Below are 72,089 nucleotides of genomic sequence, written 5' to 3'. Positions count from 1 at the left end.
GAAAGCCATAAATTAGGGTTTCCTCTTGATGTCTCCTAGATGAACTTAGTTTTGGGTTTGCAGTTACTTTTGAATGAATATGAATGATCAATTGCTTGAAGGCCAATATTTCTATGAATATATACTTTCTTTTGTTAGTTTGACTACATTGAAGAGTACAGAAGAATTTGGAAAGAGAATCAACATATTTTTCTGATCTGTTTGTATCTTGAACAAATGTTGTTCGTCTTATACTGTTGATGAGGCAAGTCTGCAGCTTTTGAGTTGCCATTGCATTTTATAGTGATTAAAGTGATGAATTGAACGATATTCAAATATTTAAGCAGAATTAATGGTTATGACTTACATAGTGAAAATTTAATCTTCATTAACATCAGCTATTTGTATCTAACATCTGTTCTTTGGGGCATGTTTGGTTACAATATTATAATGGCTAGAATAGCAAAATTAGTGTTTCTCTTGTTAGAATGAGTTTGTTTCAACTTTTTTGTAAGAATAGCTTGTTCTAATAAGATAAATAAGTTTGATTCTCTATTCAAGTTATGAATCCAACTAAACACTGAATAACTTGTTCTAAAAAATAGCTTATTCTCGTTGCAACAAAACATACCCCCAAATATCCAGGTTGGCACGTGTACCATTTTTGTTTTGTTTGTTTATGGTAATTCTAATATGAGGGCCCAAATATCCAGGTTGGCACGTGTACCATTTTTTGTTTTGTTTGTTTATGGTAATTCTAATATGAGGGTTCAAATGTGTTATTTTTTTTTTTTCTTCATCATGTCTCTATTTTAATATCTACAATAACTTAAAATTTAAAATTTAAATGTCACAATAAGGGTAAGGCTACGGTGCTATGGGTTGCATAGAGAGCTACGGTACTACGGCTTAATATTCGAGTTTTCAAAATCCTAACGGTCGATTCAAACCGTTCATCTTGTTCTCTATATTAATGTGTTTGGAGACCAAATTTTACATTTTTTAGAATTTTTTTACTATTTTTTTAGATAGGTAGAAAATCAAATATCTGAATGGTGCATAATTTTTTAGATCAATTGATTTTCTACCTATCTAAAAAAATAGTAAAAAATTTCCAAAAAAATGTAAAATTTGGTATCCAAACACATTAATATGTAGAACAAGATGAATGGTTCGGATCGACTGTTAGGATTTTAAAAACTCGAATATTGAGCCGTAGCACCGTAACCCTCTATGCAACCCATAACACCGTAGCCTTACCCCACAATAAAACTGTTAATTATGATCTATATTGTTTTCTCTGTGCATATGTTAAAAGTTACGATATTTCGATTTTGTTTTGATTAATATCAAGGGCTTGCAAAAATAGATGAAAGTAAATAATTTCAGAATGTTGATTTTTCAACTTATTGATTTATATAAAATGAATGTGCATATTGGGAATAATATAGATCACACTTGACGTTTTATTTTGACATTGATTTTATAAGCAAAAAAAAAAAAAAAAAAAATTGGAAGAGACCGTAGCCTTACCCCACAATAAAACTGTTAATTATGATCTATATTATTTTCTCTGTGCATATGTTAAAAGTTACGATATTTCGATTTTGTTTTGATTAATATCAAGAGTTTGCAAAAATAGATGAAAGTAAATAATTTTAGAATATTGATTTTTTAACTTATTGATTTATATAAAATGAACTTTGAAAAGTGATAATCTTTTATGTGCATATTGGGAATAATATAGATACGTTTTATTTTGACATTGATTTTAGAATTTTTGTTATTGAAAAATTAAAAAGGCCGAATAATAAGCAAAAAAAAAAAAATTTGGAAGAGACGTGATTATATCAGTGCGAGTAACACCACGTTTGGATGGAGAGTAAAGGAAGGAATGGAAGGTAAAGAATAGAAGGGAATGAAATAGAATAGAAATGAAGATTAATATATTTAATCTCTTCGTGTTTGGATGATTATTGAGATAAAATAAATTTAACTTTTCTTTCCGTCTTATTTCTTGTTTGGTTGATTAAAATTTAGGAGGTTAATGAGAAATTCGATACCTATTGTAGGTTTGAAATTTTTTTTTTGTATGAGAATTATATATGTAAGATATAATGTTGGACATTTGTGTCATTTTTTCTAAAAATATTTGTAACAAAATTTTTTTCCATCCGTTACACTCTAATTTGGGAGGGAAACCGATTCTATTAATTATAATGATACAAGGTTAAACCTTTCACCTTCTGTACCCTTCACCTCCGACATAATTTTATCAACCAAACACAATTCAACAGAAAGTTTTTGTTTCTTTCCATTCCTTCCCTTCCTATACTCTCCATCCAAACAAGTAAGAATCATTCAATATTTTCATATTTCTGGTAGCTATTTTGTTGTTTCCAATTTTACATCCCTGCAATAGGTCTTGGAAATTATAATTAAGCTGCACATCTGTTGCAATTGATTTGCAATGTAGAGGGCATATGTTCTAAGGTTCCCAATAAAATATAGAGTAGAGTTCAAATGCCTCCATTTTTTATACCTTCATCATGTCTTTATTTTTAAAAATTTTAATAACTCAAAATTTAAAATTCAAAAAGTCAAAAATAAAACCGTTAGATGTGATGTATGTTATTTTCTCTATGTGCTCATAAAAAATTATCACATTTCGATTTTGTTTCTATGTGAATCAATAAGTTGAAAAATTAACGTCTAGAAATTAACCACATTAGTACGTATTTTACAAGCTCTTGATGGCAATAAAAAAAATTGAAATGCCATAATTTTTTACACGTGCATAGATAAAATGATGTAGATCATATTCAATGGTTTTATTTTGACTTTTAAGTTTTAAATTTTGATTTATTAAAGTTTTTAAAAATGAAGGTATAGTGGGGACACAAAAAATGAAGGCATTTGAACTCTCTAAAATCTATTGATATTTTTTTGTGCTTAAATCGAGACATTTTTATTTTTCTGTGTAGCAGAAAAACATCATTAGAATTAATATTTAAACATAAGAATTTGTGCTTAGTGTGTAGCAGAAAAATCCTACCCCTCATTTAGTCAATATCTAATTGATACATGACATCTAACTTTCATTTAATTAGTGAGTTTTAACCGTGTTATTTTTTTCAAATATAAATCACAACTTCTTGTTACTAAATATCATTTTATTTAATTAATTGATTATGTCTTCCGTTTCTTGTTCTTTCATAATTAATAAAGCGAACACAAAATTTCACTTCTCAATACCTACAAACGAGAGGATACCAAAAAGAAAGAAAGAAAGAAGCACTCATAAAAAAAATATGACAAATTTGTATATTTAATCAAATTAAATCATGTAATAAAAAATGTATATTTAATCAAATTAAAGCTTGACAAGAATACATAAGCATTCGTAGAATCAAAGATATGCTAGTTTTCGAAAGGAAAAAAAAAATGCAACTATGTCAGTATCATGTCCAAATATTACTTCAATTCTGATATCATAGAAATATTAAACATCTCCTCACACAAAAGAACAAGCAAAAATATAAATTAGAAATTGGCTAAACTCATTAATCAAATGAAAGGTGAATGTCAATTAGGAATTGGCTAAATTTAATTATGGAGGAGATCTTCCTGCTCACACGTGGGCGAAGATTCGGTTCTGTGTAGCACCTAAAATAGATAAACTTGCACCTATTTTTTTAACTGTTACGGAATTATCTCTTCCAAGTTCCAAGGATGGCAACGTCTGATACTCTTCATAAAAGAAAAATATATCGATTATATATGATATGAAAATGATTAAGTCATTTACAAAAAGGATTAAAAAGAAGCTAATAATCATACAACCAGAGAGGAAAATTAAAAGAACCATGGAACCTTTACCTAAAAAGCAATGGGGGCGTGTTATAAACTAGGCTGCTTTTTGTTACTTTAAATTCAAGTTATTACATCGAATAAACTTAAGAGGAATGCAATGACGCCATCAAAGACCTTGAATATAACCATGACGTCCTTTGCAACATCCCCCTGGAAGATCTCTCTTCTTGTTCCTGTTCCTGTTCCTGTTCCTGTTGGCTCAAGCTACCACTTCGTTATCTACTGACTAAGATACCTTTTAGCCATTAAATCCTAAACCAGGAAAATAATAGCCACCAATTCCAATACAGCCTACATTTCTGCGTTACTAACAAGAATATAGACTTCTATTCAAAAAGAAGTTCAAATCACAACATGAACAGTTTGAAAGAAGCATTGCAAATTGTTTGACATGACCACATGAAATTGAGTAGATCCATAAACCCTAACTGGAACAAAAATACATAAATGCATATATCCATAAAACTGTTACTATCAAGTGACAGGAACAAAAAAATGCAACAACCCTCCCCTATACATCAATTCTAAACCCTAACTGGATGCCTCATCAAGCAAATCCATAAATCCCTTTCCATCTTCATCATGAAAAATGTCAGTATTAAGCCTTAAATCACCAGTGGAAACAGCTTCAAACCTTGTCCATAGTTCCCTTTTAAGAGTTGTCTCTCCTTTTTTGGTACAAGTGGCACTCATGTACAAGTTGTTCCAATTTTTCTCACAACTATCTCCGTATCTTTTATTTCTATCAACTGGTGTTGATGACTCCTTCAAGTTTTTCCAATTTGATGGCCTTTGCTCATCTGATGGCTCCATTAATACACAAGTTTTAGGAGGCGAGAAAAACCAATCAAGTGTACCACTGACCCCCTTCTTTTGGTTGATAACTTTGAGGTCATGTACCGGATTGGAGATTGGCACATCAAATTTTTCAGGTTTTTCATGCATCTTGCCCCAATTGACATCTGGTACCGACTTTGATAGGGCATAAAATCCTGCTTCATGTACCGGTTTAGCTAGTGGAACCCTATCTTTCACATCCTTTTCACAATTTTTGCTGGTACTTGAAACGGGTATGTTTGGCAATGGTTTGGTTGGAAGCACATTATTTGATGTACTGCAGAATCTTACTTTGCTGATGGATTCAGTAATGGATACTCCATCTTTGCCATGTCTTTCATGTGTTTTGACCGTGCTGGTATCTGGTAATAGTGTTTTTGTTGGAGGTGCAGCTTTTGGAACTTCAAATTGTGACTTCTGAAGAGGTGTAAGGAGAAATAGCTGCTTACCACCATCAATAACCGTGCAATGGTCTCCACGGAAGGAGACAAGTGGTGATGGAGATACCAGCAAGTCTAGTTGCATGGAATTGGTTTTGCTTGTCAGTAGGCTTTGTTGAGCTCTCTTATAAGGGTATGGAGTTGTATGGTTTTTAATCTGACTTTTTAATGACATTGTACTTGTGTTTGCTAATGACTGAGATATGGTTAAATTTTGTTGTGGGGTGTCTGTTTTGCTGGGAAGTTCTGTTTTCACAGGAAATGGTGTTGAATGAGATATGGTTAAATTTTGTTGTGGGGTGTCTGTTTTGCTGGGAAGTTTTGTTTTCACAGGAAATGGTGTTGAATGGGTTTTGATTTGATTTTTTGATGTGACTGTGGTTGTACTAGTTAATGCTTCTTGAAGCCTTGCAAACCATGGCTGCACAAAAGAGAAAATATTAACTTAAAACATTGTAATCAACCAAACTAACTACACAAATTTCTTGGTTTTGGTTTTGTACAGGGGCATTTAGTACAGCGGGATTTTGGGCCAAAAGTTAAAAGAGGGGAATTCTTTTTCATGCCCCTTCTCTCAGGTTATAAATAAAATGATAGAATCTGATAGTATTTTTTTCAATTGTAAATGAATAGAAGAAATTATGATATACCTTCAAAGAGGAGTGCATTCCTGATAAGAAACCGATGAAAGATTCAATCTCTTGGTATCCTTTCTTTGATATTTCTTTTTGCTTTATGGCTTGTTCAACCAAATTATCAATCTGTTACATAAAAATGAAAAATGGAGATTGTGTAGCTTATAAAAATAAAAGGAACTACAAAGATACAATTAATAATCGAAACATTGATATTTAACAACAGGGGGAATTTCATGTATACCCCTCAAAGACTTCGAAACTACGTATTTCCCCCTCTAAAATTCATAATATCATCCTTTCTTGAGGGGATAAATCAAGCCTATCAAGACCCATTAGAGCTCCCACCATAAAAATATTTTTAAACCCCTAAAATTAAATAATCATACTAGCACGGAATAAGTCCCAATTTAAGCAGAATTAGACAACAGAACGAGAAAGAATTGGTCAAATATTCATCCCATGCCACAAAACTGACTGCTTCTTTCCCACTTAAAATGAAACAAAAACAAAATCCTTCCTGATTAAAACTGAAATCGAACCTGACTGATGAGATCTGATAGATCCGATCTGACCACTAAGAGGCGATCCAGAGAACCCTTTCTTTCAACGGTCTGGTTCGCCTCCGTTTTGAGAAATCTAGCTCGGCTGTCCCATCCTTCGTTGGTTACATCAGACATCGGCCTCCTGAATGCCGACTTTGCTCGGGACCGACTCTTGTTGAGCATTTTTCGAACTCTATACTCTTCGATTTCTGGTTTGGTTCTCGAAATTTCGATTGTGAGTATAGAGAAAGAGAGGCGAGGGTTTGGTTTGGGAAGAGGAAGAGAGAGAGGCAATAGGCCGATTTTTTTATTTATATCCAAAAATTAAATTAAATTTCAAAAAATAACCGAACCGGATGTCAAATTTGAAATCTACCCAAACCGGTTAACCGTTAACCGGACCAAATTTCCGGTTAACGGTTAACCGGACCTTTTCAAAATGGTTCGGTTAACCATTAACCGGACCCAAACCATGGGTCCGGTTAACGGTTAACCGGATTCGTTGGTTCGCTGAACCGTTAACCGAACCCAATTTTTTTTTTTTTTTTTTTTTTTTTTTTTTTTTTTTTTTTTAAAACAGAAAATTTTAAATGCATATGTATATGTATTTTTTTATTTTATATGTATATGTATATGTGTATGTATATTTTTCTATAATTTTAAATTTCAGATTTGATTTACAAATTTTTTTTGTGTAAATTTGATAAATCTAAATACGAATTTTATTTTATATGTATATGTAGATTATATAGAATATATAGTGTTTAGGGTTTAGGGTTAGTGTATATAGATTATATAGAATATTAATAAAATAAATATTCCGACAGAATATATATAGTTTCTGCAACATCCAATTATTAAGGTCTAAAATAATAATAATAATAAGGTCTAAAATTATTTATATGAAAATATATATAATAAATTTCTGCAACAGAAAATTAATTAGGCCGAAAATTATATATGAATTCATATAAAATCATAGAAAATACCAACATAATACAATTTGTGCAACATATACACACATATAGTTTTTTGTACATGCAATCCCATCTTATCATATCATATAACATATAGTCAAGATCCAATACAACACATATAACACATAGTTCGGTCCTTCCCCTTTATTAGCCATGCAATCAACTTTTGGCCAAAATTCAGCAAGTTCGGCCCATTTTGCCAAAATGCATGGCTGTCATTGAGGTTGGACCGAATTTTTGTTCATCTTAAGTTGTATTAGATCCAATATAGCAAAAATAGAGATGCACATGTGAGGCCTCTTGGGAGGTTAAAGGTCTCCAACTTTTGCATCTCCCATAAATTTTAATAATAGAGAATAATTATGAATTGATTCAAGAATAATAATTCTCAAAATTTATACGAACCAAAGAATTAAATAAAATTAATAATTCTCCGATTAAAATTAGTAATTAATCCCAAAAAAAAATTTACTCTCGGATTAATCCAAAATTCGTCCAAAATGAATTTCTCAGTTTAAATTCGTCGTATAAGATCCGTAATCATGAACCATCAAAATGAATTTCTCAGTTTAAATTAGTAACTGTATATTTCAAAAAAAGTAAAAAAAAGTAAAAAAAATTGGTAACTGTATATTATTTATGTATATGTATATGTGTATGTGTATGTGTATTTTTCTATAATTTTAAATTTCATATTTGATTTACAAAAATTTTTGGTGTAAATTTGATAAATCTAAATACGAATTTTCATGTATATTTTCAATAGAAAAAAAAATTGAAAATTTTCTGTTTTAAAAAAAAGTACAAAAAAAAAAAAAAAAAAAAAAAAATGGGTTCGGTTAACGGTTCAGCGAACCAACGAATCCGGTTAACCGTTAACCGAACCCAAACCCTTGGTCCGCTAAACGGTTAACCGAACCAAGGGTTCGCTAAACGGTTAACCGAACCCTTGGTCCGCTAAACCGTTAACCGAACCTAGGGTCCGGTTAACCGTTTAGCGGTTTGGGTACTTTTAAAATTTGAAATGCGGTTCGGTTGATTTTTGAAATTCAATTTAATTTTTGGATAAAAATAAAAAAATCGGGGCAATAGGGCTAAATGCTAACGGTCGGAAAATTATTGCGATTTAAATTTAGGAGACGGGGATCTTTAGATTGGTACGGTGTCACTTCGGGGATGCGTTTTATTCGATCCCAACCTTCCTATTTTAATCGGACGGTTCAGAGTCGGTGGCTGTGTCGGCCAATGTAAATTGGATAATCTCGAACGAAACTGCTGCAAATAAATTAAAAATATAACTGAAAATATCAGATAGAATATGAAAGGAAAAAAATATATAAGGGAAATTAATGAAATAACAATAATCGCTAACATATCCAGAAATTTAAGTTGTCATTTATACGGCCTAATTTGTGGGAGATCTAATTATCAAAAAAAAAAAAAAAACATTGTGGAAGAGCTGGATATTCTAAGCAATCTCCGAGGGCAGACGGACCCATTTTTTTAAGATTTAGGGATAGAATAGACAACTCTAAATTTTGAAAAAGAAATTTAGCCCGTGTATTTTTGGATCATTATCTATTACCTATGAATAAATTTATCTATCTCTGAAAAAATATAAATTTTCTTTCCAACTTATTTTATTTTCAGGTCAATTAATTTTTTTGCTTACATGGCCCAATTCTTGAGTCCTCTTTCTTTTTTGATAATCATATCCGGTAAAATTTGAGAAACTTGAAACGTTAGACATGATGGAAAATATGTCTTATTTTGAAATATAGACATGATGGAAAATAATTTCTGTCCGACAACAACAGATAAAAAAAAAAATCAGAGCCGCGAAACTTCAGGGATGGAAAATTCGTTTTCGTCCCTATCTCGAATCTTTTTTTTTTTCTCCCTCAAGTTAATTTATATATATATATATATATATATATGGAATTCACTCTCTAAATATGCATGATTCGCAGTTTGAACAAAAATAAAAAGGGTGAATCTTGAAATTTGGACGATTTGTCTCGAATGAACAAATTAATCACTACTCTCATATTTTAACGATAACATATATAGATGTATTCTTATCTGAACGTACTAACGATTATTTATATCTAGTATATAGAGTGTTTATCATTTTTTATTTTCTAGGTGATTATAAAAGTGTAAGTTAAAAGACTTCGGTGAATAAGCAAGTATATAACTTCGAGAGATTTTTTTTTTGAAGGTTAGTGAGCAATGTGCTCCCAACATTATGCCTTGACTTGGTGGCTATAATAGTCCGTGATAATTTGCTTCTTGCTTAACTCCCATCTCCTCATACAAGCCCGAACAGGAGATACATCATCACGGATCTATTATATCCACCACATCTATATATGGTTATCAATGATGAGTGAAAATAGAGAGAACGAGAGAAAGAGATCATATAAAAATAACTTGCGCTTTGAGTGTGGTGGGTATGAGGAGGGCATGTCTCCGCCTAACTTGTGTTAACCATTACCATACATATAAATGACAATAATTCTGACGCAGCGACAACTTTTTAAGATTGTGACAGGAGAGATGACAAATAGCTATAGTTGGCCCCATCTAAACTTGCATTGTGATGGCTTTGAAATCAAGGGGACACCATGATGACAAATAGCTATAGTTGGCCCCACCTAAACTTGTATTGTGATGGCTTTGAAATTAAGGGGATACCATGATGACAAATAGCTATAGTTGAGTATCCATATTTGTACATGATGCGGTTGAGACAAATAACTATAGTTGAGGTTGGTGAGACAAATGGCTGAGTATGCTTTAATCAAACACTCACATTCAATTAAGTTGCTTGAATATAGAAAAGGAGTTTTGTACTCTTAAATTGTAATGAAAAATAACCAATAAAGAGAAAAAAATTAATTAAGGTCCTATACTACGAATCTGCATTAATGAACTTTTTGAGTTAATTCAGAGGACCGTTGGATTAAAATCTGAGTCAATACTGCTCACACCTGTAACACACAAGGATACCTTTAATATTCGTGTGAATTTAAATGGGACGGCCGTTATCTTAACTCAGAATATGAGTTAGCTCGAGGATACAAATTCCTATACTATGGTATAAGAGGCGATATACAACCACCAATCCGTGATGTGCCATAATAGATCCTGAAAACACATGATGCCACATACTCACATAGTCCGAAAAGGCATACAAGTTGGTCTTTGATAATTGAGATTTGAGAGTAGAGAGTAGAGAGTAGAGACTGCAGGCTCCAGCGCAGAGACACACAGGCGGCAGGGACCCCATAGCCATAGGCACAGTCTGAAAAGGAAAAGTATCCTCCTGTAAAAGATTCCTTTCACTTGACGGTTTGACGGTTTGAGATTTTGCAAACACAGCCCATATCAATAGGCATTAATCGATACAATATATATATAGTCCCCGGGCTCCAGTTGTGGACAAAATTATGAATAATGATAATTAAAAAACGAAAACGAACAAATTCTTTAGAAAAAACCTCAAATCTCATTATACGAATTTAGCCGTCCAGCCTACATTTTGCCTTTGCGGCACCTAAAAACCCTTTCAAACGCTTTAACTTATCTTAGAAGATGTATACATTCTCTCCGAAGGATGGAATAAAGGCACCCCTCCCTTACACAAAAGGAAGCCAAAAGCAGGAGGTATTGGCAATGGAATTATTCCACCAATCTCTATCTGACTATATATCTCTATTAATTTCTTTCATACTATGATAGAACAAACAATAGAGTTATAAATCAAAGAGAACCAGCTTTTTTAGTACTACACAAAATATGGGTTGTTGTGGTGGAAGGAACTCCTCACGGCCTAAAGGCATGAGGGAAGAAACCCTAGTTCGAGTCCCGGGTGCCTCAGTGCACCTAATGGATAAATCAGATGTTGTTGGCCTTGCTAAAGGTGATCTAACAATAGTAGAAGTCACAAATGGAGAAACCAATCTTGCCATGATTGTACGGGTCGGGCACGATCTTGGTTGGCCATTAACAAAAGATGAACCCGTTATAAAATTAGATCGATTACATTACTTGTTCACTATTCCCGATAAAGACGGTGGTTTCTTGAACTACGGTGTGTCATTTGCTAATGCGGATGCACGACTCGCATCGCTCGATATGTTTCTAAAGGAACATGCGTGCTTTTCTACTCCTAGTGTTAATGCTTCGTCTTCGTCATCAAAGGAGAAAGAGAAGAGTTCATATGAGGTTTATTGGAAGGATTATGCACCTCAGGTTGAGAGTTATAATGGGGTTTTGGCTAAAGCGATTGCTGCCGGGACGGGGGCAATTGTGAGGGGTCTTTTCATGTTGAACAATACCTACACTGGCCAGGTTGGTAATTTTTGTTTTACAGTTCTATTTGCAGCATTTTTTATTTATTTATTTATTTATTCAATATTACTCGGGAGATACCAGTTAATGGGGCTTAAAACAGAGCTCTCCTGACCTGTTTTGATCGGGAGAAATTCAAACAAAGGCTAGTTTTAGTTCGTGTAGGATGCACGCTAACAAAGCTAACTGTACTAGATTTTATTGGAGTAAGCTGTCAATGTCTTGACATGACATCCAAATTTTGAGAAATGTCTAGGAATCTAATACACTCTTAAAAAGTAAAAATACATATAAAGACATATTATTTAACTAAAATTATGAGCAATTAGAGTCCCATCATGAAATCATAGTTGGCATGCATAATCATACAATGACTTGAAGTTATTATTGTAGGTGCAAAAAGGAGCAAACATGATCCAGGCTCAAGGTCCTGGCAGCAACACCATTAATGGCAGTTTTAATGGAAGGGACAAGGCAGACAAAAACAGTCAGATCAATAAAAGCATCAAAAGGTATTTGACTAGAGCTTACATGTAGAAGTTGAAACAAGCACAGAAATATGAAAATTATTACTTTGTGCTGGTCTTTGTATGTATATTTTGGTCCTGTAGAATCATAACCGCACAGGCCATTTAATAGCAAAACTACTGTCATTTTCATTTAGTTTCTTGAATATGGCTGCTTGTTCTTTGTTTTTGTTTTTGTTTTGTTTGTTTGCATGCTACCTCTTTGTATTAATGTTATGGACCGACTTTTTTTGTATTAATGTATGCAGGGTTAGAAAGTTAACAGAGATGACAGAGAAGATGAGTGCGTCTTTGCTCGATGTAGTAGTCTCTGTAACCGGGTCTATATCTGCACCTTTATTTCAATCAAAAGCCGGCAAATCATTTATTTCTACTGTCCCTGGAGAGGTTCTCCTTGCCTCTCTCGATGCCATCAGTAGGAACTACAACTTATTATCTTGTTTCAATATGACATAAAGGTTACCTAGCTAGCTATGGGTACAAATAGTTTTAGTAATTCCTTAAATTGATGCTGTTATTTATTTGAACATCTGTAATACAGATAAAGTCATGGATGCCGTAGAAGTTGCTGAAAGAAGATCGATTGCTGCCACTTCTAATGTAGTTGCTGGTGCTGTATCTAAACGGTAAGGCCTTGTGACAATGACCAGAAACTTGCCAAATATTGCTATAATGCATCACACAAGTATTGTAATTAAATCAAAGAAAAATTTAATTTAATATATAGATTATGAAATAGTACATTGTTGAGAGTGAAGCTATTATGGTATTATGTATATATAGTGCGAATTGGTCCGTACTATGGATTGATATCTCTGTTTTTAGTATCCAAACAGTTGGTCTGAACCGTTCCAACATGATCTCCATATGAAATGTACTTGTAGATTAAATTTTATATTTTCTTAAACTTTTTATTATTTTTTTAGATAGAAAATCGCTTGATCTAAAAATTCTAGGCCATTCAGAAATAGTGATTTTTTACCTATATATCTAAATAATAGTAAAAAGAATCTAAAAAATGTAAAATTTTGTTTGCAAGTGCATTTTCATATAGAGATCATATTGAACGGTTCTGATTGACTATTTGAAGTTTGAAAACGAAGATAGTGATCCATAGTACGGACCAATCCGCAATATGCATAGTACCATAGCCTCACTCCATTGTTGAACTTGAACAGTTTTATGAGGTCAATTGTCATGCCAAACAGGTTTGGAGAGAGTGCTGGAGAGGCAACCGAAGATGTGTTTGCAACGACTGGTCATGCAGTGGGAACAGCATGGAACCTGTTCAAGATAAGAAAAGCCGTCACACCATCTTCTTCTACGCCTGCGGCCTTGCTAAAGAATGCTGTCAGGAATAAAACCAGCTGATTCTGTTGTTTGATTTTCTGAAATATATACAGAAAATACAAGGCATAGTTATTGTTAAGATTGTCATTTATAAAGTTCAATAATGCTCTTCAGGATGATTGTAATGTAATGTGTTCAAATTGACAACCTTTAAATTAAGTTGGTGTGTTGAACTCTTCAGGCTTTTCAAATCCAAAGCTGGATCATGATCTAACTAGCATTTGTCCATACCAGGCAGTAATGCTTCAACAAAGCACAATCTTTATCAGTAATTATTTTGAAAATGATACTTAAATTATGCGGGTTAGTCTAAATTTTAAAAAGAAGACAAGCCTTGAGATGTGCAGATAAAAGTATAAAACCACTTTCATACTAAGGGGGTTTTGTGTTGAGTCAAGAAACAATAATCGTACCAGTCCAAAAATCAACGGGTACAGCTTCGGTGTTGTTTATCTGGATTTGACCACAGGGGGTTTGGATCCCCTAAAGTAACTCAAAATTGGAGTTTGAAACCGGACCGTCCGATCAAAATCCAGACCAATTCGGTCGAAGGTAGAATTTATGGGATGGTACCAGTTGCACAGAACAATTTCCTTAAACCATGCACAATTGCACAGAACATTAAGCACCAACCAGAAATATATATATAATATAAATCACGACGTTGCCGGCTCAAGGTAAACATAATATTTCCCTCTAGTAACATTGGATCAAATTTCAAATAAGCTTGAGTACATTACATGCACAAGAAAAGCAAACGCAAAGTTTACGTATATAGCTTCGGTGCGATTCTTTCTCCAATTAATTACCAATAGGAGACGAGCACGGTAATATATCAAATTGGGCATGGTACCAGTTGCAACTTGCAAGAGAATAACGACGTAAATGGTGCCATAGACGAGAAGATTTGCACAAGTCCTCTATTCTTGCTGGGCCGACTGTGAGCAATTAGCGGTCCAAGAGAATAACCAAGATTTTTTACTTTTGCCACAGCATAAAAGTATGAATTGTTGATGTCTTGTGGTAATAAATAAGATGTACAGGATGAACTTGATGCATTTAAATAAAGAGTAGAACTAATTATGTAAAGAGGAAGCTCAATTATCCTAATACCGTTTAACAACCTCACTGCCTGGAGGCATCTTATAAATAAAAAAAAGTAAAGAGGGAGGACTGCATTTGAGAGAAACTAATTCTAGGTACTTAACCCTAAATTACCCTTCAAGGTACTGTGAATGCGAAGCGGCAAGTAGTGCTGCACCAATACCTGACCCATCATTGGCAAGTTTTATGACGACTGTACCGGCAACCTCCTCTCCTAGCAAATTCCGCAAGGTGTTATTCAGGCACTCACTGAAAATGGAGTAGTGCTCATAGAGACCTCCATCCATGGCAATCACTGTTCTTTGTTTAGGTGAAGTTAAGGTGTCACGGCCAAGCTTTTTGAGGATGCCATATATGCCAGCAGCTGCCAGCCGGGCCCCACGCTGCGCCACTATGTCACAGATGCTGATGACTAGTCTTCTTGTTTTCAGGGAAGTGCTTTGGATCTACAACAGTCAAGACCATATGTAAAAATGTAAAACTAATATGTATTAGAAGAAGAGTGAGGCTATGATACTATGCATATTACTTATAGGCCTGCGCTATGGACTCATCTCTCTGTTTTAAAATCCAAACAGTCAATCTAAACCATTCAACTAAATTTTCATATGAAGATGTACTTACAGACCAAACTTTACATTTTTTTTTTTACTATTCCTTAGGTAAAATATCACTTGATTTGAAAATCCTGGACCATCAAAATATGGTGGTTTTCTACCTTTTTAAAAAAATAGTAAAAAAAAAAAAATCTTAAAAATGTAAAACTTGGTCTGCAAGTATGTTTTCATACGGAGATCATGTTAAACTGTTTGGATCGGCTGTTTAAGATTTAAAAATAAAGGTATGGATCCATAGCATGAATCAATCCGTAATATGCATATTACCATAGCCTCATTCTTAGAAGAACATAAGATATACAAAAAATAGAAAAATGGAAAGGAGAGAATACCCCTAAGAATTCTTTGAGCTTAGTAGCCACAATTTTGAGATCTGGGGATGAGTCATGGTGCATTGCCGACATATGCGGTGTCCTAGCATTAAATGAATTATATTAGAGATAATTTATGTTGATTATAAAGGGTCAACGACTCAATGCAAATAAAATAAAATACAATACGTTCAAATGCTAAACAAGACAAAACACTTCTTGTTGACCACACTTTCTGATATTTATACTGGTACAAGGCTCGGCTGGTACAGGTACTGTTCCAGATTAAGAGCAAATTTGTTAAGTCTGTTAGGATATTATTCAACATAAGCATCCATAGACACTAAATCTGGAAAGAAAACCAAGATAAAAATAGATCAAAAACAATACCTTAGTATGAACGGGATTTCGAGTTTTTGGGGCACAACCTCTCCAAAGAGTGAAGATTCTTGTGCCATCCTTAGCAGAATTCTTCTCACAATTTCTCCCAGGTACATGCCCGAAATCAACTTCTCATAAATCTAGCAGTTCAAAAAGAGTAAACATATGAAAGCTAAGGTTATAACTTATGATTTATAGTAGACATGTTTAATAATATTGAAAAGGAATAAAACAATTATCAAAGATAGGCATACCTGCTCGCCAGGATTTAGGCTTTCAAAATCTAACGCTTCGTCATATTCTGTTAATGGAAGGAGAGATGACTTGAAGTTCCCCCACTCCATATTTATTACCTAGTGAGGAAAAAAATAAAAAAAGTTAAGTGATGCTAGTTCTAATCTGTGTAGTAATATACCTGGGTGCCTCTCAAATATCAAAGTTTTTGATAGACTATATATTTTGAAGTAGAATTTACATATGCTACTCTACAAGACATCAAAACTAGTAAATACCCCTGAAACACATAATTCATGCTCACCGTGCCCCTCTAAAGCATGATATCATGGGTAAGCTCCTGCCACCGACTATTTTCTTATATAAAATAACTGCCATCACTTTTCTCTCATTTATTTAAAGAAATGTGCTTTAGACTATAAAACTAAAGACTTTCAGAACGTAGTCAGTGCCAGGCTTTTGTTACTTCATCCATATACAAATAATTATCGGTATCCTCTGTAAAGTACAAGCACATACCATATCTCCAGATTTAGGAAGAAGCCCATGCCATTTTGGAATAGCATTTGCCCGTTCTACATATGCTGCATTTGTACCGGTACCTAAAATCACTGCAACAAGTACATCACTGTCCTCGTATCTACCACCGGCCAAGGTACCAATGGTATCATTAACCTAATACAAAAATACAAAACAAAGAAAGTAAGTTTTGATTTTATGAGTTGAAAAAGGGAATGTATTGGTCAAAGAACATTACTAGTGCAGTAACTCTCATGTTGAGTCCTTGTCTTTCCATGGCCTTTGTTAGTTCAGCCACCACATCTTGCCCAACCTGAGTCAATAACATACATAGGATCAAATAAATAAATAAATAAAATCTTTGCTTTTAGGTACCAAATGACACATCTCTCCTCCTTATTAAGGAGCTTAATGTCTAGATCCTAGAAGGGTTCTGATTTACTGTTTTTTTTTTGGAAGGATGCTCAGCCGTTGAATTTCCAGATCGCACATAGATGAATTTTCCAAATTATGCGCTTCAACACTTAAGCATGCACTGGTCGCGCCGCATATGATCCCAGCGCCCGTAGACCGCGCGCCGCACCCATGGACCGCGCCTCTGAACCACGCACAGCGCTTGTGGACCGAGGCTGTGTACCGCGCACCTTTTTTTTCCGCTGAAGGCGGGATTCGAACCCAGTTGGGTTCTGTTGGTGCCAAAATTCTCACCACTACACTAGTGTTCACATGTGTTATTTTGTAGATAAATATAGTATTTAACTATTTTTCTCTACAAATTTGATTTAAATTATAATTATATAAATATCATATATAAAATAATAAATAAATATATATATATATATATATATAGAGCTGGGCTACGGTGAGTTGCGAAGTAAAGCGACTATTTTACTTCACGCTCATATTTTGCGATTTTAAAGTTCAAAACGTCGATCTGAACCGTTCATCTTGTTCTCCATATTGAAATGTGCTTGGAGACCAAATTTTATATTTTTTGGAATTTTTTTACTATTTATTAAGTAATTTTGAAAGTCGCTGATCTGATGGTCCAGAAAATTTTACTGTTTTTCACTGTTCACAGCAAAACAGCAATTTTCAAAAATACTTAATAAATAGTAAAAAAATTCCAAAAAATATGAAATTTAGTCTCCAAGCACATTTCAATATGGATTAAACATCTAACGGTTCGGATCGGTCGTTTGGACTTTCAAAATAAAAATACAGCGCGAAGTAGAAACGCGTTTTACTTCGCAACTCACCGTAGCCTATCTCTCTCTCTCTCTCTCTCTCTCTCTCTATATATATATATATATATATATATAGAGTACGGCTAACGCGCTTCCTCTAGCATATGGGCCGAAATGCTTCTGGTGAAAAGTTGAAATTTCAAAATCCAAAAAGTCGATCTGAACCGTTCATCTTCTTCTCCATATTAATATCTGCTTGGAGACCAAATTTTACATTTTTCTGAAATTTTTTACTATTTATTAAGCCATTTTGAAAATCACTGATCCAACGGTGGCTTACCAAACAGTAAAAATCAGAAGCTACCGTTGGATCAGCGATTTTCAAAATGGCTTAATAAATAGTAAAAAATTTCAGAAAAATGTAAAATTTGGTCTCCAAGCAGATATTAATATGGAGAAGAAGATGAACGGTTCAGATCGACTTTTTGGATTTTGAAATTTCAACTTTTCACCAGAAGCATTTCGGCCCATATGCTAGAGGAAGCGCGTTAGCCGTACTCTATATATATATATATATATATAGAGTAAAGCTAGCGTGTGACATGCTCACCAAGAAAGTTTGGTGAGCATAACTCCAAAAGTATATCGGATCGACGTCAAATGCCAAATCCAAACCGTTGAAATCCATGTACTTCATGAGTGATGCATATACATGCAAAATTTTGAAAGTTTCGAGTTTATTTGCTACACGGTCAAGTGGTCAAAGAAATAATAAAAATTGAATATATAAAATAACTTATAATAAAATGTTCATTTCTTTGACCACTTGACCGTGTAGCAAATAAACTCGAAACTTTCAAAATTTTGCATATATATGCATCACTCATGAAGTACATGGATTTCAACGGTTTAGATTTGGCATTTGACGTCGATCCAATATACTTTTGGAGTTATGCTCACCAAACTTTCTTGGTGAGCATGTCACACGCTAGCTTTACTCTATATATATATATATATATAGAGTTAGGCTGGGGTGCTATGGATAGCATAGTGGCCTCTATGCTACGGCTCAATATTCGAGTTTTCAAAATCCAAATGGTCGATCCGAACCGTTCATCTCATTCTCCATATTAATATCTGCTTGGAGACCAAATTTTATAATTTTCTGAATTTTTTTACTATTTATTAAGCCACTTTGAAAATCGCTAATCCAATGGTTTTACTGTTTTGTGCAGCCACCGTTGGATCAACAATTTTGTAAAATACTTAATAAATAGTAAAAAAATTCAGAAAAATGTAAAATTTGGTCTCCAAGCAGATATTAATATGGAGAATAAGATGAATGGTTCGGATCGACCGTTTGGATTTTGAAAACTTGAATATTGAGCCGTAGCATAGAGGCCTCTATGCTATCCATAGCACCCCAGCCTAACTCTATATATATATATATATAGCGATGGGCTATGGTGCATTGCAATGCATGAACCCTCTTATGCATTGCACTATAAATCATGGATTTAAAGTCCAAACGACCGATCCGAACCATTCATCTTGTTCTTCATATTAATATGTGCTTGGGGACCAAATTTTACATTTTTTGGATATTTTTTACTATTTATTAAGCAATTTTGAAAGTTGCTGATCTGATGGTCCAGAAAATTTTACTGTTTTTTTACTGTTCACAGCAAAACAACAATTTTAAAAAATGCTTAATAAATAGTAAAAAAATTCCAAAAAATGTAAAATTTGGTCTCCAAGCACATTTCAATTTGGATTAAACATCTAACGGTTCAGATCGGTCGTTTGGACTTTAAATCGTGATTTATAGTGCAATGGGGGTTCATGCATTGCAATGCACCATAGCCCATCTCTCTCTCTCTCTCTCTCTCTATATATATATATATTAATAGCCATATCGTATCCTTCATTTTTTAAAATTGTTGTATCACCGTATCCGTATCGTATCAGTATTATTATTGCTTTGAGATTCGTGCAGCACGTATTTGAACGGTTGATTTTCAAAAAGGTCACACAAATAATGAAATAATGAAATAATGAAACGCTTGATCTTCTTCATTTTATAATGAAATAATCTGTTTTCGTTGCAACGCATGGGTACGATGCTAGTTTATTAATTTATGTACTTATTCATGTACGTATTATTGGTTACTGAGAAATTTGCACGCAGTCCTTCGAGAAATCTGCAGAACCCCCTAGATTATTGGAGAGATCAGAAAGTCCCCACATTTCTTAAATTAATCAGTTTAGTTTTTTCAAGTATTAATGCCTTTATCAATGAATATGACAACACATGTTACTGACTAACAAATAGGAGGGGATAATATCTGAGAATTATACAATGATATTCACAATTGTTTTGAAGCGAAATACCGCTCTTGTATCATTGCAAAACTTTATTTATTTTGTAAGGTAAGCCCATTGGAATTTTTAAGCTTAATGACTGTGGCCCAATAACTACTCAGGCCTATTCACAACCATAAAATGCTTAAGGACAAGTCAAATAAAAAAAAAATTTGGTTTATCAGCTGATAACAAAGAAAAAACAAAAAAGTACCGTTTCTTCAATGCAGAAGCCCTTGGTCCACTTAATGAGTGTACCTGATGCTATTGATAATTGCTTCACCGGGAAGGAGAAAGTAAAACCCAGCTCCCTTTGCTTCCCTTCTGGTATTCTAAATTCATCTCCTTCAGTCTCCACAAATCTGGAAAGCGCTGCTGCTATGAAATCAAACAGCTCCTGAGGAAAAAGATTTCAAATTCAGATAAATAGATATTAAAGGAACGCACATCGGTTTCTTCAAAAAAATAGGAACTACACATAGGGGCATGTGCAATTTTTAGGGAAAAGAAGAAAAAGAGAAGGCTAGAGGAGATTACATGGGAGCCCCCAAGCATGAGATGAGGTGGAATTGAGACCTCTTCGTACTCTTGCTTTACTACACGGTGTTCTTTTCCTCCAAGCAGTACTCGTAAAACCCTAAAGTTTGTCCCACCAAGGTCTAGAGCATAAAACAGCCCCTTTTCATCACTGTAAAAGTATTCCAAAGAGATTCCAGATTTTAATTTTTATCTAACTCCACAGTTACACGCAGTACATATTTCGATTAAAAGTTTAAAACAACATTCTGCAGTGATTTTGTAAAGTGTGGCATCCATAAAATAATATCAAGTACAAACTACAAACCACTAAGTAGAAGCATTTTATTTCATTTTTAGTTCTTTCACAAAAAAATCTTTCAATTAGCTTTCAAGAGCAATAATTGTAGCATTTTCTAGTGAAGAATTCACGCAAAATAAAACAGAAGCGAAAATGAGTGCTTATTTCTGATACATAGATAAATTTTTGCCTAGTAATGTAAAAGGAATACACTGAAAAATTTATGAACTTTAAAGCCATGATTGCAAACAGGTTTGGATGAGACTAACATCTGGATTATGAAGGCATAGGCACCATATTGGTAAATAAATATAATAAATAGAAAAAAAATCTTTTTTCCACATTGGCAAACAGGTTTTGATGAGACAGCACTTATTTGCAAGGTGAACCATATGCCTTTGTCAACTCACCAGCTCTTGGAATCTATCATTTATTGCAAAGCACTTGACTACAGCAAAATTCCTTTGATTCTATGATGGAAATATATCAGATTATGTGTGTTTTGATATTTAATAAAAATGATAAAGCTTTTGTTCGGAAAAATTAAAGTAATGAAGGCAACAATAGAATCTGACCATCCCCATAAAAAAAATACTGTCATTATTTTATCACAGTAAATCAATTCTTTGACAATGTGAAAAAAAACAAAATGCTCTGTCCTAATACCTCTTGATGCTGCCTCTGACCTCCAGTTGAGAGTTAATAATTAACCATTTTCATCAAACTATTTTCTTTATAAGCCAATTTGTTTTTCTTTCCCTCCAGAAAGAAAACCATCCCAAATCAATATGAAAGTGAGGACTCAATTGAAGTGCTAAAGTTAACTTGTTAAAAGCTCAAATTACAACACCTGTCATTTGGGACCTCTAATGCACCTTGTCCTGTTCTTTATCAAATGATTATTGTGACATATTTTCTGAGGTTAATTCTGGGTACAAATCCCCTGGAGATTCTGTGGGCCTTTTAGCACAGTGTCTGAATTCCAAGTATCGCGCTCTCCCAAAGATTTCAATAATGACTAACTTCCTAATTTTCTAAAAATTATAGAGTACTTCCCACAATTATAAAAAAGGATCTTTATACATTGCATTTGAAATTCAGGATTTGATTTTGCAAATTAGAATTACAGAATACAAAGAGGAATAATTAATTATAGTTTTAGATTTTTCTATTCACACTTTTCTGTAGCTTGTGTTTGGAATCTTTGGATTCACCTTTCTAAGATCTATCTATTGGTTTCCAAAAATTCAAATAAAAAACTTTTAGATCAAAATACTAGCAATGACATAAATTACATAACTAAGAAACTTGCTACACAACTAGCTCAGTTTTTTTTTGTACGGATTTGTTTCTAAATTAGATTGTAACTGACACTCCCGAAATTTTTTTATAAAACAAATAGAGTTGAATCGACTGACAAAAAAAGAATGCAAATTTGATCTAATTACCCGGTCGGTAGATTGTCAACGTAGCTGAGAAGCATCTTGAGTTTACTCCCACCGTCAGATGCCAATCCAGCATGCATCTCAACAGCCATTGCATCCGCCACCTGTCGCAATCTCGCTACTGGTGTGGCACATTTCCTCTCAACCTCAGTGAAGATCTCTCTTACTTTCCCCCACTTCGTGCCCTTCCCTCTCCGCTTCACCACCACAACCGCCACGGCGACCGCCGCCGCCGCCACCACAACCGCCGCGTACACCCTCGCCAACCTCCCCATGGCGTGGATAACGAATTATTTCTATATTTCCCTGGAAACTTGTTAGATTAGAGGGCTTAAATAGATTTGTGAGGGGTTGAATGGAGGTCTGTGCCAGAGACCCACACTCACAGTGAGAGAAGCCGAGCAAACAGGAACATGACTAGATGTGGCACTAATCAGGAATGGTTGAATCCTCTCCAGTTCTGAAATTTCTGGAGATCTTAATTATTCTAATTTGTGAAGTGGAAGTGAACGGTTGAGGTGAGTTGACTCGTGCGCTGTTGCGGGACATTCTGAATCTCTGATGTCTGGATTTGGTAATTAATGGAGAGATTCGGTATTAGTAATGGAGGGAATATGATCCATGCCTTGAACTTTAATGCATAAGGAGATATATTCTTTTCTTATCTTCTTCTTTAATCTTTTCTATTATTATTATTATTATCTGAGATTATTTTAAGGTTATCATGTGTATTGATTAGCGAGAAATTTATATTTTAATGAGGTTTTCAGAATATGGTCCATGGGTGGCCCCATTAATCACTGATCGTGTATCATCATGTGATCTGTAATTAATTTCATGTAATTTATTAAAATTAAAATGATATGATAAGTGTGTCGTAGATGTCAAATAATATGAGAGAATATAAATACCTTTGTTTCACGATTTCAAGCTGGAATCTTGTTTTGGTTAGGTTTTACATTTTTCAAATAGCGCCGCAAAAAATCTACTTGTGAATTGTGATTCTTTTCTTTTGGTTAAGTTCTTCTTCTTTTCTTAGCATTAATTGTTCTCATCAATTTTAACGCGAACGAGTGAAGCACTACGAGTAATTAATTACTAGTCATACCCGTGCGTTGCAACGGGGACATATTATAAGAAACAAATATATCAGTGAAAATAATAATTATCTAAAAATTAAAACACATGTTAATAGAAAATTTATATGATTATGTATTTTTAATTAACTTTAATCGTGATCTCTGATAACAATTTGATGATGTGATGATTTTTTATTTTTAAGTATCAATGATATCCAATAATAACTCGATTCGAATCTAATATCAAATATCATACAACAATTCAATATCAACATATAATATGATATCAAAAAACATAAATAAAAAGTGTTATCGTGTGTATGTATATGATATATACACACACACACATATTATAAGAAAAATATATATTCACATACACGTTCCAATTTATATTCTTCTTTGTTTCCAATTTAGAATACACACACACACACACTGATATATTCTATATCGGAAATATATTCTAAATTGTCCACACCAATATGTATAGAAACAAAGAAAGAGAAATAAGGAAATAAAAAAAAATATTTCCATTGTGATCCGTATAGAAACGAAGAAGGAAACAATAAATAAGAAAATGGAAGGTGGAGTCTTCTCAATTGAAGAGGAGAAATATGGAAACAAAAATAAATAAGGAAACAGATAAATATATCGCTAAATTTCAGAATTTATTCAATTTTTAATTTTTAATTGTAACGTATCGTGTGGCAGCATATGTGGTGGGTATGTTTTTAACTAAATTTAGACTTCTATACATAAAACAGATACATTTAATCAAAAGAAGACAAATTATGTAATTGGAGAGCTGAGATCAAATCTAAAGTTTCATCTCTCAATCGTAGCCGTTGGCGGATCGGACACCCAACGTGCTTAATAATGGAATAGAGATATGCGGCGTTAATGTGATCAAGAGTGAAACTATCATGCTAGAAATAAGCATATATAGTTACAAAATTTATAATCCACATAACACTATAAACAAAAAATAAGTTATATTTGCACATGTATTGTTGGACATGTAATTTATCAATCATTTTCAATGTATCGAAATTTATTGAAAAAAATACAATTTCGAGTGATTCCTTTACATTTATATGGGTATTATAATTTAGCAGAAAATTTTTGACGAATTCGACGTTATTTAACGTGATCAAGTATATATATGAGTAATTATAAAAATGTATATAAAAGAGTAATTCCAAAAAAAAAAGAAAAAGAAATGTATATATAAGTAATTTTCTGAAGAAAAAAAATGTCAAATGTATATATGAACTGTGAAAAGAGAGCACATAAAAATGACCAAAGATATTTTAAATATCTTTGGACAATATTTCTGATCAATCGCATGCACATTTCTCATATCATTTCAGTTTGGATTTTAAGCTATAATGTTTAGGGTTATGATATTTTTTTATATATGAAATCACATCTATTCTAACTTAAAATAAGTAAATACCATCTTGCAAATTAAAGGGGTGTCTGTGTGTCTATATATATTAATAAACCACATAGAAAATGACATAGAAATTAAGAATCTTGAACTAAAATCACGCCCGCACTATATAGGTGCAAAAAACAAGATCAAAGTGCACTCAAAATTACATGTTAAATTATAGAGATATTCATAAGTCATAACAGAATAATAATCCAAAACGAATAATAACTTTAAACTTCCGATAGCAAAACGAATAATAATATAATAATTTTAGGAGAAAGTTTAATTTAAAACTTGGATCAACGATAAAGAAAAAAAAATGCAGTGAAATTAACTTATCACAACTTCATCAACCAAATTAAATCCAAAATTAATTTATTCCACATTTGAAATGACAGAGTTTGTTTATTTAATGAAGTCTTAATAGTTAATATTGTACATACTAACATTTGAAATGAATGCATACCGTACCTCATAAAAAATCAGAATAGAAATTTGAATTCGATATTTAAAATTAAAATTTTATCGTATAAATGACACCAAAACTTGTGCAGTTGTGCAACATTAATTATTAACCCTCCTCTATTTGTATTGTATATATTTTGGAAGCTATGGGACAATTATTCTTTAGCCTCCAGCCCTCCAATAAATGATAGATAGATCATAGATCGCCGTCAGGAAGTTGACACGTGTCATGTTGAAAAAGACAAGTATAACTTTTGTATCATAGAAGAGTCCAAAGTGCGTGCACGTACCCTTGATTGAAGATTTGAAGTTAAGTTAATCTTCTTCTGTGATTCTCCCAAGTGCGGTGCGGTGCGGTGCGGTTCCAAAAACCTTTGATGTATGTGTGTATCAATATCGTCGGCCAATCTTTTCAAACAAAAGGCATTCCTCTCTTCTAATCTACAATTCTGTGACTCTGTCTTTTGTCACCAAATCAATAATAGAATTCCAACAGAATTCCTATCCTCTGCATTAATTCAAAATGTCTTTGCATCGGATTAAATTTGATCCGATGTCCATTGAACCGCCTCCGATTCCGTAGATCCGAGGATGTGTACGCCCAAGGATTTGCATACAATTGACATTTTAATTGTTAGGTTTCCCAATTCCCAGTTCCCAGTTCTGGAAATTAAAAGCAACATGCCAAATCACTGAAATCCCGTAGAAAGACGTAGATCTAAATTAAACTGTCTTCTGGTGGGATATTGGTATTGGTATTTTGATGTTAGATTGTTAGGTGTGCGCTTATGTCGGTGAGGTGACACATCGATCATGTGCCGATGACCGATGTGCGTGTTACGTATCGACCACTTTACAGTTTACACCCGCAGCCATGATGATTGATGACCGTACCGAGCATGATTGTATTATTAATTGTTTCAATTATAAAACCGGGAGGTACAACAGAATAGAATCATTCATTGTGTGAAACGTGTTAATATATTATTCCTACTTAAATTCATAAATACTAAATTCGTACTTAATCGCATGCATATAAAAAAATTACGAATATTTAACTTTTTTTCGGTAATCGTTAGTCATCAACAATATGAGTTTAAGTTATCACAGCTTGGTCCGTCGGTTTTGTTAACTGTGGATATATATCAAAATAAAACTAAAATGATGAATTTTTTTGTGCGTACACATATAGCATAATATTAAAATTGTGTCGTGCAATGCAACGGATATTATAAGAGGTTACAAAAAAATTTCATACAAAATAACATATTTTCATAAAAAAAATTTGAACAAAATAACAAATAACATTTATTATAAATGACATATTAAATAACACCAACACGTAAATATTATTTTTAAATGATATATTTCATTAGATGACATACATATATATATTTTATCTTTTAGATATATTTTCATACAAATTACATAGTAAATGACAAATAGTATTCCTTAAAAGATATAAATTTTTTTTAGAAAGAAGTGAACATATGATCAATCAATCTAAAAAAATAATTAAATGACATTTGCATTTAGCGAGTATGTATCTGAACAAATTTAAACTTCTACCTGTATAAAAACATAAAAAAAAATACATAGAATCAAAAGAAGGTAGACTATTTGATTGGAAGGCTGATATTTAATCTAAAATTTAATCTTTTAATCAGAACTGTTGACAGATCAAGACATCTACGTACTTAATATAAGAATGGAGATATAAATATAATAGAGTGAGGCTATGGTACTACGCAAAATACATATTGATTTATATTATGGATTAATATTTCTATTTTCATAATTCAAAAAGTTGACCTGAAACGTTTAATATGGCATCCATATAAAATATACTTGTAAATTTAATTTTAGATTTTTTAGATTTCTTTTTACTATTTTTTATATAGATAAAAAAAAAACAGTTTAGAACATCTAACGGCAGTGTTTTTCTATCTATTTAAAATAATTGTTATTTAAAAAAATTATAAAATTTCATTTATAAATATATATATATATTTATATGAAAAACCATGTTGAATGATTTAAATTGGCATTTTGAAATTTTAAAAGGAAGATATAGACTCATAATACGCACCATATGTGCTATGCATTGTATCATAGCCTCTTTCTTAATTATTTTAAAATTTAGATTATGGGAATTAGTATTCAGTTTACAAATTTACAGACAATATTGTTTACATTAGCTGAAAAATAAGCACCAATTATAAAAACTTAATTAAAAAAGGATAAAAAAAATTTAAATTATTAATATAAAGAGTCTTGAACCGGCTCAATGATTCATCTTAATATGAGTTAGAATTTGGAAAATTTAAAAGAATGTCATACTTCTTAAAACATCAAACAAAATACATACCTTTTAAATTTATTGACCAAATATCTTTGTTGGACCCACTTTTGCTCTCCCTTCCCCTCTTAATTATCCCCTTCCTCTCATTTACTCTCACTTTTTTCTCAATATAATTGATTATTAATTAAACCTCTTTTGTATCTGTATCTCTTTTTTAACCGTACCAATATACCACTGTTACAATTTGCAATCAAAGTTTATTAAATTGATTTTTTTTCCGACTAATGTCATTTTTTTAATTTCTATTAGTTTTGTTATGCACTTGTGTTAATTTTCTCTGTTGGCATTCAAATCCCCATTGACACAATTATAAATCATAATATTTTAATTTTCTGTTTGTTGAATCATACAAAATAGATTTTGACGTGTTTCCTTTCCTCTCCAATTTTTTTTCGCCTTTTCTTATTATTTCACAAAACGTACCACTATATTGAGATATTTAGCCTATCTATATCTCTAATCCAGCTCCCCATAGTTACTTAAATGCCAAAATAACTCCAATCAAACCTTAACTGTCAGTTCCAATTTATTAGGCCAAATAAAGTGACATATGCACATTCATGAAATTGATTGATGTTTATTTTTTTGTTCAATTGCATTTGTTTGGCTTATCATGATCTTAGAATTGACCTTCTTTCTTTCCTATATCTATCGTTTTCTTGTGTGAACCGAAAGGTCAAACTGAGATTTCATTAGAGTTTATTTTGGTTTATCAACAGAATAAGAAGAAGATTGAATTGCCTCTCTCTAGTCTCTACTTGATTTTGGTTGGCCTGGTCCATTTCACTTTTTCAAAAGAATTATTCAAGTAAAAGGAACAAAATAATTACTAATAACAAATATATATGCGCTCCCAAAAATATTCAAGGAGGTATCTATAAATGGAAGTTCTTCAACATTGTGTTACATTTGAATAATGGAAAACATTACATATATCGTCTTAATTCCTCTACAAGTATGTACAAATAATGCAAAAATAACCCCTCTACTTATGTCTGGACAAAACAAATTAATAGTGCGAAATACGGGCTAGTTTGAGAATCATACGCAAGGTATTTATTTGGTGTTGTAAAGCTATCCGAATTTTTTATAAATATCCAAAAAAAAATTACATTTTAAAAAATAACTAAAGTTGGGCAGAATTTCAAAATCTACCTAAACCAAATTTTTTTTCCGATAATTAAGTTTAAAACCGGAAAAAAAAATTCTGGTTTTAGAATTCCAAAACCAACTGCTAAAAAAAAATGTAAAAAAATTTACCGGTTTCAATATTTTTTTTTCTTTTTTCAGATTTTTTTAAATAGAAATATTTATAATTTATTTATTTTTTGTATTGAAATATTAGAAATATTTAATATATTTCTTTGAAAATAGATGAAATACTATATAATTTGATTTATTAGAAAGACTGCTACAAATAATCCGGATCAACATTTTTCATGCCGGATTTTTTGCGGCTGTAAGAAAAATTAATATATTTATTTATGTGTTATTGGAAGAAAAATAAAAATATTTGGATTCTCAGTTATTGATCCCGGTTCAAAAGTCACTTCTAAGTAAATACATAAAATATTATCATCTTTCTAGTACATTTAATTTCTAAAAAGTGGTATCTATTTTTGAAAAAAATAAAAATTTTAAGTTATTTAATGATTGTTATTAAAATGAATTCTCAAAATAGATACAACTTTTTATAAATTAAATGTTTGTATATTAGCGTTGGAAATGAAAGTCAGATAATATTGGAAGGTTTTTTTTTTTTTTCTGTTAAACTACTTGGGAGACGCACTCGGATATGATGGCTCGGGGGATCATAACATTTCTCTTTGTAAAAATATTAAGCGATGATATTTTGTTTGATTTTTTTTTTTTCAAAAGAAGATCAGTCTATTAAATTTCCGTTAGAATTTATAATATATGTATTAGTGCTCGGATGACTTTAGGGGACAATAATAATTTAATATTATTTGAACCATTGATGAATTAAAAAAGTATGGCCAAGTTACAGCGAATCGTTCTCGAATTATGATTCAGATTATATTATAAAGTATGATGTATGAATTACTTAAAATGGTTGTATTTAAGAAAATAAAATAAAGAACAGTCCGATCCGCACTTATAGCAAACATCCAACTTTTTTTTTTTTAATTAACAACTAGTACGAGCACATGACATTCATGAAATTTATTATTTATATGGACAATTTTTTTTTTTATCGGCTTATTTTGTTGTTAATTATTTTATTAAAAGAATACCAGGATATTATTTTGCGTTTCACTACAAGATAGGACTCCTAAATAATTATATTTGTTGTCACTTGATTGCCATTTTATTAAATAAAAATATAAATGTTACCATTGTAAGATTCTATCATCTACTTTATCATAGAATTTACCAAAAAAAAAAAAAAAAACAGAAATCATCAAGCAAATACACTAGACATTGTAAGCAATAAAGGTGGTCACATACATTTAATTTTTTTTCCTAATAATATTGTGTGAATGCAACTGAATAATTCTAATATATATATATATATAGAGAGAGAGAGAGAGAGGGGCTACGGTGAGTTCCGAAGTAAAATGCGTTTCTATTTCACGCTGTATTTTTATTTTGAAAGTCCAAACGACCGATCCGAACCGTTAGATGCTTAATCCATATTGAAATGTGCCTGGAGACCAAATTTTACATTTTTTAGAATTTTTTTACTATTTATTAAGTATTTTTTAAAATTTGCTGTTTTGCTGTGAATAGTAAAAAACAGTAAAATTTTCCGGACCATCAGATCAGTGACTTTCAAAATTGCTTAATAAATAGTAAAAAAATTCCAAAAAATGTAAAATTTGGTCTCCAAGCACATTTCAATATGGAGAACAAGATGAATGGTTCGGATCAACGTTTTGAACTTTAAAATCGCAAAATATGAACGTGAAGTAAAATAGTCGCTTTACTTCGCAACTCACCGTAGCCCATCTCTCTCTCTATATATATAAAATAACTATATGTACAACTCGTTCCATTCATTTTTTCATTGTCATTTGTCAAAGAGAAAAAGAATAACTCAAGAGAAAGTAAGAAAAAACGAACCGCTGGTGTTGGAGAATAAAAACCTCCAAAAGGACAATGCGAAGAGCGGTGACTAGATCCACAAAGCGGAAGAACCAAATAATAGTTGCCAAACTCGCTAGATGGAAGTACCGGCTCGAACGATGACGAAGGAATGAGTTGGCTAGATCCACTAGGCGGAAGCACAGAAAACGATAACCAGATCCACTAGACAGAAGCACTGACTCAAATGAAAAAGATGGATAGAAAGAAAAGTACAGAGGAGAGGGAAGAAATTTTTTTTTTTTTTTTGGGGGGGGGCTGATTGCGATGGAGAATTTATTTTTGCCTGGCTTTTACGTCTTAAGTGGCACCATCCAAACTCTAATTTGGATTATTTTAGAGAATCTATTCTCTACCGAAAACGATAATCAGATCTACTAGATAGAAGTACTGACTCAAATGAAAAAGATGGATAGAAAAAATGTATAGGGAAAGTGGAGGAGGAGAGAGAAGATTTTTTTTTTTTTTTTTGAGGGGAGGAGTGTGGGTTGATCGCGCTGGCGAATTTTTTTTTGCTTGACTTTACGTCTTAAGTGGCACCACCCAAACTCTAATTTGGATTATTTTAGAGAATCTATACTCCAACACCCGCCCCTAAAGTAAATCAAATTTTGAGTTTGGATCCCAACTGTTTGATCTGCTTTGGCGGACAATCCACATCTTAACACAAAATTTGGGTTACTTTAGAGATACGGACCCAGAATTCGCTGGGCCCTCCACCTGTGGTGGTAATATTCTGACCGATATTCCGTGAACCAATATATCTTTTTTTTTTTTTTTGAAAACTTGGTAGTAGCTACTAAGGTTCGTGAGGGAGAATTGAACTCTTGATCTTTGAATATAACAACTCTAGGATATTTTTCTAGCCAATTGTGCTACCTCCCCTTTCGTGAACCAATAGATCTAAAGGCTGCAGCACAATATAAAAAAAAAAAAAAGAGATCTGCGAAAGCCTTGGCCTCCGTCTATTCCTTGCGACTCGCTGTGTATGGTCTACATCGGATAGAAAAAGCCGGAGAAAAGATGAAAAGAAGACATGGCGATAAGATCGACATTTTGTGTGGATCTTATTGTGATCCGAGTGTATATGACTAGCCATTCCTGGGTATGAAAGGTTTATAAATTCGTAATTTCGGACATTCAATTTCTTACCATGTCAACAATATTTTTTATTTCCAGATTATACATCTGCTTCTTCAAATACTATATGATTGTATATTAAAATTTTATATACAAACAACAAAATATGTCGCTTTTTAAATTATAATTTATCACTGATTCACTGTGCATGTATTTATTATAAAAGTATATTATATATAAATTAATGGTCGGAGAAACGGATCTAAAGTTAAATTGTTTTATAGCTTAGAGTCGTTAAGAAAAAGTTTGACATATGCTGTGTTGAAGGCATTTTGCAAATTTATATTTGCAGCATGACGTTAGACGAAATAAAAATTATTATGTAGTGAAGTTTGTTAAATCTTACTTTACTTTTGATTCTTTTTAAAAAAAATAAAAATAATAATTGGATTTTTGTTCGAACTTATGTTTTACTTCTGCATCAATTTTTTCTTCTTATTTTTAGTGTTTTGTTTCGGTGGCACGAGCATCAGACTGTTGTATATATGTTGTTTTTAGGGTGTCAATGACACTCTTTTATTCATTTACTCGATCTGTATCGTATTCGAAAATATAGGTAAGGGCCTGATAAGTAACGATTTTTTTCCATTATTTTTTCCGTTATTGTATAAGATAATTTTTTTAAAATAAAATTATATATATAGATATATATTTGTATGAAAATGATATATATACAATAAAAATTTATATTTTATTAAATTTTCAAAATACAAATTAGTTGTATTTATTATTATTATTATTTTGTTTCGAAAAATATTTTATCAAAAGCACAAATCGACATGTCAATGACATTTTTTTCATCAATTTATCCGATCAGTATCGTATTCGAAAAGACGAGTGAGAGTAAAGATTTTTTTTCTTTATCATAACGGATACGGATATGTTATGATAAGTTTATCATAACGGGTACGGACCGAGATTTTTATTTTTACCCAAAAATACTATTATTTTAATAATAATGCCCACTGAATCGCCAGATTTATAAAAATACCCAGCTCGTGGATAAATTCCACGGGTGGGATTTTTTTAGTTCGCCCCGTGAATATTTTCCACGGGCGGGATTAAAGATTGGGCCCGTGGAAAATATCCACGGTCCGGACCTTTTTTTTTTTTTGCGCTTTTTCATTATAAATAGAGAGAGAGAGAGGCAGAGACAGAGACATTTCATTCTGAAAGAGAGAAAGGGAGAAAGAGAGGAAGGAGGAAGGAGGAAGAGAACTGTTCAGCTGCTAAATCAGGTTTTTTTACGTATTGTTGTTTACTATTCATTTACTGTGGATGTATGTATGTATGTACTGTTCATATACGTATTTACTGTGCATATACGTATTTACTGTTCATGTACTGTGCACATACGTATATACTGTTCATGTATTGTATTTACTGTTCATTTACTGTGCACATACGTTTTTACTGTTGATATACGTATTTACTGTTCATTTGAAATCAGTAAACTTACAAAATATTTCCTTCTCCGAATGTAGTTTATTGGCAATGCCTAATGGAATTTCAATACATTTTGGAGGGAAATTCATTTTTGACCAGAATGGGGCACGTTACTCCAAACCTCTAGTAAATACGTATTGGGTTGATGAAAATTTCTCATTTGAGCAGTTGCAATCGCTTATTTATGAAGTGAGCGACTACAATAGGAATTGTTGGGAATTACAGATTCAGGCCCGAATGGTCCATGCAGGAAGGTATGTCAGAATCACATTGGGTGATGACGGGGCATTGAGAGGCCTGATCGCGCAGGTTGTGCGGTCTAGTGACCCATTATTGGAAGTTTTTGCATGCAGAATTCGCGGAGAGTCAGTGGCTGGGAGTTCAGGCCAAAATTCGGTTGCAGAAAATGATCAACCAAATTATGAACCACACACTCCTTTTATCTTAATGCCAGTAGCAGAACCGGAAGCAGAAATATACCGTAATTCACCTCAATCTCCACCTTTTGTCCCACCACGAGTACAATCTCCACCTTTTATCTCACCTATATCCATGCATGGAGGTCCTTCATCCTTACCTGGGCCTGAACCAAGTCCTGACCCCAGACCGGCACCAGTACATGAAGATCCAAACGAGTCAGAATTTGAATTTATGAACGAGGTACCGGAGGAAAATCTGCAAACTGGGGATGAATGGGGGGAAGGAGACTGGGACATTAATGATGAAGGAGATGAAGAAGATGAAGAAGAATACACACAGCCCACTGTGAGACAAAATAGAGAGAATATGCCGTCAAGTGACCGTTCTGAGACTCACCCGTTTGTAAACTTCAATGACACATCTGCTTTTCGAGAAACAGACGTTTCTTACTACGGTCGTCGGATTGAATACAGGAGTGAGCTCGCAAAAGGCCAATACTTTCCTAACAAAAAACAACTGACCAAAAAGATCAGAGAGTACCATGTTGACAAGAATAAGGAGACATATACGAAGAGAAGTGACACATCCCGGTTGGAAATTAGATGCAGCACTTCGGGTTGTCGTTTCAAACTGAAGGCAAAAGCAACAAATGCAGGAGATAGATGGATGATAACCGAGCAAGACACGCCTCACACTTGCACGTCTGAGTACACCAGGACCGACCATGCATAATTGACGGCATCAATAATCACAGATATCATCGAGAGCGGCAATTAGGAAGACCCCACTATGAGCATCCGGAGTGTGGCACACTGTGTGAGGGTTAGGTTTGGCAGTATAACCCCAAAGTACAACAAACTTTGGAGAGGTCGTGAGATAGCAGTTGCCCGTCAATTTGGGAGTTGGAAAGAGTCGTACAACTTTATGAAACTATTGCTTATCAGGATATGTGATAAGAATCCCGGCTCTAGGCACGATTTTCTGACGATGACCAATGCTGCACCGGTAGTCGTGACCATGACCAATGCTGCAGTAGAAGTACCGGCCCGTACATATTCTTACTTTTCGGCTGTAATTTGAAGAATATTAGCCGTCAGGGACAAGTTATATAATTAAAATAAGACTATAGGTGCACGACAATAGCATACTGACCTTGCAACTCTGGCACAAGTTGTAGTAAAGATGTGCGAGGACTGCCCCACCCCAGTTGTACTTTGTTGACCCTTCAAGGTCTCGCAACAGCTCTAGATAGCACATCGGAATGCTATCACCATTTGAATCAGCGAACATGACAGAACCAAACAAGTCCATCACGAAGCCTCGTGTGTATCTGTAATGTCAAAATTACAAAGCAACTTATTTTTTGGCATAAAATATAGAACAAAATAAATATATCTAGAGCAGTTTGCATGAGTACCTCTCAATCTCGAGCCGCGTCGAACGCCAATGCAGACCTGACTGAAACAGAGTTCGACCATTATCCCGTATACTTGGCTGCGCTCCCAAAAGCTCTGCGAGCCGGGCATTAATCGTGTTCTCGTCAGCTTCAGTGGGGTAAGATATGCCACCAACGGGCACACCCTGGATGGGCAAACCCCATAGGGCACTAACGTCCTGGAGAGTCACTGTCATCTCTCCGAATGGTAAGTGAAACGTGTGCGTCTCGGGACGCCATCGCTCCACTAGTCCTGCAATAAGGGACGCATTGATGGCATTAGTCTCTGACTCCATGATATTGACCAAATGGTGCAACCCCAAATTTTGTAGATACGGGTCCATCAGCGAGTAGTACTGCATACGACAGTACCGACTCCTGGCATCTAAAATGTCCTCACTCTGCGTTGAAAAAAGTAAACAACATAAGAACTTGAAAATACGAGAACTTGGCACAATTTAAATTTAAAAATAAAAATAATCACATACCTCTCGGGATGCCATGCAGACTCGGTGCTCCGTGTGACTCATCCATAACATAGGACTGAAATGTTCTGTGCTATTCGCGGGAATGGGCTCATCAACGGGGTCGGCTGGTGGTGGTCTCCTAGGTCGTCCCCTGGCCATCCTATGTTTAAAAAAAAATTAGACGTGCTACAATTGACTTAAATGAGGCTAATATGAAAAAAATATACTAAAAAAGCATACTATTAATTCACCATCTAAATATATAGGCTATATATTTTATCCCTTTAAAAATTCGAATCTCGCTGATGGTAGATACATTTCGACTGATATAACACATTTTATTTGTATCTAGGTTGTACATATTGACGTGTACACATTTTATTTTTAATTCTCCTTGATATTTTTTTAATAAATGATAAATCCAAACGAAACGTGGAACGAAGCAAAAGATTCATGAAGGAGAACGAGAACTTAATATTATTTAATGTCATATTGAACTAATTCAATTCAAGATTAATCAGAAGAGAGAAAACAAAAACAACGAAACGAAAGAAATTAAGGAACTCGATTCTTATAAATAAATTTGATTATTACTTAATATATCTAGAGCTCATTCAGACAAATTAATGGAAGAATCCGAAATTAATTGAGAATGAATCTAAATAAATAGTATTTGTAATATCTATCATAATTGAAATAATTGAATGTAGGATGTATGAAAACAATATCTTAGTTTATTATTTATTGACCTATTACTAAATTAAAATAAGGAAATCCAAAGATGTTTCCTGAAATCTAATTAAAACATATTCTTGGTATCGATGTTCAAATATTAGCATGTACCAATAATTTTCAGATTTTTGTATACTTAGAGAAGTACATTAATAATAGATTAAAATTTCAGATTATAATATACTTAGAGATAATACTTACTAATAAAAGGAATTTCCAGGTATTTATCTAAGAGCAAATTTTATTCTAACTAAACAAATGAAATGACTATATCATAATTAATCAATTTATGTAGAAAAGTCATGAAATCTTTCGGTACCTTAAGAATCATACTAATTTTGCATTTTACTAACCCCGATTCTAAAAAAATCATATGAATCTCAAATTTACTCCCACTATTATCGCATCTTACTAACCCCGATTCTCAAAAAATCATACTAATTTTGCATTCCCTTGATCAAACTAACCCCGATTCTCATAAAATCACACTAATATTGTATTCCCTTGATCAAACTAAACCCGATTCTCAAAAAATCATACTTTGCATTCCCTTGATCAAACTAACCCCGATTCTCAAAAAATCATACTAATTTTGCACAAATAAACCCCGATTCTCATCTTCCGTCTCTTCACCATCAAATTATACTCAAAATCAACTAAAATTACCTTGCTACAGTGGAGACGGCACAGACAATCAGCACCGGCAACAGTTCCTTTTCGTGCGGCGGTGGAGCAGTGAGGCGGTGGTGGGGCAGTGAGGTGGTGGTGGGGCACGGGGGTGGGGCAGTGAGGCGGAAAGGATGGCCGGAGTGGGGCAGTGAGGCGGCCGGCGGTGGGACCACTAGGCGGGCGGTGCGGCCTTCACGGAGACAGCAGAGAGAAAGAGAGGCAGACACAGAGCGGAGAGAGAGGCAGACAGAGCGGAGGCTTCGTGCAAAATAAAAGGGGGTGCCCGCCCGTGGAATTTATCCATGGGGCGGGATTAAATATTCGGCCCATGGAATTTATCCACGGAGGGATTAATTATTCGGCCCGTGGAATTTATCCACGGGCTGGGTATTTTATTAAAATAATATTATTTTTGGGTAAAAATAAAAATCTCGGGGGTACGGATATGGGAAATTTTTATTTCTTTATCATAACGGATACGTATACGGTATCCGTTGACATTGTTTTGCTGAGAAAAGACAACTTGCAAATTATTAAACTTTAACTTCTTCCCGTATGAATATGGGAATCAAACAAATTTTCCAATCATTTCCAATTTTTTTCGAATCATTTGCATAGTATTCACGAACTTTATAATTTTACGAATTAGTACCAAATCATTTTCAAATAATGGAGCATGATAATTGGACCACAAACAAAATCTTCCAATTAGTACCGCAAGTATTTAATATCTAACTTTCATTTTCAGTATTAATATTCAAGCATTTAAAGCTTTGTTTATAACCATTTACAATGCTACTCACAAGTTTTTAAAACTCTATTTATAAGCATTTAAATTCTAAATATAGATTGTTTTAACTCCTAATTATTTTTGTCTTCAAGCCAAAAAAGAAAAAAATTCCTTTCACACACTCTTATTTTCTTTTTCATCTGATCATTCTCGGTTATTTTTTCGATAATTCGTAATAAATTTTGCGAACATGGATAATATATAATTTAAATTATGAAAAAATATTTTATGATACATAAGTAAGGAAGAAAACAGATAGTTGCAACAAATATGTACAAAATCAAATATAATTTTTTTTGCCAATTTGATATAATCTTCTACAAACAAGTAAATTCTTATGGAAATAAAAGATTAACAAAAGACAAAACAGTCCAGGACACGAATAATTTCTCAGAGCCTAACAAATTGCTAACATCACTTGTTTTTGGTGCTTAGTTGCTTAGAAAGAGTGCCCGGATATGAACTGATAGTGAACAATTCTGAATCAAGATGGTGGCTTTGACTCGAAGATGTTGGTCTTCCATCACAAACCCTATATACGCAAAAGGAAAATTAAAGGAAGGGACCTTGCTGAAATTTGTTAGTGATAGAAACAAGATTTAAGGTACAATAATGCCACTGTACTTTCTAGTAGTGTACATAGATGGTTGTTTGGTAGTATACGTAGATGATTGTTGGGGACTTAACAGTGGGTCCTAGACTGACACTTAATGCCAAAATATCTATTTCAAGTTCAATTGACAATTGATTACTATTTACCAAAAATAATATCTACATATTCCTTCTAACAGTGTAAAACAACACCATGAAATATCATGAAATCTACAATTAGTTTGATACAACGAAAATAAGCAATTAGTGAATAAAAATAAAACCGTTGCAAGCATTTAAACCTCAAACAATAACACTTCAAATATGCAGAATAAAGCATATAATCATCATGTATCAAACATTTAAACCTAACAACCAACTAAATAAAAAAACATGCAATATATTTATAGTGAGATATGACTTTTATACCTCAATGATCAAGCAATCAAAACTAAAAAATGAAGCATTAAAAGATCATTAGCTGGTAAGAGTAAGGAAGAACCACATACATCCTTACCTGCAATGTCTGATCCTCTCTCAGCCTACCAAAATCAGAAACAAGCAGCACCGCATTTCGAGTGAAGATCATTTTTAATTACAGAAATATCATACACATCTTCCAGTAAAGATCATTTTTAATTACAAAACTAAACACCATTTTGTTAGTTATGTGAGATACTTCACATTTCACTAGCGTTATACTAGTGCCTCCGCCAGAACCATGACCAGGTCAGTTAGACCCATTAGCAACACCTCTTGCCTTAATATGCACAGACTATAATAGATGAAATTAATTAGGAAATTATAACCTGATATCTGGCCTTGTTGTAGCAAGATTCACATGGGGCTTCTTCAAACCCACAACCTTTAGTAAATTAGATTGCCATGTCATCATCATATTGTGCTCTGACGAGTAGTAGCTTGTGCCGAGCTCCAACTCTTCAGAATCATCACTTCCACCAGTCTCCGACATTTATATGCCAACAACCTTGTCACATAGACATATTTTTCATACTGTAAATTGTAATTATTGATTTATAGGTCTGCAAGGTCTCGAGACCATATCACCTAGTAAATCCATTAAGGCAATACCAAACAGCTATCAGCATCTTCATATTATTTAGTGAAATTTAAATAATACGAGAGACAAAGCTCAAATAGTACAGTACAAGGCATCTTTGCCTTACATTACCAGAATATGATAATATCTTCTCAATAGTAAGACTGCTCTTAGTTGTAGTCTTTTTTTCTTAAAGAGAAAAAGAAAAAGGAAACAGAACAAATTATAAAAATCTTGTCTTTATTTATTATGTTAGCAAATTAAGTAATCTATCAACAATGAAAACACCTAGTAATGAATTTTGCAACTTGAGAAAAATCAATATAAAACTCCATGATTGAAAATAAGAAAAAAAAAATAGATTTTGACTATAATCCATCAACATTTAAACCTAACGAATATAGCGTAAAAGCCTCATGTATCAAGCATTTAAATCTAACTAAATAATAAACATCCAATTTATTTAGAGCGAGATCTAACCTTTAAACCTCAATGATCAAGCATTCAAAAGAAAAGAATGAAGCATTTTAACCTAACGATGAACTAAATAAAAAATGAAATATATTGTGATCTAACGTTTAAACCTCAACAAATAAAGCGTATAAACCTGATGTACAAAGCATATAAACTTCAATGATATCATGATCATTAAACAACAACTCATTAAAATTGCTCAAAAGTTATAACTGGAGACAGCGAAGACAACAAAGGTGGAAGAGGGGTTTCTAGTGACATGCACAGTCTTTATACGAAAGAAATCTTCTCCTTTCTTTGACTGAGACGCGCATCCATATCTCAGTATGTGTGAGTCATTTTCACTGAGTCTACTGTGCCACATCTATCTCAGAAATAAATACAAGTAATTAGCTTTATTGCAAATGAAATATGAACATATTAAGTTGATTTCGTTCTAAAATGACACATTAATTTCAGAATTAAAGATGATACATACACACAATTTTTCAGGAAAAGAAGCATCACTCAAAGAATTTTTTTCCCGGAAAGACATGCTGGACCAATAGAACAAAATTGAAAATGACGTATAGAAATCTATTAATCAAGCAAAAGAGAAAGTTTACCAGGATCACATTCTCAGTAGAATTCTTCTACATCTGCACAAACAAAACAAAACTAAAATGACTAAATCCAGCAAAAAAAAAGAAGAGGTAAATTATACCAGTGGTAAGTGCTCGAATAATTCCAGCTCGTTGTCCTTTGAAATCTCGAAATACCTCTTCGATTGTGCGAATGACGCTAGGTAGGCACCCAAAAATGGATTTCGATCTCCAGAAGCTTCCAAGAGCGAACACGGCAAGCCGGCAACTCGCATAGATTATGGCTGGGTTGTTATCGACTTGCGTGAGTGGATCCAGACGCGCAGTCTCCCAGCTCTAGTTGGATCGAGAGAGAAGAGTAGACAAATGAGCAGTAGAAAGACGGTACCAAAACTTTTCTTCTTCGGTGATGTTAATCGCAGATCTCTTCACCACTCGCTGCCTCTGACCTCCCATCTCTCTCTCGTACTTTCAATCGATCGATTGATCAATCTATGCTCTGATTAGATTGAAAATGGAGAATAGATGAATTTGGAGTGAAAGAGGTAACTTCTAAGTGGAGAATAGACGATTCTGCTCCGATTAGTGAAAGAGGAAACTTCTAAGCTTAGAAGAGGGATTCCAATCAGAATGAAAGGGAAAAAGTAACGGGAATAATTTGTTAGTGTTATAATCTAGAAGTCAATAATACGATAATTTATCATAAAGCTTTGTTCATGAATTGGATGATTAATATCATTTTGTTGCCTTGAGTATTATTGTATTTATGAATCATTTCGAGTTCATGACTGGAATTGTGAAACTTCATAATATAGATGATATATACTCTAAAAAGTCACTGACCAAGGTAATTAGCAGGAACACTAATTACCACGATAAGGTTAGTATGTGGATTAAATGATGGTCAAGTTTTATAGACCATAGACAAGGAGTTGTCATTTTAATCACATAGATATATGTTCCAGGAACATGATATCTGACAGACCCCGAATGAAACATTATACGGAATTGTGTTCGTGTCATCAATGCTTTCATTCAGTGTTAAGTTCTAAAGTATGAGGTATTCATCTTTCCTACTAAGAAATGTATATGTGTGATTGTTATCAAACGCTGTCGGTAAAATGCAGTTATAACGGTAGCTCTTCGGTATACATGGCTTAGCTGAGGTAGTGATGGTTTACCAAAAGTACTATTGTCCCTCGTATCTCTATACGAGCTATAGCATCACTGGGCCCCTTGATAGAGTAAGATTATTAGCGCGCGGTATGATTACAAGAGTAATCATATTTGATAATCTGCTCAAGATCAAGAAAAGATTAAGTTTACAAGGATGACACACACCTACCTTGAAACTAATCGATAGCTATGTGACAAAAGAACTGACACAAGTAAATTGTTTACTGGATCGTGATATTGTACTATACAACATCATCTGTGTAATTGGATGGTCACGATGCGTTTTGCCAGATGCCTCTCATGATTATAGAAGTTAAAACAGTTTTAATTCTATTTACCAACATAACACAGATCCTATCGGGTCACACCATATAGGAGTTAATCAGAGAATCTTATTGTGATTGATTATAAATTGGTTATGATCAATAGTAAGATGGTTATAATTAATTATACGTGTTATAATTAAATTATAAATGTTATGTAAAAATAACAAGAAAAAACATTGGTTAATTTATAAACGTGCCGGACACGTTGTATAAAAGTTACCGAAACAACAACCGCAAGAAATATAATTGTTCAGAATAATTATATGGATGTTAAATTGAATTCGGGCCAAGGGCATTTTGGTCTTTTCACATGTCATCCTTATCCACATGACACGTCATCGATCTTATCGACATGACATGGCATCATCCTTATCCATTCAATGGCATATCTTGTCAATAGGCATATGTTGAGGGGTATTTCGGTCTTTTGCGAACATCCTCAAAAGCCTATAAATAGAGGGGTACATGGAAAGAGAAACTCACTAATTCACTCGTATCGTTTCGTGTCGAAACAAATCGGTATTTTCTCTTTTTCTCGGTTTCTCTCCCAAATAGTGTTTCGGTTGAGAAAAGAAAGTTATACATAGTTTACGTATAATCTTGCGGGTTGTTGTGAAATATATTTACGGGATCGGTGAATAGTGTTTTCCCGAATTTCACGGTATGTCAGTTTTTCTTATTTGTGAAACTGAGTAACCGAAAATTCGTGTTTACGGGTTTTCGTCTTTTCCCCGTGAATAGTGTTTTTGCAGAATTCCGTGGTTTACGGTATTTCTGGCAAAAGAAATAAACCGCTCTCTGGTTAGTCCTGGTGGATAACCTATAGAGGCACCATACGTTTGGTGCTCCGAGGAGAATCATTCCCGTGATGTAGCTCTACTCGCTCGGTCTGCATTTCAACTGTGATTTGGAAACAAGGTATAAATATGTTATATTAATCTATTTAATTGGTAAATAGATTAAAGTTTTAGAAATCAATCATGGAGTAGATCTGTAAAATGATTAAATTGGGTTTTGATACCAAAGGAATACTGAAGGTGGACCACCTTGGAAAGTTTCCTGACATACCCCGTTTAATCCTTGGCTTAAGTTAGAAGTAAAATTTTTGTTTTACGTTCTTTCCGCAGCTTAAGCCTAAACAGGTTTTGGTTACCCTGAAACCCAACATAATTTGGCTCAGTGGATAAGGCAGTTGTCGTAGAGTAGATAAATTTAGTTGAACTAGTTGGGGGCTGAACGGGGGACAAGGGTTTAGGAATGAAATATTATTCTATTTTGTATTACTGTTATTTAGTGATACAAAATTGGAAATATATCGGTTAAATTAGTTTCTAAAATTAGAAATATATCAGTTGAATTAGTTGGGAGACTGAATGGGATATGATGGCTTGGGGTACAAGAATATTTATCTTTAATAAAATACAAAAAAAATATTTAATCTAAAGTATATCCTTGTGTATATCGCTAAATTTTCAATTCGGAATTTGTTACGATAGTGACTCACGAGAACAAGGTTGTAGGGTAAACTGCATCAACTGTACAGAGTTGTTGAACACTTGAACGTGCTCCTCCAGGTCAGACAAATATGCTGAACATCAAGATCCGTGTTAACACGAATCGTGAGAGAGATTGAATTAACCTAGAATACTCCTCGGGTACAACGGAACGAGTGCGTATCCTCTGAGATATCTCAAATTTTGCGTGACCGACGTGTCCGATTCCTATCGGGGACAGCGCAAAAACCCAGTATTATTTTTGCTTTGTGATTCGTGCAGAGCGTATTTGAACGGTTGTGATTTTCCAAAAAGTCGCTCAAAGTTTGAGATATCTCAGAGGATGGGAATTACAACGGAACAGGCACAAGGGATTAAATCTTGATTCTTGACCGTTGGACTCATGGTAGCCAGAAAGGACGCCATTTTTCTTCTCCATTTTTCAGAACTTTAAATAATCATTGCTTCCCTGTACCCATTTAATAGCATTGTCAGAGAAATGGACTAATACAGTTCGAATGAAATGGAGATCATTGTATAATTTCATAATTCGTCATCCCAACGGTCGAATACTCGAATACATTACAAAAAAGCCCAAGATAAACGCCTCCTCTTTAAAGTAGAAACCTCATCCCCAAATCTCTTTCTCCCTCCCTCTTTCCTCTCTCTTTCACACACACAAAGAGTAAATCCAGAACCTAGCACTTAAAAGGCTATTGAATTGTGATTCGAAGATTTTTCTCAGAAGAAGAAACTATCTTGCTCCACAATTGAATCAAATGGATTTCTCCAACAAGATTCGCTCCCCAAATTCAGTCCGCTCAGGTAATCTTTTCTCAATAGTTCTTTCCATTGGACCTGTGGATATTATTCTCACATCTTTGATAGAATTCGGTGTCAATAGGTTTTGCAGAAATATCAATATCAGTTGATTTTCTCAGAATTCAATGTCAATAGGTTTTGCACAAATTCAGGCTGCTCTGGTAATCTTTCTGAAATTGCATTCAATTGGACCTGTGGATAGTACTATTCTTACATCTTTAATAGAATTCAATATCAATAGGTTAGCACAAATATCAATGGTAGTTTATTTTCTCAGAAATTTCATTCCTTGTACGGATCGTTTATTTTATTTAGGACTTTTATAACCATGCAATATAGGAAAATGTACTCTTATGACCATCTTTTATTATGTAAAACCGAACTCTTGTATATCTTTTATGTACAACCAAAATTTGGGATACATTTTCAATATATTTGAAATCTTGGTTTTGGAGGTGCTAGATAATCTGGGTTACAATTAATGTAAATAGAGGTCTCAAGGATATATAAGCAGTAAAAGATCTGGAAAAAAAAATTCTAATTTATTGCCCACGATTCAAACTCTCATTGCAGATCCTCAAAGAAAGAGCCCCAAAACCATCACGAAGGTCTCTCATGAATCCAACGAAAATTCTTTTACTCCCAACAGAATCTCTCCTTCTGTTAAATACATTTCAAGAAATGAACACAAAAATTTGAAATCTCCCTTTACATCTCCTTTGTCACAGAAGAGAATTTTGACAGAGAAAAACCATCTATCCAATTCCTCAAAGAAATCTAGTCACCAAAGAAATACTGATAAGCATACCCCAGTTTCCACTGACGGGTCGAGGCCTGATACAACTTATCCCCTCCCTTATGACCCGGTAACAAATTACACTTCACCCAGACCTGAATATCTTCGATATGACCCGAACCGAAGAATGGAAACTATGCGCCGCATAGAGAAGGCAATGCTAGATGAGGAAGAAGGGATTTCATCATGCACATCCATCATTTCCACTTCCCCACAAATGCCGGGAGATAAGGTCATTGAGGAAGAAGATCGATCACAATCCAATTCCAGCATTTCCACTGCACCGCAAGTGCAAATGCCAGTATGTGAGGAAGAGAAGTGTCTAAGTGATGAAGAAGAGGAGGGGGTGAGTAACCCTAAATTGGGGTTAAAATTAATTTTCTTTCTTGTGTGCTTAGTTTCTTCAGTTTGTTACATTTTTTCCATGAGTTCAAATGTGGACATCAAGTTACATGAGAGAACAAGTGAGGTAAGTGTCTTAGGTGAGATGATTGGGCTGTCAAAAATGTGCTTGAATAGGAGAAATGTAGAACTTACATGCGGGATCGAAGAAAGGGGAGAAACAACAGAAGAGGCTATACCACAGGAGTTTGATATAAGTGGTTTTACTTTTACACCTGAAGAAGAGCAAGAGATGTTTAATGGTGGTGAATTGGAGGTAACAATGGAGACTGATGAAATAGGAGGTGGTGGTTTTACACCTGAAGAGGAAGGGATTTTTAATGGTTGTGAATTCGAAGTGACAAAGGAGACTGATGAAATAGGAACTGGTATTGGCTTGTTGGCTCAAGAGAACAATGTAGAATTTCCAGAAGAAGTGGAGTTGCATGCAGTTGGGGATATGCAAACCCTGGAGAGGTCAGAGGCATTGAAAATGCAACTCTACTTGTTTTATTCAATGCAAGCTCTGGCATGCATTTCAGTTTTGGCTGCAATGATTGCTTATTTGCACAAGCACACAAGCAATATGTTTTACAAGAAGAAGAAGCAAAACCGGGCAAGTGAAACTGATGTGCAGAGAGGTTTAGGGGCTGCAAAAAAACCTTCTGACAAAGTGTCAACTACTATTGCTGGTAATAGTAAAATGCATGTGATCCAGCCACCACAAGTGGACTTGTTGAGTGAGTTCTCACTTGCTAATACAACTATGGTAAATGGAAGTTCTGTCGAGGAAGTGGAGTTACAAGCAATGGATGCTGTCAACACTACTATGGTACAAAGTCCTCTGAAGGAAGTGGCACAGGCAACTCCAACAGCACCTATTACCCCAGGAACCTTACTTGAGAAGGTTGCAATGGTAGGTGCAGTTTGTGTTTCCTTTTTTTCCATTAATTTTTATAAGGTCCTTTTAGAGAAATTGACATTTTTTTTTCTGACATCACAAAAGTAATACATCTATATACTGGTAAATTTCGTAGGAATGTTTGTGTTTCCTTTAATTTTGGCTTTTTTTCCATTAATTTTGGCTCGATGAATGTTGCTCCTTATTTAATATTGGGTCTTTTTTTTTTTGAAATTACAGAACAAAAATCAAAGGGAATCTACGAAATCAGGAGTTACTCCTTTAAGGCGGTCAAGCAGGTTGCGCACTCGACTCACCTCTCCTTGAGGTTAAGCATTTCATCCGTATGATATGTGGAGAAAGCAACCCTTTTGCTTAGCAAAGTCTAGAAGAAGACTTTATCAGATTACTTTTCAAATGTTACAAATGTTACAAGTGTTACTGAGTTTTTTGTTCTTAGAATCTTAATGAATTCTTAGTTATTTTAACTGTTGTAATCTTTATCGGATTTATGTTAACATCTGAACATCTATCTACTTGATGATTTTCTTGCATTCTGCACATTTTTTGTTCAATTTTGAGCTATGCTGAACACATTTATGTTGACATTATTATCATTATTCAATTTTGAGTAAATGATAATAGAAATGTATAACTAGAAGCAGGAAAGATGTTTCTGGAATTCAGTAAGTGTAATTAGAAATGCAAAATTGTATAACTAGAAGCAGGAAAGATGTGCGTGAATTCAGTAAGTGTAATTAGAAATGCATAATGGCTGCAAAAAATGTTTATTTAGCTGCAGTATGCTCATTTAGCACTTTATATATTCCTTAAAAATCTACAAACCATTAAGGCACTAAAGGACGAGAGACAGCGGACCAAGGTCTTTGACAGGAAAAAGTTTTTGAAGGGATTGAATGAAAGTATGAATGATGTTGGTACTAGAACCCGTCACAATAATATCATCCACGTAGATGAGAACAATAAGCATAGTCCCTTTAGAAGAGAAGATGAAGAGGGATGGATCGTAGCGAGAAGCATGAAAGCCTTGATCTAAGAGGGCTTTGCTTAGTACATGAAACCAAGCACGTGGACTTTGCTTTAAACCATAGATGGCTTTAGAGAGTTGGCACACGTGTTGAGGCTTGGATGGATCAATGAAACCCGGCGGTTGAGCCATGTATACCGTTTCTTGGAGGTCGCCATGGAGGAATGCGTTTTGAACATCTAATTGGCGAAGTGACCAACCACGCGAGAGAGCAATCGTGAGAACAAGGCGAATAGTGGTAGGTCGGATGACGGGGCTATAGGTCTCAAAGTAATCTATGCCCTCTTCTTGGTGGAACCCCTTAGCCACAAGGCGGGCTTTGTAACGCTCGAGTGAGCCGTCCGCGTGCCGCTTGATCTTATAAACCCACTTGCAACCGACAATGTTTTGATCAGGTGAAGGAGGTACAAGTGTCCATGTGCGGTTAGCAATGAGGGCATTGTGCTCCTTGGTCATGGCCTCAACCCAATGTGGATGGGATTTAGCTTGGTTGTATGTTTTAGGCTCGATGGTAAGATATGATTCGGCCAATAGAGCAATTTGGTGAGGTGGTTTTCGACTTCTAGTAATCATAGGATGTTTAGAAGTGGAAGGAATAGAAGGATGGTGATCAATAGCCGGTGTAACAAGCGGAGAGGCCAACTCTCTGTTTGAAGGGGCAGCTGGAGTGCGTCTAGAATAAGTTTGAAGAGGGATCGGATCAGCTGCAGCTGGGGTTGGATGGCTAACCAATTCTTTGGGCCGTCTGGAATAAGTGAGCAGGCTGGGATCGGATACAACACTAGGTGTACCCAAAATTTTATTGGAAGCCAAAGGAGGTTCGGCTGGGAGATGGGTGGGATCGGATACAACAGGAGAAGGATCCGAAAAATGTAGGGGGCCAGTGGATGAGCAAGGGTGGGAGTTGGATGCATCGGATTGGTGCTGGGAAGAATAAATGGGTAGGAGCGGATCTTGTGTGGCAGCCGAAGAAGGGCAGTTGTGTTGTGTGTCGCCAGTGGCAAGAACTGGGAGCCAAGTAGTCATTGTTTGAGGGTCAGAGGAGGCCGAAGAAGACCCAGAGACAGCTGTTTTGAACGGGAACTGAGATTCATCAAACACAACATGCCTAGACACAAACAATTTGTTAGAATCAAGATCTAAACATTTATAGCCTTTTTGGGAGAGAGAATAACCAATAAACACACAAGGTTTAGAACGTGGTTGGAGTTTATGGTTGTTATATGGTCTCAAATAGGGAAAGCATAAACACCCTAAAACCCGCAAAAATGCATAATCAGGTGTTCTATGAAAAAGTTTAAAGAAGGGAGAAGAAGAAGATGTTGTAGCGGGTTGGCGGTTGATCAAGTAAACCACACTTGAAAAGATGTCATCCCAAAATCGTGTAGGAATAGAGGCATGTGCCATATTGGCGAGAGCGAGTTCGATAATGTGACGGTGTTTGCGCTCGGACACCCCGTTTTGTTGAGGGGTGTATGGACATGTAGTTTGGTGAATAAGCGATGGGAATGAGCGAGAGATGGGTTTGTATTCGGTGCCACCGTCCGTTCGAAGGATTTTGATCGTGCAATTCAACAAATTTTCCACTTGGCTTTTAAAAGAGGAGAAAACACGCAAAACCTCATCCTTTGAATGCAAGAAATAAATCCAAGAATAGCGTGAGTAATCATCAACAAATAAAATGTAGTAACGAAACCCGTTATTAGAAGATAATGGTGCGGGACCCCACAAATCCGAATACACGATCTCTAAAGGTGAAGAAGAAGAAAAAGAACTAGGAAGAAAGGGTAATCGATGTGATTTCGCTACAACGCAATCATGACACAAGTCCAATTTATTGTTTGTACAAGGAAGGCTACTAGAATGTAAAATTTTGTGTGTGGTCTCGGAGGATGGATGACCAAGGCGTGCATGCCAAGTGTTGAGGGAGACTTTTTCACCAAAAAATGCATGAGGATTGAGAAGAGGAAATGAGTAGAGACCATGCTCAACCTTGATTCGTAGAATGATCTCCATCGTGCGGCGATCCTTTATCACACAACAATTAGAGAAAAATTCAATGAGAATCGAGTTATCACGCAATAATCTAGATAGACTAATGAGGTTCTTGGCAAATGAAGGCACAAATAAAACGTCATGTAATGAGATCGTGTAATTCGAAAAATGAAAAGTGGAGGACCCGATGTGACTTATTGTCATTCCCTCACCATTACCTATGTGGAGTTTGTCGAATCCTTCATACGGTAGGTAGGAGGTAAGGTTGTTTAAATCGTTCGTAACATGGTGAGAAGCGCCCGAATCAAGCCACCATTCGGGTCCAGTTGAGGGCTTGGCGGTCTGTGCACTGTTGGCTTGAAAGGGAGCTGGATTGGCTAGGTTAGCTTGGGGCTGGACCTGTTCTGGGTAATTGGTTAAATCTGATCGGTACCAGCAGTTAACGGCCCGATGACCTCTTTTGGTGCAAATTTGACAGATAACGTCTCTGTCAAGATTCGGCCTGTTGGGCTGATGAGAGGAACTGGTGGGTCTGGAGCCGCTATTGGGCCTGGAGTGTCTCTGGTGCTGTTGGGACCCCCCCCCTCGGGAGCGAAAATTGCTTTTATTGGATCTATACTGAGAATTCGAACCCGTTTTGGTGTTATACAGAGCAATCGGGTTTGGAGAAGAGGAATTCGCATCCAAGGTTTGAGAAAGGAGAAGACGGGACTCATGGCCGTAGATGAGAGCGGTGAGATCGGCCACTGAGCGAGGGGGCGCCGTTTGAACTGCGATAACTAGAGAATCGAACTCGGAGCCGAGACCTTGAAGGAGGTACATCTGAAGATCATCATCGGACACCGGTTCTCCAATAAATGCGAGCTCATCGGCAATGGATTGCATCTTCTGAATATACTCGAGGCAAGAAGCTCCGCCCTTGGAGGTGCTTTGGAGTTTGCGCCTGAGTTCAGAGAGCCGAGCTCGAGAGGTGGCGGAGAAGGATCGGCGGAGGTTGTGCCATAGATCAGCCGAGGTCTTGGCAGAAACAGTAAGGGCAAGAGTCTCGCGGGTTAGGGATGCACGGAGCCAACCTAAGAGCATCTGGTCTTGTTTGTACCATGGCAAGAAGGCTGGATTGGGCTCAGTCGAGCCAGTGGCAGTAGGGATAGTGGCGGAAGGGGCGGTGGTGGTTTCAAGAAACCGGTACAGTCCATAAGCATGCAGAAGTGGTACAATCTGTGATTGCCATGACAAATAGTTGTCTCTGTCAAGCTTGGTGGAGATTGGGAGAGTGAGCATCACAAGTGGAGGATCTGATACATTCTGAGAAGAAGAAGGGGCGGAAATGACAGAAGAACCATTAGAGGTATTAGCTAGAGGATCGTTCTCCATTTCGCTCTGATACCATAAAGGACGAGAGACAGAAGAATTTTTAGAAAGAAATCTTTATTTTCATCTTTTGTTAATCTCTTACAAAACTGTATTACATCTCTTTTATAGAGCACAGATCAGTTATCTCTTTGCTAATTACATGTCTTACCATTAACTAACTAACTGATCTGTTGATATCAGTTCTAACTACCACGTCTAACTAACATGGCTAACTGACTTCTAACTAACTCTATTAGGCACTAACCACAAGAATTAGCAGTTCATTGAAGTCCACAAAAACTATGATGATCAATGAAGTTTCAATTTGAATACTACCAGTAGCCGTAGGTAGCAGAAAGTGTTTGTTGAAATGCCAAAACCAGAAACGCTGAAAATATGCTTTGGATACAATAACAAAAAGCACTTCAAAATGAAAGGCGAAATTTCTACCTTGACAAAATTTACAAGAAAAGAAAATAATCCTCATCTTTTAAAACAAAACTGCTTTATCATCTCTAAATCTTTTAAAAAACAACTTGCAGCAGCGCACTTATCCAAATCCACAAAAAACTTGCAAAATTGATTAGTTCTACTTGTATCCCTAGCCAATACTTGTACACCTTCAGTGAATTTCTCCATCTACTTCGTCTTTCAACACTACGGCAGCACTGTCCTCAGGATAAGCACTAGAACCATCTGTGCCACTAGCAGAGATGGAGTGCGGATCGGGTTCTAAATGAGAGAGCTCCTGCTGGGCTCGGTCGAGGTAGGGTTTGAACCCGATTTTGAAAGAGAGGTAACCGAAGGCCACCGCTCCGATCACCACCACACCCGATCGCATCGCGTTCTGTGCCGCTTTGCTTCTCATCTCTTTTCTTTTTCTCTCCTCTGCTATCTTCCGATCTCGTGTCGAGAATTTTGGGTTGAAATGTGAAAAAGGTCAAATTGAAATTTAAATTGCAACGGCCCAGTTTCTAAATCCTTTCTGTTAGTTAGGTCCAAATTTGTCAGTCTGTACTGTTTCATTGAAAAATTCGTAATTAATGAATGTGTCGTAGTAAATAAATTTGTAGCTAAGAACATGTATAATAATTGTAGAGTTTATTTGCATAAAATATCTTCCCAAGTAAATTATACTGAGTTACTGATTATACCAAAATTGACATAAAGTAACTTGCAGCATTTCTGTCAATTTTCAATTATTCCGCATCGTATGTGAATTCCAATTGAGTTACAAACAATTTGTCCTTTGTTTTTAGGATCAAATATTGGCGACTTCTAATTTGACAAAACCATTGTTTATGCAATCGGATGGGTCGGAACTTGTAAAGAAAAATCGTATCCCTTTTAAAATTATTTTAGTGTCATTTTCTTTTCTACCTTCTCGTACACTAATTTCATACCAAATCTTAGAAACTGCAAAGCACCAACCTGGTAATTACTGTATCCTCTAGTTCGAACGGTTCACTTGGGAAGAGTTGGCAGACTAAACTGGTAAATTTTTTTACTGGCCCTGAGGTTTCTTCTTAGTTAGTTACATTTCTCCAGCACGGTAGCGAAACTAATTTATTTTTTGACAAAATTAGTTTATTTTACTTTTTATTTTCATAGGCTCATAACAAATCTTAAAAAAAAGGTCCCCTTTTTCATAGCCGAATATTCTTTACCGCTAACAAATGACAAAATATAACACAAGACGGGGAAAAAGCTGGTAGAGGTGTCAACATGCTGGGTTTAATTTGGGAGAAACTACCAAGAGCGGTTTAAAATCTGCATCCGGTTTATTATGGTTCTATTCAATCAACCCCCATCAGGCCACCACTCAACATGCTAAGGTTTTTTTTTTTTTTTAAAAAAAACCCTGATATTCCGAAGTTAAATGTTTTACACAGACCTGTTAACTCACTAAGATGGAATTTTACCAGGTTTAAAAGAAAAAAAAAGGGCTTCTGTGAGGGCTAGATAATCAATTAATGCCATTTGCTGTCTTCCCACCACATAATTCAGTTGCTAGTATAACTAAAAACAAAAAATGACATGTAATCAAATTCCAAATTGAAAACAATAAACTAACGCAAGATGAAAACCCCTGAAAATAGGCCTCCAAACAAACATATTCTTATTGTCAATCCTTGAACTTGATTGCATATTACCATTACAACAAATCTCCTCTACATACACACCAGTTTTTTGGTGGATTTTTCCTTCAATAAAACAACCACAACTCAAACAATATTAAGTGGATAAACTATATGATAAATGTATCAGTGAAGCAAAAACACATATTAATCATATTTAATATCTCAACCACATCAAATAATTTCTCAAGCTCGAAAGAATGTAAAAAAAAATAACATTATTTGAAGCCTCCGTATTGTTGTTGGCCAAAACCAGAGAGTTTACTGCCTCCAGTAGAACCACCACTGGAGAGACCCATCCCCGGACCTGAACCCAGGTATGATGCAGGGCCAAAAGAAGAGAACTTGTCTTTTTCATTGGAAGCATCATCAAGCCCACCTACTATCCCTATGTCTGCCAGGTTTACCTTTTTAGCTGCATATTTCATAACAGAGCAAGAAGAACGGGATAAGCAAAGAAGATAATATCCGGAAAATAATTCCTAACTCTAGTAACAGGATAATCTGAGCCAAAGAAACACATCAGTGAGGAAGCAGCACAAAAAGTTCCATGATTTTTGTTATGAACGAAAACTTGGGAAATCACAAAGCATGAGATCTAACCTGAAACTTTTTTTGTGTATTCTTTTTGTTTAGAAATTTCACTTTTAGGTGGATCTTTAACATTTGTATTCTGAAATTTAACAATAATTTGTTTCTAAAAAATAATCACACAGACGGATGCTATTTGTCAAACAAAAGCTGAAGGTACTTACGAGCAGTTATGTTGAGATCAATTATCCCACGGCTGAGTGAATCAGCCCAAATACCAGACTTAACCTGAAAGCCGCCCTTGGCATTACTCGGCTTAGCAGAGCTATTCCCCGAATTTTGTGAAATGTTGGTGCTGGTACTGGCTGTGGTGAAGGTGCCAAAAGTGTCATCAGTTGAAGGATCAGATATCTTATCCTGGGTTCCTTTCACTGGAGTTGTAGTGGAGACATTTGAAGTGAAGTCCCCAAAAGGATCTGAACTGAAATTGTTCAATGGGATTGAAGCAAACGGGTCAAAGGTTTCAGAGCTTATTGGGTTCGGCATAGAAGCTTGGGCTTTGGAGTCTGAAGTTAGGCTTGGTGCAGGTGATGAGAAGAAGTCAGTAGTGGTTGAAGAGAATGCTGGGGTGAAGTTAGGTTCACCAGAAAAAAGATCAACATCAATCTACCAATAAAAATTTGTAATATATATTCATTAGTAATTAAACAAGTACCGATACCAATCTCCCACAAAAAGTACCTTCATACAACAGTATAGTAACAAACATATATTGGGTACGTCATGTACAGGAGTAGGTTATGTACAACAATAGAATCTGATGCAAAATCATACATGTAACAGTGTGTCCTTGCTTAATTATTCCACTAACAGATAACAACGAAATTCATGTAGCAATCAATATTAAATATGCATTATGCAACAAAAGCTAGAATTAACAAGAACAATAATGCCCACCTCCCATACAAAAGAAAGAAACTCTTTCTGACCCTCAGAAATTAAATATTGTTTGTTAATACTTAATAGTGGGATGTAGAGATGACAGCAATGTTAAGTATATTAAATTTATTAACTTGAAGCTAACCTCAGTTTTAGAAGAAGATTTTGGCTCAGGCAGTGGCGGGGCTGATACAAAATCTGCATCCGCAAAAAGATCAACTTCATCGGGTTTTTCTGTGGCTGAATCCGTGGTAGCTACTGAAGGCGCACCCATGAAGTCATCCATTAAATTAGGTCCAAAAAGATCCACTTCAGCTTTCGTGGTATTGGCAGTAGCATCAACTCCTATCAAATGCATTAGAAAGTTTTAGATAGATATTTCAATGTTTGATGAGTATGAACATTCGAGTTTATGCCTCCCTGACCCAGGTAAAATGCTAAATGTCAGGTGTAATTATTGTGTAGAAATTGAGCTGGTCCATTCTTAGATATTGAGCAATATTTTAAACAACCATGAAGACACTTTTCACAAGTACAAGTGTCCCCTATGAACTAGATCTGGCAAAATCAAACCAATCGAACCAGAAGCCAACCTGACCTTTAGATCAGAGCAACCATAGATCCAATGGACTACCAACATCCTAGATCACAACTGAACCCACTAACCTACAATAAAATAATTGTAAAATAACTCTATTTCTACTGGACAATTGAGAACTGCCAATCATCAACCAATATTACACCAAGAATCTTTAACCAGCTAAAGGGACTTACCCGATTTAGCTGATCCACGTGGATCAAAGTCGTCAAAATCATCATCACCGAGGTCATCATTAATTGGTGCACTAGAGGATTTAGAAGCATCAAGACCTTTATTTGGAGACGGCTTCGAGGCAGAGCTTTTGTTCCTGTCATACCAAGAGGGAAAAGGCACTTGAGAGAACCGTATACAGATCAACCTTTGTGATTGAATAAACAATTGAATTACTCCTTAATGAAAAGTTCCATCATTGTTCACAGATGTTAACCATTAGGCTACAAGCAAATATTTGATATTTATTGAGGGGGCTGGATTACATAAAACGTTTAAAAAAACAAAATTCAATTAAATTTCAATATACATAATAAATTTTTTGAAATCATAGGTGTGGCTTAGCACCCCCTAGGATGTACTAAGATCCACCCATAACTATAAGTAGGGATTGAAGTATTGAAAAGAATTCAGGAGAATAACAAATTTCTTTTGGTACCTGCTACTAGTTCCTTTCTTCGACTTGCTAAAACCATTATCACCTGTCAAACCTTCACTGGAACCTTCACCTCTAAATGAATCAACATCTCTTGAGCTGCCTAAGCTACCATATTGGTCATCGGAACCATACCCACCATATCTACCGCCAATGCTACCGCCATAGGAGGCCGAGCTTGATTTGTTTGTGATTCCACTTGAGGATAATCCAACATACCTAAATGTAAAAAAAATGATTGTAAATGACATTGTTTATTAGAAAATGGCCAATTTGCCTTACTAGTTTGAATAGTACAGGTATTACATTTGGTGGCCATTATATTTTCAGAATAAGTTAATTTTTACAGCTTTTGAAGTGAATGTGCATGGTTGATTGTTTGTGTATGTTGTTTTTTGACGCGAAGAAATAATGATGCATAAAATGAATAAAAAATAATGCAATTGTGTGCGAGTGTTTATGTGATTTAAGTAGAATTGACTTGTAATAAGTATAAGTATGTCAATGAGATAAGGGTGCAGGGTGCATTACTTGTCTCGGTTAGCATTGGCTTTCTCTCTGACAGCTTTTATTTTATCTGTGTCATTTACTAAATTCATGATTGTTTCAACCTTCTTTCTCACATTAATTCCAGCATCTTTTCCATTGGGTTCCACATACTCAAATCTTGAAAGTGACTGTACAATTCCGAAAAGAAAGAAATGATAAGAATCTGTCAAACACCAACTAATGAATTGCAGAAATTCTCTATGTGATTTTAGGGGGAAAAAAAAAAGATGACTAAACTGAAATTCGAGAACTATGCTCCAAAATATCATCAACTGCCCGTTCTGATCCATTTGCAAGCAAGTACTCAATGACAGTCAATGCCTGTGAAACAATGACATAGAATTATCATAAAAAAAGCACAGTAGCATAATAAAAACTAGTTATAATTAGCTTTCAGAACACACTGATTTATATTTTGTAATTATAGTCTTGATAAATGTTCTCACAGATAAAGGTAGAAGGATCAGCCAATTATGATCAACTGAATTTATTCGATTAAAATTTGTCAGTTCAAGGACTAAAAGGAGAGCTACATGAAAATTTGCAAGTCACTTGTGTGATTGAGGAAGGTCCTTATTTTTATGCCTTCATCATGCCTCCACTTTTTAATTTTCTAATAACAATTCTAAAACTTATATGTCAAAATCAAACTGTTAGATGTGACCTATAAAATTATTTTCTACATGCACAAAACAAATTATCACTTTTCAATTTTATTTTTATATGAAATAATAAATTGAAAAATCAACATCCAGAAATTATCCACATTAGTGTATTTTGCAACCAAAGAGAACATAGATCTTATCTAATGGTTTTATTTTGACATTTAAGTTTTCAGTTCTTAAGTTATTGAAGTTTCAAAAATGAAGGCATAATGGAGACACAAATGGAGGCATTTGACCCCTCTATGTGATTATAGGGATAAGAATATGAAAATAATTTAAGCACATGCCTTGTATGCGTGACGCCACCTGGCACTTCCCTCAGTTAATCTTGTCCATAGAACATTCATTATCATCTGGCACTCAGTACTGTACATTGTAATTTATTCAAAGCATAAAATTAAATGAAAGATAACAATGCTGAACAGAAATTTTGCATATGGAAGTGGAAACTTAAACTAGTTGTACAAGCATACAATTTCTTTGTGGCTCGTGCAATTTCTGATAATGAAGATCCATGTGGGCCCCACGGTTCATCATCTGTTGCGTCAAGGACCTAGGTTCCAAAAATAAAAAAACATTCAACCAAATTAGTAAATATTATCTTAAAAATCTATGATTTTAATCTAGTTTTGTCATATACAGCTGTTTAGCTGATACGGAAGAAATTATTACAAGACATACTTCTTTTTCCTTTCTGCTATCATGCAAAATTAAAAGAAGAAGAAGAAGATATATGATCAACAACTCGATTGTAATAATAACTTCATAAGTTGTAATCGAGTGCACTTCCTTTTGCATATTATAAATATATATATCATATTGCAATTTGGCAGCATCTAGTAATAAGAATATTTTTCCTCACAGCAAAACAAGTTGTACAAAAATGTCGAGTTATTTAGATCTGAACCACCAGCGGATACAATAGATCTCGATTGAAATTGGAGAGCTAACCTTTTGTTCGATTTCTGGGACCTTGAGCACCTTCAGATTCACCTCTCTCTTTCTGATATAAACAACGAGATCAGCCCATCGAGACATAAAATCAACAAAAATCAACAGCAAATATCAATGTAACAAGCTTACATCTCGCGAACCGTCTGATCGAAGACCTTCATAAAATCCATGGCTCGAACGTCGATTCTCCCGATTTGAACTCAAGAAATCGCTATTTGGAGCAGCTCAGAAAACGCGGATAGCGAGAAGCTGTAAGCTGTTTTTCCCCCTCTTATGATCGGATTTTACGAGAACTTGTTAGATCTATCGAATGAGTAAAGCCGAGATAAGAGAGTGTGGTAATGGTTCCATACAACAACAGAGTTCTTTTACATGTCTATTTCTCTCCAGTAGCAATAAACTGGAACTATCCACTGCGAGGCTTTAGCCCTGTTAAAGCCCACTCTGGTTGTCTCTGTGCAATTCCTTGACCTGGATCCTGTCTTAAAATGGGCTTATCTGGACTTAAAACTGTAATTTAAGTTGGAATATTAATTGTACTGTTAATTTGGGCCTACCTTAAATTTTGAAAGGTTTCCGATCTGAAAGAACAGCTGTACTGCATCGATCAGTAAATATTAAATTATTAATCATCAAGTTGATCGACCAATTCTTCATATGTATTAAGAATATGATAGTGCATGGATATACGAAAAAGCAAGTAAATCGACCAATTCTTTATATGTATTAATTAGAATATGATAGTTCATGGATATACGCAAAAACAGCTGTACTGCATATGTATTATTAAATATAATAATTGATAGATATACGCGCGCCTTCCGAGACTTAATTTGTTCATCAACCTCTTCAACTGCTTAATTAACAGAGGCACCTGCTACACTAAATTGTAAAACATCTTCATCTTTGCAATTACAAAATTAAATTAATTTCTCATATTAACTATTTATCAATTGTCTTCACATTAATTCCAGAGTATTTTTATTCCTGTAATTTAAATTTGAAGAACATGACAAAAATTTTGATTTTCAAATTTAATAAAGAGAGCAATATTTTATAATTGCGCTCATTGAAGTGGTGGAATCGGCTTTTGCTAAATTTTATATTGTTCAATGCAAATAAAAATAAGAAAAATTATATTGTCTCAAATGCTGTTATTTTACATGAGCAGATCGAGCGGAAAATATTATAATTATTCTGGAGTGAGTCTATGGTACTATGCATATCACGGGTTGTTACCGTACTACGGCTCTATATTTGAGTTTTTAAATCCTAAAGGTCGATCTGAACCGTTCATCTTGTTCTCCATATTAATATGTGTTTGGAGACCAAATTTTATATTTTTTGAAATTTTTTTACTATTTTTTTAGATATTTAGAAAATCACTTGATCTGAAAATTCTGGACCATCCAAAAACAGTGATTTTTAATAAATCTAAAAAAATAGTAAAAAAATTAAAAAAAATGTATAATTTGGTCTCCAAACACATATTAATATGGAGAACAAGATGAATTGTTCGGATCGACCATTAGGATTTGAAAACTCAAATATAGAGCCGTAACACAGTGCCAAATCGTAATATGCATAGTACCATAGACTTACTCATTATTCTGTACTGTTATATTAATAGGATGAACGGATCTTTGGAATGGAGAGTACGCAACGACAAGCAGCTGTACAACAAAAATATGGATACTGCAGATCAGACGTTATGTCTTATAGTATAAATAACGGTATGCACTCGTCGGACGGACATGTTACTTTTAAATGATTAATCATGAAGTGGTCGATTAATCAAAATTTTATAGATGATTTTGTTTTTATTAAAGTTATGTACATATATTTATAGTTATTAAAATGGTTAATTTAACTCATCAAACTTATCAAATAAATTTATTTTCACTTAATCTTTTTATTAATTATAAAATTTTATTAAATATCATTTAAAAAGCTCAAATAAGACAAGACAAAAATATAGTACATATAACAAATAAAGAGTGAGTCTATGGTACTATGCATATTACGATTTGGCACCGTGCTACGGTTCTATATTCGAGTTTTCAAATCCTAACGGTCGATCCGAACCGTTCATCTTGTTCTCCATATTAATATGTGTTTGGAGACCAAATTTTACATTTTTTGAAATTTTTTTATTATTTTTTTAGATTTATTGAAAATCACTGTTTTTATATGGTCCAGAATTTTCAGATCAAGTGATTTTCTAAATATCTAAAAAAATAGTAAATTTTTTTTCAAAAAATGTAAAATTTGGTCTCCAAACACATATTAATATGGAGAACAAGATAAACGGTTCGGATCGACCGTTAGGATTTGAAAACTCGAATATAGAGCCGTAGCACGGTAACAACCCGTGATATGCATAGTACCATAGACTCACTCACAAATAAATACATAAAAAAGAATAGTAAAATAACTAACTAATTAGTCGTATAAACAGAAAACCGATGATTAGTAACGGTTTAGTTACCGCCAAAGACTAATTGACTTAAACGATTGTTTTTTGCAACACTGGTTGAGACCACCAGCTGCTAGCTGCACCAGGCCCCAGCCCCCAGCGATGTATATTTCGTATGTCGCATCCATGAACAGTAACGTGACACTACGCACTTGGTTCTCCGACGAGGCAATATTTATTACATCTGTCAAGCCTTGATCAGGACCTGAGTCAACATGGCCGGAGCGCGTGACAAAAATTTGTCACTATCCACAAGGTTCAAAATATTTTTCTTCAATATGTTCGGAAATAATAATTTTCGTCGATATTTCTTCGACAATATATAGTCACTTTTTACACTTGCGGTGGCATATTTTTGTAGTCCTAACGAGAGTAGAGTAAGAAGGCTAATAGCTAGCCCACAAATGGTTATTTATCAGATGCCAAGGTTTTTCATGATCATCAACTCCAACGAAAAATAGGAGGTTGACCGCATTTCTCTTTTTTTTAAGGTCGGTACGTAGTCGAAGCCTGAAGGTTGACCGCATTTTGTTATGTCATAGACGCGCGTAGATTTCCCAACCTTACAAGTTTCATATGGAGCCAAATTGTCATATCTATTATTGAAAAAAAATCAAATGGACATTCTTAATTTAGACTATTTTTTTTTAAGGATAAAAAATTCTAAAAAAATGTAAAATTTGATCTCAAAGTACATTTTCATATAGAGATTATCTTGAATATGGTTCAGATCGATCATTTAGACGTTGAAACCAGAGATATGAAGCCATAGTACAAACCGCTATGCGCTATGTATAGTCCCATGGCCTCACTCAAAAGGTATACTAATTATATTTGTACAACACCAAACAGATACTATGACACATTTTTTTATAAAGCACCAAATAAACCCTTTTGTATCATCGAAGAGTTAGCTAGCTAGGTTTCTTAATTACTTTGATGCAAACGGACAGATAGCTAGGTACGTAATTCCTCAATAAACATATATATATATATATATATATATAGTTTATGGCCTTGGAGTAATGTTGCGTAGACATCTGAAGCAGTGAAAGAATGGATGCCTGAGGAAACACACATTCCACTCGATCGATCCAATCGTTTGAGCCTGAGCAGGTGTTGGTTGAGTCATGACTTGAGTCCGCCAACACAGAGGACTCTGATTAGTTTACAAAACTTTAAATATATAGTAACTCTGCACTTTTATGAGATGAGAGCTTTTGATAACTAGCTTTGTTACTTGGTTCCTTTTATATTCTGTTTGCTGGTTTATTGGTCTAAAGGACAGATTTGGCCATTTGGGCGTAGGAGAACGTTTTATTGATCAGACAACATACATTGGCCTAAGTCTGAACTATGATATGATCTTAATACATGTTGGCTAATTGGAGATGGATAACAGTACCAAATATTATGATTTAATTGGCTTGATTTCGTTCCCTACTAGGTTCAAACTCAATATAAAGTGCAAATCTACCATATAAATTTGAATATTGCTGTTAAGATTACACTCGGTTCCAGCATAACTTGGGGATTAAGCCGAATCCTCTAGAAGATCTAAATCTACTCAAAAGAAAGAAATAATAAATTGAATGATATCAATCATATCTAGTGAAATAGGCAATAAATAATATTTGATTATTTGCCATTAATTCTAAGGATTGGTTTCCATGTTTAGCATGATATACAAAATATTTTTGAATTGATAAATAGGCATATAAGAGCCGTGTAATTCAATCAAGAAAGAAAAGAAATAAAAAATAAGAGAGGGAAGGGAGATTCATGAGAGTCTTGTGTTCTTGAGTTGTTTTATTATTTTTTGACAGTTCTATTATTATTATTTTTGACATGGTATCAGAGCGTGGTTGCCTGGTGGTATAGCTTGAGAAATTGTTGCCCTTCTTGTCTTTAACTTCAATTTCTTGTGCTATACTGCTCTAAGGAGCGATCCATACTTGGTAGAACAATGTCAGAAGCTGAATCCCAAGAATCGACCACCATTGCTGCACTGATTAAGCAGATGACGAGAATGATGACGAGAATGATAGCTATGCAAACTGCTGTCATAAACAATCCTCAACCGGCGACACAAATCATACCTCAACCTGTTGCCATGACCGAGGGCAGTCTGGTGACCAGCAAACAGCAACCGACATTTGTAAAAGGAGCAGCAGCTGGATCTAAACCAGAGACAAGGCAACAGCCAGGACCGAACCAATCTAGTCAGCAGATAGCAGTCAGAACTGAGTCACAAACAAAAGGAGAAGATCATTGTGAAGGTAAAAATGGTATTTTCAAAACTAGCACGGGTAAGTGCAATATCTCAAATTTGAGCCAAAATAGGAAAAATGAAGGTTGGGTCATTGACTCAGGTGCAACCGACCACATGACACATGAAAAAACTGAATTAGAAATCATGTGCACTTCACATAAAACTGGAATCATTAATGCAAATGGGGAAGTTTATCTTGTAGAAGGTGCAGGAGAAATTGTATTACCAAATCAAATAAGGTTGAAAAATACACTTGTGGTTCCTTCCCTTGCAACAAAACTGATATCTGTTAGCCAACTTACAAAGGATCAAAATTGTGTTGTGCTTATGTTCCCTGACCACTGTGTAATCCAGGATATTCTCACGAAAAGGATCATTGGCCATGGTACTAGACGGGATGGGTTGTATTACTTGGATGAAGTCAAAACTGGTAACAATTATATAGTAAGGGGAGATCATATATCTACTAAGAATAAAATTTGGATATGGCATAAAAGACTAGGTCACCCGTCTTTTGGATACATGAAAAAGCTTTTACCTGATTTATTTTTGCATTTAGATCCTAAAGATTTTGTTTGTGAAACTTGTATCCAATCTAAGAGTCATAGAACAACTTATTATAGCAGTCAAAATAAATGTAAGAATCCTTTTGATTTGATACATACAGATGTATGGGGACCATCCTCTATAATTTCCAAATCTGGTTGTAGATGGTATGTTTCCTTTATTGATGATTGCTCCAGAATGACTTGGCTCTATTTACTTAAAACAAAAGATGAGGTTTCTAAAGTTATTCAAGATTTTCATAAATTGGTAAAGACTCAATTTGGGAAAGAAATAAAAACTATAAGGAGCGATAATGGGACAAAATACTTGAACCAGAGGGTACAAATTTTTTTTAGAGAAAATGAGATTATTCATGAGACAACATGTGTAGGAACACCTCAGCAAAATGGCATTGCCGAACGAAAAAACAGACATCTCCTTGATTGTGATAATGCCCTTTCATTACTACTTGAAACAGACATCTCCTTGAAATGACCCGATCACTACTACTTGAAAATAAAGTACCTCATATGTTTTGGGATAATGCCCTTTCATTTGCTGTATACCTCTCAAATCGTACACCCACAACTGCAAATGATTATAAAACCCCCATCCACATCCTATCATCTCATGTGACCATACCATCTGTCTTAAATTTGCCTCCAAAAATATTTGGGTGTGTTGCTTATATCCATATACAAAAACCATTTCGCACAAAGTTAGAACCTAGGGCTGAAAAATGTATTTTTCTGGGAATGGAAGCAAATCAGAAAGGTTATAAATGCTATAATCCAGGTACTAGAAAATTCTATACTACCATGGATGTTACTTTTTTTAGAAAATGAGTCATTTTTTAACAAAATCCAAGATCCGATTCAGGAGGGCAGCAGTCATGATGAACCGGACTTTGATCTAACTTTTTTATCTGATCCACTAGTAGCTGATTTAGGTCCAGGCCTAGCAGCTGATTCGGGTCCAGGCCCAGCAAATGATTCGGGTCCAGTAGTAGTGGATTCAGGTATAGGCCCAGCAGTTGATTCGGGTTCAGCAGCAGTTGATTCAGGTACAGATCCAGCAAATAACTCGGGTCCAGCAGCATTTGACTCGGGTTTGAAAAATGATGAAGGTTCTGAGCAACAAAATTCAGCAGAAACAGGTCAGCCAGGTCATTCACCAAATGGAATTAAGCCATAGATAGATCTTACTGAGGCAATACCACGAGAGGATAACAACAAGGTATGTTCTTCTGAAACCCAGCCTAGATATCATACACATGTTAATCGTGGCAAACCACCAAAAAGATACATCCCAGAAGATGGGACGAGTAAAGAAATAACATATCCAATTGCAAACTACACCTCAACCAAAAAATTGCCACAACCATTAAAGAATTTTGCAGACCAACTATCTTCTATCGCCATACCCAAAAAAGTTGAGGATGCCCTTAAAAGTAAAGAATGGACTAGAGCAATGACTATAGAAATGGAAGCCCTAGAAAAAAATTGTACATGGAAAATAGTTGATTTACCACCAGGAAAAAGAACAGTTGGTTGTAAATGAGTGTATACAATCAAGTACAATGCAGAGGGAAAAAATTGAAAGATATAAAGCTAGGCTAGTGGCAAAAGGGTATACACAAATCTATGGGGTTGACTTCCAGGAAAATTTTTCTCCGGTTGCAAAATTAAATTCGGTTCGAGTTTTATTGTCCCTTGCAGCTAACTTTGACTGGCCATTACATCAATTTGATGTCAAAAATGCATTTCTTCATGGAGACTTGGAAGAAGAAATTTACATGGAGCTGCCTCCCGGTTACAACCATATTGGATCATAAAACAAAGTGTGTAAATTAGAAAAGGCATTGTATGGCTTGAAACAGTCACCAAGAGCATGGTTCGGGAGGTTCTGCAAGGCTATGAAAAACTATGGGTACAATCAAGGAGATTCTGATCACACCATGTTCTTTAAAAGGACTGAAGGTAAAATTGCAATTCTCATTATCTATGTAGATGATATGATTATAACAGACAATGACAAAGTTGAAATTGAGAAGCTTCAAATGAAGCTGTCAAAAGAATTTGAAATGAAAAATTTGGGAGGTCTAAAATACTTTCTAGGGATTGAAGTATCACGATAAAAAAAAGATATATTTCTCTCTCAAAGAAAATATGTTCTTGATCTCTTGGCCGAAACTGGAATGTTAGATTGTAAACCGGTTAGTACCCTAATGGAACAAAATGTGAAGTTTGAGATTTGTCATGACCAATGTCCTACGAACAAAGAAAAATACCAAAGGTTAGTTAGAAAATTAATATATCTGTCACATACTAGACCTGACATAGCTTATGCAGTGGGAGTAGTAAGTCAATTCATGCATAATCCAAGTGAAGATCACATGGGAGCTGTCACACGTATCTTACGATATCTGAAGGGGACACCCGGCAAAGGAATCAAATTTGAGAAGAATGAAATACAAAGATTGAAGGATATACAGATGCAGATTGGGCAGGAAATATCATGGATAGGAAATCAACATTGGGTTACTTTACTTTCGTTGGGGGAAACTTGGTAACATGGAGAAGTAAGAAACAGAATGTGGTCGCCTTATCTAGTGCTGAAGCCGAATTTAGAGGCATGGTGAAAGGGATTTGCGAACTATTATGGCTTCGAAAAATGATCAATGAATTAGAACTGGGAATGAAAAATGAGATGAAGTTGTATTGTGACAATAAGGCTGCAATTGACATTTCACATAATCCAGTGCAACATGACAGGACAAAACATATAGAGGTAGACAGACACTTTATTAAAGAAAAACTTGATTCTCACATTATTTCTCTTCCCTTTGTTAGATCAACAGAACAAGTGGCCGATGTTTTAACCAAGGCGGTAGCGACTAAACCATTTGAAGAAATGCTGGAGAAGATCAGAATGGTAGACATTTACGTACCCTCGTGAGGGGGAGTGTTAAGATTACACTCGGTTCCAGCATAACTTGGGGATCAAGACGAATCATCTAGAAGATCTAAATCTACTCAAAAGAATGAAAGAATAAATTGAAGGATATCAATCATATCTAGTGAAATAGGCAATAAATAGTATTTGATTATTTGTCATTAATTCTAAGGATTGGTTTCCATGTTTAGCATGATATACAAAATATTTTTGAATTGATAAATAGGCATGTAAGAGCCGTGTAATTCAATCAAGAAAGAAAAGAAATAAAAAATAAGGGAGGGAAGGGAGATTCATGGGAGTCTTGTGTTCTTGAGTTGTTTTATTATTTTTTGACAGTTCTATTATTATTATTTTTGACAATTGCTTTATAGATTAGAAAAGAGAAGGTTAGGTAATAAAGTATTATTCAGCATTTAACCAGTAATCAGTGGCAGAGCCACATTATAACAGGGGTAGGCGCACAGTTGCCTACACTGGATTTTGAAAACAGGGTATAGGTCTATATATGATTGGGTTGTTGCTTACCATTGGAGAAAATTTTGTCCACCCCTGGTTTGAATTGGTTAATTAATGGCAGTCTGCAACCCGCTAGTTGTACCTGTATAATTTTTTAGCCTACCTGTAATAAAAATTCTGGCTATGCCCTGCTAATAATACATACGATCCAGTAATACATATGGTCATCACTCTCATCTTTCATTGCTTTATTTAAAAAACTAAACTAGGTACCCTGATGATCCATACGACCGGATTTGGGATCCGTATTTGAAGGCAACATGGAGAAATCTCTCAACCAGTTCCAAAGTGGTGCTGGACACAGATTTTGCAATCCCCTCTCTTGTCATGCAAACTGCCGTCACCACTTTAAGAACCAATCAATCCCTTGATCTCTCCTGGACCAGTGACATTAGGTCTAGAGTATTTTTTGTAATTGTTCACATTGCCGATCGAGATCGGGAACATATCATCCACTGATTTAAGGGAGTTCAATATATTTGCCAACGGACTGCCAGTGTTCAACGAGGCAACTGTACTAAAGAAGCTAGAGTCATGGTGGGCCTCATACACCCACTCAAATAATATTGAATATAATGTTTCGGTAAAGGCTACTTCAAACTCAACTCTTCCGCCTCTGTTGAATGCGTTTGAGCTGTATGTCATTAGACCCGCCACTGGGATTACCACCTACAGTGAAGATGGTATATTTTATCAAAGTTGTCTCATTATATGTACTTCATTGAATTATTCGTGCTATGATTTACTTAGTCCTTTTCATGCAATAAAACTGGTTTATAACATGGCATATGAATTGGATAAACCCATAGGGTTCCTAAAGAAAACATACAGAAAATTTCCATCCTTCTTTTCTTTTCCAGTGTTGATTTCTCCTACCATTAATTACTCTCTCGAAAATTTAAATGTTGAACTTTTATTCAAACATTTTTCCCAAGAACATAATTATATATACCTAGTAACTTTGCTTAATTAATGGGCACTAATGTATTTTATTTCAATTAAAGTTACTGCCATGAATACAATTAAAGCGAGCTACAAAATAAACAAAGGCTGGAGTGGCGATCCTTGTGTTCCTACGAATTTCTCGTGGACTGGTGTCACCTGCGCCACTGATTCCACCAACATTCCAAGGATCACAACTTTGTGAGCATTTCAATACGTTCCAACATTGCATTTTGAAAAAGATAGAAGCAAAATTATAAACACTGACTAGTAAGATATTTGTTTTTCAGAAATCTATCATCCAGTGGACTCACTGGTGCAATAATATCTTCCTTTGGAAGTCTAAGCTCTCTCAAGTCATTGTATGTTCCTTATTAAGATCAAGTTTTTCTTGTTGAGATATATAATGTTTTTACTTTCAACCAAATCATATTCATTTTTTTTCACAAATCTGTGAAGGTAAGGCTGATATATAGTACAAATATTTTCATTTTGCATTATGCAAATTGAATTTCTACTATTGCAATTCGTTTTTGGGAAAGGTAGAATTTTTTTGTGTGTTTCTCATGCTAACAGAAGCTGTTGCTTGCTACTTTTTTTTTTTTCAGGGATTTATCTTATAATCAATTGTCAGGCGATCTTCCTACTTTCCTAGATAAATTATCTGCTCTTACATACCTGTAGGTTTGCAAATTAACTTTTATTTTTCATTAACAGCAAAGATATCACAAACTGAGTTATAATTTTATGTAATGTGCAGGGACATTACAGGAAATAACAAGATTTCAACCACCCTTCCGCCTGGTCTTGAGAGTAAAAGACAGGACAGAAATCTAATCTTTAGGTATGTTTAATTGTTTTAAATTGGTATGTAATTTTGTTAGATACTCTCCTATACACTAAAATAAGTTTAACCGGACAACTTTTGTTATCGTGGGACTTCATTATTTATTTACGGCTCGTTAAAGAAATGAACTAAACATAATAAATTAAGTAGAACTCCAACAACCATGCACAAGTCATTATAATTACACATATAAGAAAACTAGTTGATGTTATAGAAAAAATAATCATCCTGGTCTAGTTAGATAACTGCATGCACATCGTTAGGTCCAAAATTATCAATTTTGCAATGAGATTATCACCGGAAATTTTATCAAATGGCTTGCGTATGCAGAAGAGAATAAAAATAACGATTTAAGAAAGGGTAAAATACTTAAATACACCATTTTTTTCTCTTAAAACTGAACAGAGTAATTGTGCATCTGCATACACCTCTGTTCCTTTTCACAAATAAAAGTCAAACTGGGTTGGCCTATATTCATCAATGAAGTTAGGAAAAGCTAAAAACAAATCATGTTACAGAAAATGATATCAGCAGATGATCAAAAGTCAACCTTTTGGCAGTAAAATTACTTGCAAATGGCTAGAGTAAAATCCTTGCTTGATGCCTTCTTTTTAAATTAACTTAGCTGGGAATGAGCTCTTCAAACTCGTAATCTGTTGCCTTCTCAATTTATTTTCTCAAATTAGGTTTGGAAGTGCAACTCCATCGGATGGGAAAAAGAAAATTCCAGTAGTTATAATAGCAGTTGCCGCTGGTGTAGTTGTGCTGCTTCTGATTGCAGCTGTCATTATAACAGTTGTGTGTTGTTGCAGAAAGCGCTAATGTAAGTCTGCCTTTCCTTCGTTTTTTTTTCTTATCTAGATAAATAGAATCACAGTTCTCTCTATTATAATTGTGTAGTGTTCAGGACTGCTACATTTATCTAAATGTAAGATGAGGAATGTTTAATCTTTTTAGAAGCTAAGGAATACATGGTGGAAGCCCTCAAACTTTTGTTGTCAGGTTTTGAGAACCTCCCATGGCTTAAGATCAAATAAGAGGGAGATGATTCATCTTAACTTTAAGAAAGGGTATGTCTGCTTTCTGGAAAGGAATAACTAAGAAAAGTTTTCAAGGACGTTAGTTAATGATATATAGACTAATTTTATTTTGGCTTGATAGGTGGTTAGGAGAATGTGTCTGTTGTTCGTACAATAATCTTTTACGTCTATTTGACTAATTTGCAAAAACATCCAATTATTGAATTTTACGATTTCTTCTATTTTGAGAACATATAGGTCCAAGAAGAGTAAGAACTGCGATATAATAAGCTTGGACTGAAGAAATCACGAAGACTTTTATCAAGAATACAAATTGTAAAATCAAAAGCTTGGTAAAATATGTATGAGGTTGATTAAATTGAGATAAAACGTTATGGACGTTTTCAAAACGTTGGTAACGTTTTATAATGATCAGAAGCCCCAAAAGAATCAAGTTATAACGTTATAACGTTATACAACCGTTGTAACGTTTTACAAACGTTATAACGGTTTACAAACGTTGTAACGTTTAACAGATACAGAACAACTGAAGAATTGCTGTTCAGTACAAACTATAAACGTTGTAACGTTTATAAATCGTTATAACGTTTTTGAAACGTTGTAACGGTTATAAAACGTTATGTAACGTTTTACTAAGCTGTCAGAGAATTAAAACCCAAAATCGCATTTGAATAAAACGTTGGTAACGTTTTATATCAAACAGCTCATTTTTGAGCTGCCACTATAAATAGACTGAAGTGATCACTTTCAAAATCACCTCAGCCGACCCTAATTAATTCAAAAGTGATTTTCTGAGAGCTTAGCCTACTCCATTGTTGTGAGAGCTTAAAACTTCAAAATCCCTCAAGCAACCTCAAACCTACTTCACTAATCTTGTTATAGATTAGGTTAGAGTGATCTATTGAGTGTTTCTCTTGTGTTCCTAGACAATCGAGACCTTGTTCTCATCTCTTTGAGTTGGCCGTTTGACCTCCCGCTTGGTGTGTAAGGGCTCAACGGTTCACAAGTTGTAATCCTTTCGTATTGGGTAATAGGAAGGCGCACCTCACAAGGTTGCGAAGCCCCGGAGACGTAGGCCTTTGTTTTGCTGAACTCCGTTATCACCCCGCGTGTCAAATTTCTCTAAACTCATCTCTTTACTTTCAATTGCAATTTAATTTCAGTTTTTGAGCAATTAGAGGTGCCCCTAAGTGCAACAAAGTGGTATCAGAGCAAGTTACTCGAATTAAGACACACTTAATTGGAGATTAGATCAACTTGACAAATGACACCCTATAGATCCGTGAAAGAACCCCTAATTTTTGGTACCACCACCAAAAATTTCATGCATTGGAAGAAAACCATGATTAATTACTTGAATATCCTTGAGGTGTGGTATGTTGTTGAAAAATGGTATACACCAACATACACAAGTGTAGCTACCGAGGGTTCAACCGATGCCAAAACTGAGACCGTTGATTCCAAACAAGCCAAGAAAGACAATGACCTAGCAACCAATGCCATATTCAATTTGGTTAGTGAATCGGTAGCCTCACTCTTTGGTAGTGCATCAAGTGCGAAAGAAATGTGGGATGCTCTTGTAAACCGGTATGAAGGTAATACCCAAATCAAACGAACCAAAATAACCGGTTTAGAAGCAAAATTTGAAACCTTTAAGGTTGAAGATGGTGAAAGCATTGAGGATATGTATAATAGACTTATGCATATCCAAAATGAGTTTACCGAATTGGGAGAACCACTTTCTAACAATAAAATTGTAGGAAAGCTATTGAGGGTAATGCTCATGAGAGATAGATGGTCCGGATTGGTGAGTGCCCTAGAAGCAATTCAAGGCACGCACGACACATTCACACCGGATGACCTCTATGCACATTTTAGGAGTTTTGAAGAAAAACTTCGACAATCCGGTGAGTTGAAGCAAAGCTCAAAATACAAAACCGTAGCTTTTCCGGCACAAAACCGAAACTTTCCAAGCTCCTCAAACACCCGTCTCTCAAATGATCAATTTATCAACAAAATTGATCATGAAACATCCAAGGATGCTCTTCTCTTATCCAAGATGTTTCAAGGAATGCTTGACTTTGAAAGGAAATACAACAAGGAACGAGAAGAGAAGAACAAAAGGTTAATGTGTTTCGCTTGCCATAGAGAGGGGCATTCCATTCAAACATGCTTCAAGCTATTTCCACAATTGAAGAACACGGATGGCGAAGCACAACAAGATCGAAAACCAAGACTAAAGTACGATGGGTACAAAAAGAAGAAAGCCAAGGCCATGCAAGCCTTGTTCTCGGATAGTGAGGCCGAACAATCCGATACAGAATCGGAGAATGAAGAGGAGATCAACCTTGCATTGATAGCAAGTGTAGATGAAGATACCTCGAAAATTGACATAGACTCAATTATAGCTAGCAAGAACATCACCGATGAAACAA

The 72,089-nt window shown here is 34.7% G+C and overlaps 6 protein-coding genes across 7 annotated transcripts in view; 3 read left to right on the top strand and 3 right to left on the bottom strand.

The window, feature by feature from the left end:
- Positions 1–174, top strand: part of LOC144547366 (small ribosomal subunit protein eS24z) — a 2,322-nt gene extending 2,148 nt beyond the window's left edge. The window contains exon 5 of the mRNA XM_078295991.1: positions 1–174. This exon is cut by the window's left edge and continues 170 nt beyond it. The gene's annotated coding sequence lies outside the window, so the exon portion shown is untranslated.
- A 4,114-nt stretch (positions 175–4,288) lies between these two features.
- Positions 4,289–6,598, bottom strand: LOC144547659 (uncharacterized). Its single transcript, XM_078296355.1, has 3 exons — positions 6,307–6,598; positions 5,780–5,890; positions 4,289–5,550 (listed from the first exon to the last, which is right to left on the bottom strand). The coding sequence occupies exons 1-3, from the start codon at positions 6,490–6,492 to the stop codon at positions 4,384–4,386; spliced, it is 1,464 nt and encodes a 487-aa protein (XP_078152481.1). The 5' UTR covers positions 6,493–6,598; the 3' UTR covers positions 4,289–4,383.
- A 4,322-nt stretch (positions 6,599–10,920) lies between these two features.
- LOC144547672 (senescence/dehydration-associated protein At4g35985, chloroplastic-like) lies at positions 10,921–13,695 on the top strand. Its single transcript, XM_078296366.1, has 5 exons — positions 10,921–11,642; positions 12,036–12,154; positions 12,418–12,584; positions 12,711–12,795; positions 13,378–13,695. The coding sequence occupies exons 1-5, from the start codon at positions 11,088–11,090 to the stop codon at positions 13,538–13,540; spliced, it is 1,089 nt and encodes a 362-aa protein (XP_078152492.1). The 5' UTR covers positions 10,921–11,087; the 3' UTR covers positions 13,541–13,695.
- Positions 13,696–14,516: 821 nt separating this feature from the next.
- LOC144547303 (hexokinase-2-like) lies at positions 14,517–22,878 on the bottom strand. The gene is made up of 9 exons (XM_078295915.1): positions 22,499–22,878; positions 20,771–20,921; positions 20,448–20,630; positions 16,924–16,998; positions 16,686–16,841; positions 16,187–16,285; positions 15,942–16,072; positions 15,573–15,654; positions 14,517–15,069 (listed from the first exon to the last, which is right to left on the bottom strand). The coding sequence occupies exons 1-9, from the start codon at positions 22,768–22,770 to the stop codon at positions 14,734–14,736; spliced, it is 1,485 nt and encodes a 494-aa protein (XP_078152041.1). The 5' UTR covers positions 22,771–22,878; the 3' UTR covers positions 14,517–14,733.
- A 21,477-nt stretch (positions 22,879–44,355) lies between these two features.
- LOC144547145 (uncharacterized) lies at positions 44,356–47,199 on the top strand. Of its 2 annotated transcripts, none has more exons than XM_078295736.1 (3): positions 44,356–44,563; positions 45,134–46,644; positions 46,879–47,199. In XM_078295736.1, the coding sequence occupies exons 1-3, from the start codon at positions 44,518–44,520 to the stop codon at positions 46,963–46,965; spliced, it is 1,644 nt and encodes a 547-aa protein (XP_078151862.1). In that variant the 5' UTR covers positions 44,356–44,517; the 3' UTR covers positions 46,966–47,199. The 2 variants fall into 2 exon arrangements, with proteins under 2 accessions (XP_078151862.1, XP_078151861.1); XM_078295735.1 differs by having other exon boundaries at positions 45,134–46,653.
- Positions 47,200–53,130: 5,931 nt separating this feature from the next.
- Positions 53,131–58,433, bottom strand: LOC144547671 (clathrin interactor EPSIN 1-like). Its single transcript, XM_078296365.1, has 11 exons — positions 58,187–58,433; positions 58,055–58,106; positions 57,577–57,656; positions 57,391–57,469; positions 56,676–56,759; positions 56,421–56,566; positions 55,893–56,108; positions 55,417–55,550; positions 54,788–54,987; positions 53,928–54,369; positions 53,131–53,587 (listed from the first exon to the last, which is right to left on the bottom strand). Exons 1-11 carry the CDS (start codon positions 58,225–58,227, stop codon positions 53,391–53,393), a joined length of 1,671 nt encoding a protein of 556 aa, XP_078152491.1. The 5' UTR covers positions 58,228–58,433; the 3' UTR covers positions 53,131–53,390.
- Between the last annotated feature and the right edge of the window lie 13,656 nt (positions 58,434–72,089).

Source organism: Carex rostrata, chromosome 31 (genome assembly GCF_964058835.1).
Source record: "Carex rostrata chromosome 31, lpCarRost1.2, whole genome shotgun sequence".
NCBI lineage: Eukaryota > Viridiplantae > Streptophyta > Magnoliopsida > Poales > Cyperaceae > Carex > Carex rostrata.
Note: the sequence above shows the minus strand (reverse complement) of the source record. Positions and strands in the feature narration are given on the sequence as shown.

What these genes read in the sequence shown, in the direction of transcription:
- LOC144547659 (XM_078296355.1), bottom strand. Translation starts at nt 6,492, where the DNA reads ATGCTCAACAAGAGTCGGTCCCGAGCAAAGTCGGCATTCAGGAGGCCG. An exon ending in TATCAGATCTCATCAGTCAG is followed by an intron (nt 5,891 to 6,306) that starts GTTCGATTTCAG and finishes TTTATGTAACAG; the next exon opens with ATTGATAATTTGGTTGAACA. An exon ending in GAATGCACTCCTCTTTGAAG is followed by an intron (nt 5,551 to 5,779) that starts GTATATCATAAT and finishes TCTTTTGTGCAG; the next exon opens with CCATGGTTTGCAAGGCTTCA.
- LOC144547671 (XM_078296365.1), bottom strand. Translation starts at nt 58,227, where the DNA reads ATGGATTTTATGAAGGTCTTCGATCAGACGGTTCGCGAGAT. An exon ending in GCACGAGCCACAAAGAAATT is followed by an intron (nt 57,470 to 57,576) that starts GTATGCTTGTAC and finishes TACAATGTACAG; the next exon opens with TACTGAGTGCCAGATGATAA. An exon ending in GCCAATGCTAACCGAGACAA is followed by an intron (nt 56,109 to 56,420) that starts GTAATGCACCCT and finishes TTTTACATTTAG; the next exon opens with GTATGTTGGATTATCCTCAA.
- LOC144547145 (XM_078295735.1), top strand. Translation starts at nt 44,518, where the DNA reads ATGGATTTCTCCAACAAGATTCGCTCCCCAAATTCAGTCCGCTCAG. An exon ending in CCCAAATTCAGTCCGCTCAG is followed by an intron (nt 44,564 to 45,133) that starts GTAATCTTTTCT and finishes CTCTCATTGCAG; the next exon opens with ATCCTCAAAGAAAGAGCCCC. An exon ending in TACTTGAGAAGGTTGCAATG is followed by an intron (nt 46,654 to 46,878) that starts GTAGGTGCAGTT and finishes TTGAAATTACAG; the next exon opens with AACAAAAATCAAAGGGAATC.
- LOC144547303 (XM_078295915.1), bottom strand. Translation starts at nt 22,770, where the DNA reads ATGGGGAGGTTGGCGAGGGTGTACGCGGCGGTTGTGGTGGCGGCGGCG. An exon ending in GTTGACAATCTACCGACCGG is followed by an intron (nt 20,922 to 22,498) that starts GTAATTAGATCA and finishes ATACTTTTACAG; the next exon opens with TGATGAAAAGGGGCTGTTTT. An exon ending in TCATGCTTGGGGGCTCCCAT is followed by an intron (nt 20,631 to 20,770) that starts GTAATCTCCTCT and finishes CTTTTTCCTCAG; the next exon opens with GAGCTGTTTGATTTCATAGC.
- LOC144547672 (XM_078296366.1), top strand. Translation starts at nt 11,088, where the DNA reads ATGGGTTGTTGTGGTGGAAGGAACTCCTCACGGCCTAAAGGCATGAGG. An exon ending in ACAATACCTACACTGGCCAG is followed by an intron (nt 11,643 to 12,035) that starts GTTGGTAATTTT and finishes TTATTATTGTAG; the next exon opens with GTGCAAAAAGGAGCAAACAT. An exon ending in GCTGGTGCTGTATCTAAACG is followed by an intron (nt 12,796 to 13,377) that starts GTAAGGCCTTGT and finishes CATGCCAAACAG; the next exon opens with GTTTGGAGAGAGTGCTGGAG.